General features: G+C 43.1%; 3 protein-coding genes across 3 annotated transcripts; all 3 read right to left on the minus strand.

The window, feature by feature from the left end:
* Positions 1 to 5,304: 5,304 nt before the first annotated feature.
* On the minus strand, positions 5,305 to 7,868 carry LOC147977395 (uncharacterized). Its single transcript, XM_087519318.1, has one exon. The coding sequence runs from the start codon at positions 7,833 to 7,835 to the stop codon at positions 5,460 to 5,462; it is 2,376 nt and encodes a 791-aa protein (XP_087375444.1). The 5' UTR covers positions 7,836 to 7,868; the 3' UTR covers positions 5,305 to 5,459.
* Positions 7,869 to 30,952: 23,084 nt separating this feature from the next.
* On the minus strand, positions 30,953 to 31,733 carry LOC147977396 (uncharacterized). The gene has a single exon (XM_087519976.1). The coding sequence runs from the start codon at positions 31,686 to 31,688 to the stop codon at positions 31,128 to 31,130; it is 561 nt and encodes a 186-aa protein (XP_087376102.1). The 5' UTR covers positions 31,689 to 31,733; the 3' UTR covers positions 30,953 to 31,127.
* A 22,000-nt stretch (positions 31,734 to 53,733) lies between these two features.
* On the minus strand, positions 53,734 to 55,168 carry LOC125554452 (uncharacterized). The gene is made up of 2 exons (XM_048718008.2): positions 54,972 to 55,168; positions 53,734 to 54,470 (listed from the first exon to the last, which is right to left on the minus strand). Exon 2 carries the CDS (start codon positions 54,375 to 54,377, stop codon positions 53,937 to 53,939), a length of 441 nt encoding a protein of 146 aa, XP_048573965.2. The 5' UTR covers positions 54,378 to 54,470; positions 54,972 to 55,168; the 3' UTR covers positions 53,734 to 53,936.
* Positions 55,169 to 63,752: the final 8,584 nt, after the last annotated feature.

Genomic DNA, 63,752 nt, shown 5'->3' on the forward strand with positions numbered 1-63,752 from the left:
TTCATTGAATCCTTGGAGCAGCTTTCAAACGACGTATAAGCTACATGATAAGCTTAGAGAAATGTTCATTTGCTGAGATACTGGATGCTTACCGAAAGAGAGGAATTTCATGTAAGAGAAGGGAGAATCTTCATGGACTGGCTTCCACCAATCGGAGTTACGCGCATTTCAGATGGTGGTAAAGTGATACTGCATAAGGAGCTCTTCCTCATTCAGACATACTCAACAAAAGTAAGAAATGTTTGACCCTGATCCTTTGACGCGGGCGGTGATACGTATCGCGTGTAGTGAGCGGTACGACCGCATCGTTCACACTTCCTCCTGTAGCCTGTATCCGGTTTTTCTTCTTCCTTTTTTGCAACTCTGTTTTTTTGCGAGAAAACTACTAATCTATTTATTTTAATCATGACAGTACAATGAACATCTGAGATAATAAAAATTACATCCAGATTCATAGACCACCTAGCAATGACTATAAACACTGAAGCGAGCCGAAGTCGCGTTGGCGTCATCGCCCCTTCCTCACCGGAGCCGCGCAAAACTTGTTGTAATATATAACCGGGAATTCGCCGTGCTCAGGCCCCATAGGACCAACGCACGAGAACAGCAACCGCCATTGAAGAGTAGCATAGATCAGAATGATCCAACCTGAAGACACACAAACGTAGACGCACCACCAATGACAAATCCACTGGAGAGAAACCTCCACACGCCCACCGATGATACTAGATGCACCACTGGGACATGGCTAAATGGGGAGAACATTATTCCATCTTTACCGAGCCGCCACCGTCTCGTCTTTCTGAGCAAGACACAAGCTCTAAAAGAACTCGAATGAGTATCTAAAAATGTAGCTCCCCCGTCAGCAAGGGCCGGGATCCACCGCACCGCCACGGCCCTAATTCCACCGAAGACAAGGTGGACGTGCAGCCTTTGCAACTCTATTTTTGTAAAACTCCCAATATATTAATTAATTTAAAATATTCATACAGCCGTTCATCACAGCATACGTCACGCACGGTGGAACACTATTGAAAAGGACACCGCCAGACCTATTTTCAAAACGAAACTTTGCAATCTCATGAGCCACCAGCCCGGCGATTGATTTTTTAGATCTTAATATTTTTAATAAGCTTAATGATGCTAAGACCTTGTACAATGCAAGGCATTTAAGAAAGGTGCTTAGAGAAATAAACCAACATTTTTTAGGCACCCATGTTTGTTTGTAGAGGGTAGATGTTTAATTTGACTACTCTCCTATAGAATTAGGCATTGGTGTGTTAAAAACCTCGGTTTATTTTTCTAAGCACGGCCATAAGTACTAACCATTATACAAGGCCTAAGCGCTCCATTCTCAATAAAAGGGACCCGTCAAAAGTTTTATTTGCAAGATAGTAAACCACAAAAGAGCAATCAGATTCTAAAGTAATCAGTTTGCTGAGGCTGATACCAATATAAGGACCCGCGAGATACGCATGAAATTCTGCTTCATCAACACCAAAGCACGACCGGATATAATTCCAAGAGGAGATGATGACTTGGCCGGTATGATTTCTAGCAATAACCTCCACACTACCATTATTAATACTCTCCACAAAACTGATGTCAACAATATCTTAATGAATTCAGAGGTAAGAGCCTGCCAAACCCCTTCATTCCTCGCAGAAATATCAGTTTCCTTCAAGACATCGACCACCCCCTTACCACTCTCTGAAAGATTTCCCAATTGCTTTCCACAAAGATTGCCCATCTGCTGCAATTTTTATGGGAAGCAATTGGGCATGTTATTCATTTTTTTATTGGCTCTCTCTTAAACTACGTAGTTTTTTGGTCGAAGTCGTTCCTAGGAATAGCAATTTTGTTTTTTTATATTACCTCCATCTCAAAAAGTTTGTCTTTTTGTGTCTGGATACATCCGTGTCTAGATAAATCTAACATATAGTTTTTGAGACGGAGAGGGTAGTAAAGAGCTAGCCGCCGGACGGAGAGGGTAGTAAAGAGCTAGCCGTCAGGTCTGTCAATAACACATTAATTAAGCGGACTGATCAAATACGAGACGTCCGTTCAAGAAAAGTCGAACAACGCTTGGTAGCAATCAGGGCTTGAATGACAATTTATCTAAACAAATGTTCTTCCATTTGAAAAAATGTTTGAGAATTCAAAACACTTCACGAATTAAGAAAATGTTCATTAACTCAAAAAATGTACGTGAATTCTTAAAAAAATAATGAATTCAAAAGGTGTTGGCAAATAGAGAATGAAAAAATGTTCATGCAAATTCAACAAATGTTCGTTAATATAAAAAATGTTACTTAATTAGTATATTTTGCAAATTTAGAATATTCTAAAACTTCTAAAAATTGTGAAATTAAAAAATGTTCATGAATGTGATAAAACAATAGTGAATTAAAAATTGGTCCATGAAGAAAACAAGAAAAGGATAAAAATGAAGCATTAAAAGAAAAGAGAAAAAACAATAAAACTGATAAACCGAGAAAAACTAGTGGACATCTGGCTTGTTTTGTCACAAGTAGGTCATGCCCTAGTACTATGTCAAGAACTCGATGCTAGCTCGTCGGCTAGCACCGCAACCAATTATCGAGGACAATAGGGACCGAATCCCTTGCGATCTCCCTTTTTATTCGCTTATTACCATTTTAGTGTTTGCAAGTGGGCCGACCTAGTTGCCTGCGCGAGTCACTATTTCCTTCAGCAAGAGCAAATTCCATCTCGCTTAAGGCCATATATATCTCCCGAGGAGGTGCGTGACCCCAAATTACTATTATGCGCCTTTAGTGCTGGTTATAGGCTATTGTGCAAACCGGCACACAAGCCCCCTCCGCCTTTGCTCGGCCCATTTTATTTTATCTTTTTCAGCAACATTCAAAAAATCGACGTATGTGAGACTCGAACTAGTTGCCTGCGCGAGTCGCTATTTTTCAAAGATCTCCCTTTTTATTCGCTTATTACCATTTTAGTGTTCGCAAGTGGGCCGACCTAGTTGCCTGCGCGAGTCGCTATTTCCTTCAGCAAGAGCAAATTCCATCTCGCTTAAGGCCATATATAGCTCCCGAGGAGGTGCGTGACCCCAAATTCCAATTATGCACCTTTAGTGCTGGTTATAGGCTATTGTGCAAACCGGCACACAACCCCCCTCCGCCTTTGCTCGGCCCATTTTATTTTATCTTTTTCAGCAACATTCAAAAAATCGACGTATGTGAGACTCGAACTAGTTGCCTGCGCGAGTCGCTATTTTTCAAAGATCTCCCTTTTTATTCGCTTATTACCATTTTAGTGTTCGCAAGTGGCGAACCTAGTTGCCTGCGCGAGTCGCTATTTCCTTCAGCAAGAGCAAATCCCATCTCGCTTAAGGCCATATATAGCTCCCGAGGAGGTGCGTGACCCCAAATTCCTATTATGCGCCTTTAGTGCTGGTTATAGGCTATTGTGCAAACCGGCACACAACCCCCCTCCGCCTTTGCTCGGCCCATTTTTTTTAACTTTTTCAGCAACCTTCAAAAAATTGACGTATGTGAGACTCAAACTGTGAGGTTCAAAACCCAACATGATAACCACGTGGGAGACCTCACCTGCTATGTCAAATTCCTTCTTTTTTTTCCCTCTTGTTTTCCTTCTCTTTTGATTTTTTGGGCCATTTTTTCCTTTGTTTTCCTTGGGTTCTTTATGTTAATTTATTTTTCCTGTTTCTTTTACCCTTTTTTATTTTGCAAGTGCATGGAATTTTTAATAATCTGGTTCTCTTTCAAATTCGTGAATCTTTTTTAACTCGACGAACATTTTTTCAAATTTCACGAACTATGTTTTTAGTTTGTTGCTAACTCTAGTATACTTTTTAAAAATTTCATGAACCTTTTCAAATTCATGAAATTTTCAGTATGTTTGCAAAATAATACTTTAGTGATCTAAATGATCTTATATTTCTTTACGGGAGGGCTAACAATTAAAAATCTGTGAACTTTCTTTCATAACCGATATACCTTTTCCGAATCCATGAGCTTTTTATTTCAAAATCTATGAAGTTTTTCAAGTCCGTGAACATTTTTCAAATTTGTGAATTTTTTTCCAAATCGATGAACGTTTCGCAATCTTTTTTCAAAGTTGATGAAATTTTTACAAATGCATGTTTTTTCAAATTTAGAACTTTTTTGAAAAGGATGAACTTTTTTTGAAATCGATTAACTTTTGACAATTTGAGAACTTGTTTCCAAAAAAATATGAACTTTTTAAAATTCCTAAACATTTTCTCAAATTCTTGAAGAAAAATGATGATTTTTTTCTTAAATTCATTATTTTTTAAATTCATGATCTTTTTGCAAATTTATGTTTTTTCTATTAAACCTGCGTTTTTCATGAATTTTTAAAATTATTTATTTTCCCTTAAAAACATGTATGTGTTTTTTCGAGAACCAGCAGATATTGGTTTTTTCCTAGATAGTGAGGAGGGACCGTGGGGTTTTTTGTGGGGGAAATCAGCGAATGAGGTGGCTCGCGAGCGGGCGATCGCAGCCAAGCGATTATCCTAGTGGGCCCTTATAGGTGTGGCTCACATGAGCGCCAGTTTCCAAAACCAGCGCTGAAGGCGCTAATTTTGAGCAGTCTGCATGACCTAAGGTGATCAATTTTGATCAAAGCCTGACACCTTTGCTGCCGCAGCTGCTGGTCGCTCGCCAGGATGCCATCCACGAGTCTTCATACGACTAGACCCCGGGACACATCATATAGCCAGACCTAGTAGGAGACTAAGATGCAACCAAGTACCGTTAGTAGTTACTAGCGCATATAGAAAGTACTATTCACGCTATATTGTCGTCATAGATTTGTTTTTTTTCAAAAATGCTAGACATACAAAGATTTACAAGTTTTTACAAGCTCTTTCCATCTAACAACCAATCACAAACCTCTCTCCCCCCCCTCCCCCCCTCCCCCCTGATTTTCAGGGGGTGGGCCGTCCCGCTCACTTGTTGACCAATAAAAACTAACCCACCTGTAAAAGCCTGTAAACTGTTTGTACGTGTAGCATTGCCGGTTTTTTTGTGTGCCCTGAAGTCTATGGCAATAATTTTTTGGCCAAACTTTTTACCAGAGTACAATGGTTGATCATATCTGATTACAACTAAGATTCGATTCTTTTTGACCTTTTCTCTATATCTAAATTATTTGGCGCATATAGGAGCACCAAATTCGCGTCCCTTGTGCGTGTTGCTTCATTATTGTGTTTTCTTCTTGGTCTCTGCCCCTGGCCATGTCAACGACAGTACAAGCATCACCGCCGACTCAGGAAAATGAAACCCCAAACCGTTTGTGATGCTCTCACACATAAAACTCAAAAAAGACAAAAGAACATCACACACACATGGCAAGCGGCACAGCACACTTCATGCACACGTACGTACCACCACACTAAAATAGACACAGACCGATCTAGAGCTCCTGGTAATCTATACAATAACATCAGTTACACGTTCGATTGCGACGTCCGCCCGTGGTATATCGGCTGGACGGCTTATGCCAGCGTGCGAGGCGAGCGCCCAGATCATGGTGATGAACTCGCCACCCTTGACTAGTAGTTTCTCGTGCCCCATTATACAACCATCGTCGCTGGATGGCGCGACGTAGACGACGAGCTCCATCCAAAGATTTGCCAGCAGCTTCCACACCGCTTCGTCAGAATCCTGGGCATTCTGGGCTTTATTCACCAACTTGTGCGCTAACTCCGCGCCTCTTTTCACCACATTTCTTGGGGTACTGCTCGGCTTCTTTGCGGCACCCATGATCTTGTTGTACCGGGTGTTGACACACGTCGAGAAGTAGCAGCGCCAGAACCCGAGAACGCGACTCAGCTCGAGCATCATGTCCTTGAACACGAGCTCCGTGCTCTCCTGGTATTCGGGGAGCAGCTCCGGGTGGATGGCCACCAGGTAAGCGCAGTACTTGGACAGGCTCTGAGCCTGAGCATGATCATCAGAAGATGTAGAATGCTCCACCTCGAAGAGGCTGGTGGCGATGTGCCAAGTAAGGATAACCTCGGCGACGCTGTCACTGTCGCAGAAAGGCAAGAGATCCGTGTGGTCTGCAAGCGCGAACCCGCCTCTGCTCAGTGTAAGTGAGGTGGGGTTGCCATGAAGGTCGTGCAACTTGTTGGCGAGATACTCCATGATGGAAAGCTTCACCTGGTCCGGCACAGGCATGGCTGGTAATGGTATGATGGGCAACGTCACAGGGAGCGAGAACGAAAACGGCATTGCTAGCCAGCAAAACCTCACGACACATAGCTGGTTGAAGCTAATGTGTGGGCGATGCATTGCGCTTCGCATCCCCGTGATGCCGTGGATGGCCCAACGGAAGACGTGGCCAAGGCGCCCGTCGGGTTTCACAGCGTACTTGCAGAGCAGTGACACCATGAACCAGTCGGAGAGCACAAGGACGAGGAACTCCCACACTTCCTCGTAGACAACCATGAGGAATAGGAGCGAGGTGATGGAGAAGTCCAAGAAGGAGAAGAAAACTAAGCGGGAAGTAAAGATTTTAGGCAGGCACCCGGTCATCATAGTGGTTACGCTGAAGAAAGTAAAGTAGTTGTCGTCCTTGATGCTGTCCCGGGCGTAGCCGACGTCGCCGTTGGTGCAGAGGACGATGAGTACGAGGCAGAGGACCAAGACGAGCAGCGGGAGCAGCAAGTAGTTGGCGAGCAGGAAGAAGGGACTTGCCAGGACGACGGGGACAACCGGGTGGTAATACTCGCATAGGAAGCTGAGCTCGTCGTTGGTCAGCCGGAACAGGGCCTCCGCCATGCCCGTGTTTGCCTCTGCTGTCTCTTTCTCTATGTTGCTGCGCATACCTTTGAAGATGAGTTCCCGGTAGCTGCGGGTCTCCGCCGCGGTCATTGCCGGCAGGCGCTCGAACCTCCGGCGCAGCAGCTTGAAGAGTGCAAAGGAGAGGCAGAGCTGCCTCAGACGTTTATCTCCGTCCAGGGAAGAGATATCGGCAAGCCCCCAGATCTTGCCCACGGTGACGGCGGCGGCGTCGCTGGTTAGGCGGTAGCCATCCGGGCTGGCCTGAACCACCAGATTCTCTTCTTCCATCACCGCGTACTTGCACCCCCTGAGTAGCTCGTCTCCATCCAGGCAATGGTGACGGTGCTCCATTTGATCTTCTTCGAGCACTTGAGCCATGTAGGAGGTGATGAGCCGAGCATTCTTGCCTACACCGTAGGCAAGGGAGCGTTTCCCGACCTCGGTGAAGACGATCCTCTGTACAAGCCTTGTGGCACAGAGAAGCCAGAGGATGCCCAGCATGGACCGCTTGCCAGCATCATGCAAGTGGAAGAAGACAAAGCTCCCCAGCAAGAGGACACGCCCCACACGGTCCATGGTGCCGGAGTAACCCTGCATGTGGATCTCCTCGGCCTTCTTGCGGAGGAGCTCCACAAGGAGCATCCAGATGAGGATGAGCCGGGCTCGCAGGGGCAACTCGTCGGTGAACTTGGAGCGGGCACCGCCGGTGGCGTTCCTGGCCTCGGAGAAGAGGTAGGACATGACGGGGAGGAAGAGGGAGAGCGCGGAGGTGATGAAGAGGCGGACGCTGGGGTCGAGGATGGCGCTGACGTCGGAGAGCCTACTGAAGAGGTTGAGGTTGAAGAAGAGCGCTGCGAGGACGAACATGATGATGGAGGTGAGCAAGGTGGTGGTGTGGTTGAACTGGGCGACGTAGGAGTCGGTGAGGTTGTAGAAAATGGTGTTTTTAAAATCTGTGAGGTCGTGTGCCGCGCAACTGTGCAAAATGTCATTACTGGTATTCAAGTGCAAGAAGCCCATCTTGATATCGACTTGCGCTCTTGCTAACTAGCTCAGCTTAGCTGCTTCCTGGGGGCGCGCGTACATATATATGTAAGCACCACACAGTGAGTACGGTGCATGCGAAGGTTCTCTTGAGTGCTTGGCATGATAACCTCACATGCATGCATACATATGTAGTTCTTTACCACTTTGTTCCTTCACCGGAAAAAGGACTTTAACTCAAGGGAGCAGTACATAAAATTAAAAAGACACAGTCTCTGTACAGCCTTCAAAACAATATATATAGTTTTATATCCGGAAAAAATAAAAATAATATATAGTTCTAGATAGAAAAAAAGTTCCTCATATTTTTTCGGCAACAACCTTCTGTTTTTCATCCAACTAAAAAAGTGGCCCGCGCAAATGCACGGGCAACATCTATAGTTGAATTTATTATTGTGGACATAATAAAAGTGAAATCTAAAATAGTTGGATGTTGTGCTAAAAAAGTTCGCAACAAACTACTCTCTCCGTTCCATAATATAATATCGTTTCTGAAGCCAGAGGGAGTAGATGGAATTTGATTGTTAGCGCCATCACTCACAGTATTAGAAACTCTACTCTAGCACAATATGGTGCTAGTAAACCAAAATTATATAATGGGAATACATAATAAAAGCTAAAACACACTAAATACGGAATCATTGTGGTGTTCTAGAAATGTATATACAGGAAAAATAATTTTGGAATGCATTGCGTAGAATCACTCTCTACCATATATTTTGGTCCAAAAACATCGAGGCAATATCCATAACAATAGCATGACATAAGCAGGATCCTCTCTAGTTTATTTCTCTGGAACATTCATTGCTTAAATATAAACTTGTGAGGTACATTGAGTTTTCAAGAATGACTCCATGTAAATAAGTAACACACCCTATATTTTATATTATTGGAATATTATACCAAAGTGCTTGTATTTTACACACATGTGAACTTCTAAAGTGGGAGAAAACAAGACATTATAAATCAAGCTATTTGGTATAAAAAAAGAAAAAACACCGAAACTCATAAAGTAGCACAATCATTCAAAGTAGATATAAAAGGTTGTTAGTCCTAGACTCCTTGTGTAAATAAAAAATCTATGATTAAAATCATATAAGTATTTTTTGCTTTGTCATCCACGACAAAAGGTATCTCTAATTTAGATAACCACCATCATGTTCATGATTCAAAATAAGCTAACTCAGACAGATACGCATCCATGTGACTCTAGCATATGACTATGTTTATTTATGAAGAATCTCCTGCTTTCATATGACTTATAATAACAAAGAGAAATCCTTTATTGTACGGATAGAAGGACAACGTAAGAAAAATCCTACATGTGGGACAAGATTATTTTAACAACTCATTATGGTAAATCTGTTAAGGTCATAAAACTCTTGTTTCTTGCTATTTTTAGCTCTATAAAATGCATTTATCTTAAATCTATCCACAAGGCTGGTAGGAAAATTACAAATAAGTTATCAGTTTTGCTAAAGCACATCTAGATATGCTCTAAGTATAGCACATCTAAGTCCTATGTCATTAAATTTATGTTAAGATTCGTGCAAGCATTTTCTTTTGTCTTTTTTATTTTACATTCGAGTTTGATTGAGTCACTCAGATGTGCAATAACTAGGGCACATCTAGATGTGCCCTAGACAGACGCCACTTTAAACCATACAAGTTAAGATTGGGAAAGATACCTCTTTGACGATAATGTTTAACTTTGAGCATAAGTCGGTGGAAGAAGTCACCCGTAGTTGTACATTTTGCGATTAGAAAAGATATGAGAGGACTATGATTGAAGGAAACATTTTCCTCTTTAGTAACCTACTAGAAAACATGTAAAGAAGACAACCTCCCGAAGTATGCATTGGTACCATTAACTTTGAATGGTGGTTGTGGTTAGAAGTAGCTTTTATGACAACAGTAAGAATATAGTTCTTTAGCAAGATAATATACATGTTTAGGACAACAGTAAGAGTATTTATTTTTTTACAAAGAAGCTCTTTTTATTTATGTCAGCATCAATTATACAATTTTGTTCCAAAAGTCCTTTTAGTTATGTGAGCACCAAGATATTCTGCCTCTTTCATATTATAAGCCCAATTGATTTTGTCCTAGGTCAAACCTTTTAATGTTTGACTAAATTATAGACAAGATAACATAATCGTGATACCAACTAAATATATTATGGATTTTTTTTCATGATGGATGTATTTATATTAATTTGGTATTGTAGAATTCCATATTTTCTTCTATAAACTTGGTCAAACTCTCAAAAGTATGGCTGAAATCAAAATATATAGACCACATATTACGGAACAGAGGGAGTAGGTGTCTAAGGTGGAGATGTTATGTTGTCCTTGCTCAGTCTAAGCAATGATATAATGGGCACGCCAATAGTTGTACATATGATGTAATTACATTGTACCGATGAGTTGCCCTAGCACAAATTTTACATATGTGATTTTATTGCATGCATCAGGGAAATAGTTGTACAGTTGATATAAATAAAAGGAAAATCCATGCCTCCCTCAGATCGTATCTGACTTTGGGGGAACAGTTTTCTGGTTCGCTGGATCTGTGCCCTGACCACCACAATGGACCACGGGAGTTCCTTAAGGGATATCATCATGAAATTTGAAAAGTGGTTCAGAAATTTCCACACCAAGTTACCTTCTGAAGCAAGCCTCAATCGGAATTGTACAAGTGTTTCTTTAATATTTTGTTTCAACCCAAAAAATTGTCTCTGCATCACTAAAAGAATAATTGGCCTTGGCACTAGATTAGTATGTTAGTACAAAAAAATTAATATAAAATTGTGCCAAAATCCTATGTAAATGATGCCAATATAGCATGAATACTTCAAAAAAATATACATACATTTGAGACGTATCAAAGCCCTTGACAAGTATCTTGAAGATGCCATTAATCAAGGCAACGGGCATATGTTTCCTAATAGACTCCACCTCTGGGAACATGGCCAACAACATCAACACCTCCATAGTTTAGACACTTGATATTAATGAGACCCTTGTTGAACGCATCGTCCAGATGGAAACCTACTCTTAGCATAGGCTAGAAGCTCTTGTATAATTTGACAGAAATGTGATTTTGTAATGCGACCGAGTTAGCAATAGTGTCATCCCCATTGCAAAGGAAAATGGATGGAGGATCTCCACTGGCGACCATTAGCAATCGCATCAAAGTAAGCAGTATTTGAGTTGACATTGGCTAGCCATTGTTGTCTCCATGTTTTCGCCAATAAATCTCCTCGAAACAAAGCACGAAGACCATCTCCTCTCCTAAGGCATACCGCCTTCCCACATAGCCTAAGCCTAACCTACTCCCTCCATTTACTTATGTTGGAAATATGCCCTAGAGGCAATAATAAATTGGTTATTATTATATTTCCTTGTTCATGATAATCGTTTATTATCCATGCTAGAATTGTATGTTGGGTTTCGTAGTAATTTCAAAAAATTTCCTACGCACACGCAAGATCATGTGATGCATCGCAACGAGAGGGGACAGTGTTGTCTACGTACCCACGCAGACCGACTGCGGAAGCAATGACACAACGTAGAGGAAGTAGTCGTACGTCTTCACGATCCAACCGATCAAGCATCGAAACTACGGCACCTCCGAGTTCGAGCACACGTTCAGCTCGATGACGATCCCCGGACTCCGATCCAGCAAAGCGTTGGGGAAGAGTTCCGTCAGCACGACGGCGTGGTGACGATCTTGATGCACTACAGCAGCAGGGCTTCGCCTAAACTCCGCTACAGTATTATCGAGGACTATGGTGGCAGGGGGCACCGCACACGGCTAAGGAATAGATCACGTGGATCAACTTGTGTGTTCTAGGGTGCCTCTGCCTCAGTATATAAAGGACTAGAGGGGGGAGGCTGGCCGGCCATAGGAGGCGCGCCAGGAGAGTCCTACTCCCTCTGGGAGTAGGATTCCCCCCCAATCCTAGTTGGAATAGGATTCGCGGAGGGGGAAAAGAGAGAGAGGGGGCCGGCCACCTCTCCTAGTCCTAATAGGACTAGGGGAAGGGGGAGGCGCACAGCCCATGTAGGGCTGCCTCTTCTCTTTTCCACTAAGGCCCATCATGGCCCATTTAGCTCCTGGGGGGTTCCGGTAACCTTCCCGGTACTCCGGTAAAATCCCGATTTCACCCGGAACACTTCCGATATCCAAACATAGGCTTCCAATATATCAATCTTTATGTCTCGACCATTTCGAGACTCCTCGTCATGTCCGTGATCATATCCGGGACTCCGAACAACCTTCGGTACATCAAAATGTATAAACTCATAATGTAACTATCATCGTAACCTTAAGCGTACGGACCCTACGGGTTCGAGAACAACGTAGACATGACCGAGACACGTCTCCGGTCAATAACCAATAGCGGGACCTGGATGCCCATATTGGCTCCTACATATTCTACGAAGATCTTTATCGGTCAGACCGCATAACAACATACGTTGTTCCCTTTGTCATCGGTATGTTACTTGCCCGAGATTCGATCGTCGGTATACCAATACCTAGTTCAATCTCGTTACCGGCAAGTCTCTTTACTCGTTCTGTAATACATCATCCCGCAACTAACTCATTTAGTTACAATGCTTGCAAGGCTTTAATTGATGTGCATTACCGAGAGGGCCCAGAGATACCTCTCCAACAATCGGAGTGACAAATCCTAATCTCGAAATACGCCAACCCAACATCTACCTTTGGAGACACCTGTAATGCTCCTTTATAATCACCCAGTTACGTTGTGACGTTTGGTAGCACCCAAAGTGTTCCTCCGGCAAACGGGAGTTGCATAATCTCATAGTCATAGGAACATGTATAAGTCATGAAGAAAGCAATAGCAACATACTAAACGATCGGGTGCTAAGCTAATGGAATGGGTCATGTCAATCAGATCATTCTCTTAATGATGTGATCCCGTTAATCAAATAACAACTCATTGTTCATGGTTAGGAAACATAACCATCTTTGATTAACGAGCTAGTCAAGTAGAGGCATACTAGTGACACTTTGTTTGTCTATGTATTCACACATGTATTATGTTTCCGGTTAATACAATTCTAGCATGAATAATAAACATTTATCATGATTATAAGGAAATAAATAATAACTTTATTATTGCCTCTAGGGCATATTTCCTTTAGTCTCCCACTTGCACTAGAGTCAATAATCTAGATTACACTGTAATGATTCTAACACCCATGGAGCCTTGGTGCTGATCATGTTTTGCTCGTGGAAGAGGCTTAGTCAATGGGTCTGTAACATTCAGATCCGTATGTATCTTGCAAATCTCTATGTCTCCCACCTGGACTAGATCCCGGATGGAATTGAAGCGTCTCTTGATGTGCTTGGTTCTCTTGTGAAATTTGGATTCCTTTGCCAAGGCAATTGCACCAGTATTGTCACAAAAGATTTTCATTGGACCCGATGCACTAGGTATGACACCTAGATCGGATATGAACCCCTTCATCCAGACTCCTTCCTTTGCTGCTTCCGAAGCAGCTATGTACTCCGCTTCACATGTAGATCCCGCTACGACGCTTTGTTTAGAACTGCACCAACTGACAGCTCCACCGTTTAATGTAAACACGTATCCGGTTTGCGATTTAGAATCGTCCGGATCAGTGTCAAAGCTTGCATCAACGTAACCTTTTACGATGAGCTCTTTGTCACCTCCATATACGAGAAGCATATCCTTAGTCCTTTTCAGGTATTTCAGGATGTTCTTGACCGCTGTCCAGTGATCCACTCCTGGATTACTTTGGTACCTCCCTGCTAGACTTATAGCAAGGCACACATCAGGTCTGGTACACAGCATTGCATACATGATAGATCCTATCGGTGATGCATAGGGAACATCTTTCATATTCTCTCTATCTTCTGCAGTGGTCGGGCATTGAGTCTTACTCAATTTCACACCTTGTAACACAGGCAAGAATCCTTTCTTTGCTTGATCCATTTTGAACTTCTTCAAAATTTTGTCAAGGTATGTTGTTTGTGAAAGTCCAATTAAGCGTCTTGATCTATCTCTATAGATCTTAATGCCTAATATGTAAGCAGCTTCACCGATGTCTTTCATTAAAAAACTCTTATTCAAGTATCCTTTTATGCTATCCAGAAATTCTATATCATTTCCAATCAACAATATGTCATCCACATATAATATCAGAAATGCTATAGAGCTCCCACTCACTTTCTTGTAAATACAGGCTTCTCCAAAAGTCTGTATAAAACCAAATGCTCTGATCACACTATCAAAACGTTTATTCCAACTCTGAGAGGCTTGCACCAGTCCATAAATGGATCGCTGGAGCTTGCACACTTTGTTAGCTCCCTTTGGATCGACAAAACCTTCTAGTTGCATCATATACAACTCTTCTTCCAGAAATCCATTCAGGAATGCAGTTTTGACATCCATCTGCCAAATTTCATAATCATAAAATGCGGCAATTGCTAACATGATTCGGACAGACTTAAGCATCGCTACGGGTGAGAAGGTCTCATCGTAGTCAATCCCTTGAACTTGCCGAAAACCTTTAGCGACAAGTCGAGCTTTGTAGACAGTAATGTTACCGTCAGCGTCAGTCTTCTTCTTGAAGATCCATTTATTCTCAATTGCTTGCCGATCATCGGGCAAGTCAACCAAAGTCCACACTTTGTTCTCATACATGGATCCCATCGCAGATTTCATGGCTTCAAGCCACTTTGCGGAATCTGGGCTCACCATCGCTTCTTCATAGTTCGCAGGTTCATCATGATCTAATAACATGACTTCCAGAACAGGATTACCGTACCACTCTGGTGCGGATCTTACTCTGGTTGATCTACGAGGTTCAGCAGTATCTTGTTCTGAAGTTTCATGATCATCATCATTAGCTTCCTCACTAACTGGTGTAGGTGTCATAGAAACAGTTTTCTGTGATGTACTACTTTCCAATAAGGGAGTAGGTACAGTTACCTCGTCAAGTTCTACTTTCCTCCCACTCACTTCTTTCAAGAGAAACTCCTTCTCCAGAAAGTTTCCGAATTTAGCAACAAAAGTCTTGCCTTCGGATCTGTGATAGAAGGTGTATCCAATAGTTTCCTTTGGATATCCTATGAAGACACATTTCTCCGATTTGGGTTCGAGCTTATCAGGTTGAAGCTTTTTCACATAAGCATCGCAGCCCCAAACTTTCAGAAACGACAACTTTGGTTTCTTGCCAAACCACAGTTCATAAGGCGTCGTCTCAACGGATTTTGATGGTGCCCTATTTAACGTGAATGCGGCCGTCTCTAGAGCGTATCCCCAAAACGATAGCGGTAAATCAGTAAGAGACATCATAGATCGCACCATATCTAGTAAAGTACGATTACGACGTTCGGACACACCATTACGCTGAGGTGTTCCGGGTGGCGTGAGTTGCGAAACTATTCCGCAATTTTTCAAATGTACACCAAACTCGTAACTCAAATATTCTCCTCCACGATCAGATCGTAGAAACTTTATTTTCTTGTTACGATGATTTTCAACTTCACTCTGAAATTCTTTGAACTTTTCAAATGTTTCAGACTTATGTTTCATTAAGTAGATATACCCATATCTGCTTAAATCATCTGTGAAGGTGAGAAAATAACGATATCCGCCACGAGCCTCAATATTCATCGGACCACATACATCTGTATGTATGATTTCCAACAAATCTGTTGCTTTCTCCATAGTACCGGAGAACGGCGTTTTGGTCATCTTGCCTATGAGGCACGGTTCGCAAGTACCAAGTGATTCATAATCAAGTGGTTCCAAAAGTCCATCAGAATGGAGTTTCTTCATGCGCTTTACACCGATATGACCTAAATGGTAGTGCCACAAATAAGTCGCACTATCATTATCAACTCTGCATCTTTTGGCTTCAACATTATGAATATGTGTGTTACTACTATCGAGATCCAACAAGAATAGACCACTCTTCAAGGGTGCATGACCATAAAAGATATTACTCATATAAATAGAACAACCATTATTCTCTAATTTAAATGAATAACCGTCTCGCACCAAACAAGATCCAGATATAATGTTCATGCTTAACGCTGGCATCAAATAACAATTATTTAGGTCTAATACTAATCCCGAAGGTAGATGTAGAGGTAGCGTGCCGACTGCGATCACATCGACTTTGGAACCGTTTCCCACGTGCATCGTCACCTCGTCCTTAACCAATCTTCGCTTGATCCGTAGTCCCTGTTTCGAGTTGCAAATATTAGCAACAGAACCAGTATCAAATACCTAGGTGCTACTGCGAGCTCTAGTAAGGTACACATCAATAACATGTATATCACATATACCTTTGTTCACCTTGCCATCCTTCTTATCCGCCAAATACTTGCGCAGTTCCGCTTTGAGTGACCAGTCTGCTTGCAGTAGAAGCACTCAGTTTCAGGCTTAGGTCCAGACTTGGGTTTCTTCTCTTGAGCAGCAACTTGCTTGCCGTTCTTTTTGAAGTTCCCCTTCTTCTTCCCTTTGCCCTTTTTCTTGAAACTAGTGGTCTTGTTGACCATCAACACTTGATGCTACTTCTTGATTTCTACCTCCGCAGCTTTCAGCATCGCGAAGAGCTCGGAAATAGTCTTGTTCATCCCTTGCATATTATAGTTCATCACGAAGCTCTTGTAGCTAGGTGGCAGTGATTGAAGAATTCTGTCAATGACGCTATCATCTGGAAGATTAACTCCCAATTGAATCAAGTGATTATTATACCCAGACATTTTGAGTATGTGCTCACTGACAGAACTGTTCTCCTCCATCTTGCAGCTATAGAACTTATTGGAGACTTCATATCTCTCAATCCGGGCATTTGCTTGAAATATTAACTTCAACTCCTGAAACATCTCATATGCTCCATGACGTTCAAAACGTCGTTGAAGTCCTGATTCTAAGCCGTAAAGCATGGCACACTAAACTATCGAGTAGTCATCAGCTTTGCTCTGCCAGACGTTCATAACATCCGGCGTTGCTCCTGCAGCAGGCCTGGCACCCAGCGGTGCTTCCAGGACGTAATTCTTCTGTGCAGCAATGAGGATAATCCTCAAGTTACGGACCCAGTCCGTGTAATTTCTACCATCATCTTTCAATTTTGCTTTCTCAAGGAACGCATTAAAATTCAACGGAACAACAGCACGAGCCATCTATCTACAATCAAACATAAACAAGCAAGATACTAATCAGGTACTAAGTTTCATGATAAATTTAAGTTCAGTTAATCAAGTTAATTAAGGAACTCCCACTTAGATAGACATCCCTCTAATCCTCCAAGTGATTACGTGATCCAAATCAACTAAACCATAACCGATCATCACGTGAGATGGAGTAGTTTTCAATGGTGAACATCGTTATGTTGATCATATCTACCATATGATTCACGCTCGACCTTTCGGTCTCCGTGTTCCGAGGCCATATCTGTATATGCTTGGCTCATCAAGTATAACCTGAGTATTCCGCGTGTGCAACTGTTTTGCACCCGTTGTATTTGAACGTAGAACCTATCACACCCGATCATCACGTGGTGTCTCAGCACGAAGAACTTTCGCAACGGTGCATACTCAGGGAGAACACTTCTTGATAATTTAGTGAGAGATCATCTTATAATGCTACCGTCAATCAAAGCAAGATAAGATGCATAAAAAGGATAAACATCACATGCAATCAATATAAGTGATATGATATGGCCATCATCATCTTGTGCTTGTGATCTCCATCTCCGAAGCACCGTCGTGATCACCATCGTCACCGGCGTGACACCTTGATCTCCATCGTAGCATCGTTGTCGTCTCGCCAAGCTTATGCTTCCACGACTATCACTACCGCTTAGTAATAAAGTAAAGCATTACATCGCGATTTCATTGCATACAATAAAGCGACAACCATATGGCTCCTGCCAGTTGCCGATAACTCGGTTACAAAACATGATCATCTCATACAATAAAATTCAGCATCATGTCTTGACCATATCACATCACAACATGCCCTGCAAAAACAAGTTAGACGTCCTCTACTTTGTTGTTGCAAGTTTTACGTGGCTGCTACGGGCTTAAGCAAGAACCAATCTCACCTACGCATCAAAACCACAACGATAGTTTGTAAAATAGACTCCATTTTAACCTTCGCAAGGACCGGGCGTAGCCATACTTGGTTCAACTAAAGTTGGAGAGACAGTCGCCCGCAAGCCACCTATGTGCAAAGCACGTCGGGGGAACCGGTCTCGCGTAAGCGTACGCGTAAGGTTGGTCCGGGTCGTCTCGTCCAACAATGCCGCCGAACCAAAGTATGACATGCTGGTAGGCAGTATGACTTATATCGCCCACAACTCACTTGTGTTCTACTCGTGCATATAACATCAACATAAATAACCTGGCTCGGATGCCACTGTAGGGTTTCGTAGTAATTTCAAAAAATTTCCTACGCACACGCAAGATCATGTGATGCATCGCAACGAAAGGGGAGAGTGTTGTCTACGTACCCACGCAGACCGACTGCGGAAGCGATGACACAACGTAGAGGAAGTAGTCGTACGTCTTCACGATCCAACCGATCAAGCACCGAAACTACGACACCTCTGAGTTCGAGCACACGTTCAGCTCGATGACGATCCCCGGACTCCGATCCAGCAAAGCGTCGGGGAAGAGTTCCGTTAGCACGACGGCGTGGTGACGATCTTGATGCACTACAGCAGCAGGGCTTCGCCTAAACTCCGCTACAGTATTATCGAGGACTATGGTGGCAGGGGGCACCGCACACGGCTAAGGAATAGATCACGTGGATCAACTTGTGTGTTCTAGGGTGCCTCTGCCTCAGTATATAAAGGACTAGAGGGGGGAGGCTGGCCGGCCATAGGAGGCGCGCCAGGAGAGTCCTACTCCCTCTGGGAGTAGGATCCCCCCCCCACACAATCCTAGTTGGAATAGGATTCACGGAGGGGGAAAAGAGAGAGAGGGGGCCGGCCACCTCTCCTAGTCCTAATAGGACTAGGGGAAGGGGGAGGCGCACAGCCCATGTAGGGCTGCCTCTTCTCTTTTCCACTAAGGCCCATCATGGCCCATTTAGCTCCCGGGGGGTTCCGGTAACCTTCCCAGTACTCCGGTAAAATCCCGATTTCACCCGGAACACTTCCGATATCCAAACATAGGCTTCCAATATATCAATCTTTATGTCTCGACCATTTCGAGACTCCTCGTCATGTCCGTGATCATATCCGGGACTCCGAACAACCTTCGGTACATCAAAATGTATAAACTCATAATATAACTATCATCGTAACCTTAAGCGTGCGGACCCTACGGGTTCGAGAACAATGTAGACATGACCGAGACACGTCTCCGGTCAATAACCAATAGCGGTACCTGGATGCCCATATTGGCTCCTACATATTCTACGAAGATCTTTATCGGTCAGACCGCATAACAACATACGTTGTTCCCTTTGTCATCGGTATGTTACTTGCCCAAGATTCGATCGTCGGTATACCAATGCCTAGTTCACTCTCGTTACTGGCAAGTCTCTTTACTCGTTCTGTAATACATCATCCCGCAACTAACTCATTTAGTTGCAATGCTTGCAAGGCTTTAATTGATGTGCATTACCGAGAGGGCCCAGAGATACCTCTCCGACAATCGGAGTGACAAATCCTAATCTCGAAATACGCCAACCCAACATCTACCTTTGGAGACACCTGTAATGCTCCTTTATAATCACCCAGTTACATTGTGATGTTTGGTAGCACCCAAAGTGTTCCTCCGGCAAACGGGAGTTGCATAATCTCATAGTCCTAGGAACATGTATAAGTCATGAAGAAAGCAATAGCAACATACTAAATGATCGGGTGCTAAGCTAATGGAATGGGTCATGTCAATCAGATCATTCTCTTAATGATGTGATCCCGTTAATCAAATAACAACTCATTGTTCATGGCTAGGAAACATAACCATCTTTGATTAACGAGCTAGTCAAGTAGAGGCATACTAGTGACACTTTGTTTGTCTATGTATTCACACATGTATTATGTTTCCGGTTAATACAATTCTAGCATGAATAATAAACATTTATCATGATTATAAGGAAATAAATAATAACTTTATTATTGCCTCTAGGGCATATTTCCTTCATTGTATTGATAGGAAACTCAGATACATGTGTGGATACATAGACAACACCATGTCCCTAGTAAGCCTCTAGTTGACTAGCTTGTTGATCAATAGATGGTTACGGTTTCCTGACCATGGACATTGGATGTCGTTGATAACGGGATCACATCATTAGGAGAATGATGTGATGGACAAGACCCAATCCTAAGCCTAGCACAAAGATCGTGTAGTTCGTATGCTAAAGCTTTTCTAATGTCAAGTATCATTTCCTTAGACCATGAGATTGTGCAACTCCCGGATACAGTAGGAATACTTTGGGTGTGCCAAACGTTACAACGTAACTGGGTGGCTATAAAGGTACACTACAGGTATCTCCGAAAGTATCTGTTGGGTTGGCACGAATCAAGACTGGGATTTGTCACTCCGTGTAAACGGAGAGGTGTCTCTGGGCCCACTCGGTAGGACATCATCATAATGTGCACAATGTGATCAAGGAGTTGATCACGAGATGATGTGTTACGGAACGAGTAAAGAGACTTGCCGGTAACGAGATTGAACAAGGTATCGGGATACCGACGATCGAATCTCGGGCAAGTATCGTATCGATAGACAAAGGGAATTGTATACGGGATTGATTAAGTCCTTGACATCGTGGTTCATCCGATGAGATCATCGTGGAGCATGTGGGAGCCAGCATGGGTATCCAGATCCCGCTATTGGTTATTCACCGGAGAGTTGTCTCGGCCATGTCTGCATGACTCCCGAACCCGTAGGGTGTACACACTTAAGGTTCGATGACGCTAGGGTTATAGGGAATAGATATACGTGGTTACCGAATGTTGTTCGGAGTCCGGATGAGATCCAGATGTCACGAGGAGTTCCGGAATGGTCCGGAGGTAAAGATTTATATATGAGAAGTCCTGTTTTGGTCGCCGGAAAAGTTTCGGGTTTTATCGGTAACATACCAGGACCACCGGGAGGGTCCTGGGGGTCCACCAAGTGGGGCCACAAGCCCCGGAGGGCTGCATGGGCCAAGTGTGGGAGGGGACCAGCCCCAGGTGGGCTGGTGCGCCCCCCCCCCACAAGGGCCCAAGGCGCCTAAAGGGGAGGAGGGGGACAAACCCTAAGGGCAGATGGGCCTTAGGGCCCATGCCTGGTGCGCCTCCCTCTCCCCCTCCCCTTGGCCGCCCCCTAGATGGGATCTAGGGGCTGCCGCCACCCCTAGGGAGGGAACCTTAGGTGGGGGCGCAGCCCCTCCCCTCCCCCTATATATACTTGAGGTTTGGGGCTGCCCAGCACATGTGAATTCTTCCTTCTTGGCGCAGCCCTACCCCTCTCCCTCCTCGTCTCTTGCGGTGCTTGGCGAAGCCCTGCTGGAGTACCACGCTCCTCCACCACCACCACGCCATCGTGTTGCTGCTGGATGGAGTCTTCCCCAACCTCTCCTTCTCTCCTTGCTGGATCAAGGCATGGGAGACCTCATCGGGCTGTACGTGTGTTGAACGCGGAGGTGCCGTCCGTTCGGCACTAGGATCTCTGGTGATTTGGATCACGACGAGTACGACTCCTTCAACCCCGTTCTCTTGAACGCTTCCGCTTAGCGATCTACAAGGGTATGTAGATGCACTCTCCTTCCCTTCGTTGCTGGTCTCTCCATAGATAGATCTTGGTGACACGTAGGAAATTTTTTGAATTTCTGCTACGTTCCCCAACAGTGGCATCATGAGCTAGGTCTATGTGTAGTTTCTATGCACGAGTAGAACACAAAGTAGTTGTGGGCGTTGATTTTGTTCAATATGCTTACCGTTACTAGTCCAATCTTGATTCGGCGGCATTGTGGGATGAAGCGGCCCGGACCGATCTTACACGTACTCTTACGTGAGACTGGTTCCACCGACTGACATGCACTAGTTGCATAAGATGGCTAGCGGGTGTCTGTCTCTCCCACTTTAGTCGGATCGGATTCGATGAAAAGGGTCCTTATGAAGGGTACGCTATGTGATGTGATATGGCCAAGAAGAATGTGATGAATGATATGTGATGTATGAGATTGATCATGTTCTTGTAATAGGAATCACGACTTGCATGTCGATGAGTATGACAACCGGCAGGAGCCATAGGAGTTGTCTTTATTTATTGTATGACCTGCGTGTCTTTGAACAACGCCATGTAATTACTTTACTTTATTGCTAACCGGTAGCCATAGTAGTAGAAGTAAAAGTTGGCGAGACAACTTCATGGAGACACAATGATGGAGATCATGGTGTCATGCCGGTGACGATGATGATCATGGAGCCCCGAAGATGGAGATCAAAAGGAGCAATATGATATTGGCCATATCATGTCACTATTTGATTGCATGTGATGTTTATCATGTTTATACATCTTATTTGCTTAGAACGACGGTAGCTTAAATAAGATGATCCCTCACTAAAATTTCAAGAGAAGTGTTCTCCCTAACTGTGCACCGTTGCGAAAGTTCGTCGTTTCGAAGCACCACATGATGATCGGGTGTGATAGATTCTTACGTTCGAATACAACGGGTGTTGACGAGCCTAGCATGTACAGACATGGCCTCGGAACACATGCGAAACACTTAGGTTAACTTGACGAGCCTAGCATGTACAGACATGGCCTCGGAACACGGAGGACCGAAAGGTCGAACATGAGTCGTATAGAAGATGCGATCAACATGAGATGTTCACCGATGATGACTAGTCCTTCTCACGTGATGATCGGACACGGCCTAGTTGATTCGGATCATGTATCACTTAGATGACTAGAGGGATGTCTATCTGAGTGGGAGTTCATAAGATGAACTTAATTATCCTAAACATAGTCAAAAGGTCTTCGCAAATTATGCCGTAGCTCACGCTTCAGTTCTACTGTTTAGATATGTTCCTAGAGAAAAATTAGTTGAAAGTTGATAGTAGCATTTATGCAGACAGTAGAAGGCTTATGTCCTTAAAGCACCGCTCAGTGTGCTGAACCTCGAACGTCGTCTGTGGATGTTGCGAACATCTGACATACACGTTTTGATGACTACATGATAGTTCAGTGCGTAATGCTAAATGGTTTAGAATTGAGGCACCAAAGACGTTTTTGAAACATCGCAGAACATATGAGATGTTCCAAGGACTGAAATTGGGATTTCAGGCTCATGCCCACGTCAAGAGGTATAATACCTCCGACGATTTTCTTAGCCTGCATAATAAGGGAGAAAAGCTCAATCTTGAGCTTGTGCTCAGATTGTCTGAGTACAACAATCGCTTGAATCGAGTGGGAGTTGATCTTCCAGATGAAATAGTGATGGTTCTCCAAAGTCACTGCCACCAAGCTACTAGAGCTTCGTGATGAACTATAACATATCAGGGATAGATATGATCCTTGAGCTATTCGCGACACCGCGAAAAGTAGAAATCAAAAGGGAGCATCAACCGTTGATGGTTAGTAAAACCACTAGTTTCAAGAACGGCAAGGGCAAGAAAGGGATACTTCATGGAACAACAAATCAGTTGTTGTTCTAGTGAAGAAACCCAAAGTTGAACCCAAGCCCGAGACTAAGTGCTTCTGTAATAAGGGGAATAGTCACTGAAGCAGAACCACCCTAAATACTTGGTAGATGAGAAGGCTGGCAAGGTCGACAGAAGTATATTGGATATGCATTATAATGTGTACTTTACTAGTACTCCTAGTAGCACCAGGGTATTAGATACAGGTTCGGTTGCTAAGTGTTAGTAACTCGAAACAAAAGGCTACGGAATAAACGGAGACTAGCTAAAAGGTGAGATGACGATATGTGTTGGAAGTATTTCCAAGGTTGATCAAATATCGTACGCTCCCTCTACCATCGAGATTGGTATTAAAACCTAAATAATTGTTATTTGGTGTTTGCATTGAGCATAGACATGATTGGATTATGTCTATCGCGATACGGTTATTCATTTAAGGAGAATAATGGTTACTCTGTTTATTTGAATAATACCATCCCGATCGTAGTAATACACATTTTCATGCCAAAGGTATAAGATAGTAATGATAGTACCACACAAATGTGGCATTGCAATTTGAGTCATATTGGTATAAAACGCATGAAGAAGCTCCATGTTGATGGATCTTTGGACTCACTCATTTTTGAAAGGATTGAGACATGCGAACCATGTTTGTTGGTAGATATGCATGAAGAAACTCTATACAGATGGATCGTTTGGACTCACTTGATTTTGAATCACTTGAGACATGCAAATCATACCACATGGGCAAGATGACTGAAAAGCCTCGTTTTCAGTAAGATGGAACTAGAAAGCAACTCGTTGGAAGTAATACATTTTGATGTGTGCAGTCCATTGAGTGCTGAGGCATGTAGTGGATATCGTTATGTTTTTACTTCACTGATGATTTGAGTAGATGCTAAAGTATATTTACTTGATGGATCATGAGTCTGAAATTATTGAAAGGTTCAAGTAATTTCAGAGTGAAGTTGAAGATCGTCGTGACAAGAGGATAAAATGTCTATGATATGATCATAGAGATTCATATCTGAATTACGAGTTTGGCACAGAATTAAGACATTGTGGAAATTGTTTCACAACTAATACCGCCTGGAACACCACAGTGTGATGATGTGTCCGAACATCATAGTTGCAGCCTATTGGATATGGTGCGTACCATGATGTCTCTTATGAATTACCACTATTGTTCATGGGTTAGGCATTAGAGACAACCGCACTCACTTTAATAAGGCAGCACATAATTTTGATGAGATGACACCGTATGAACTATGGTTTAGAGAAACCTAAGCTGTTATTTCTTAAAAGTTTGGGGCTGCAACGCTTATGTGAAAAAGTTTCAGGCTGATAAGCTAGAACCCAAAGCGGATAAATGCATCTTCATAGGACACCCAAAACAGTTGGGTATACCTCCTGTCTCAGATCCGAAAGCAATAAGGGATTGTTTCTAGAATCGGGTCCTTTCTCGAGGAAAAGTTTCTCTTGAAGGAATTGAGTGGGAGGATGGTGGAGACTTGATGAGGTTATTAAACCGTACCTTCAACTAGTGTGTGGCAGGGCACAGGGAGTTGTTCCTGTGGCACCTACACCAATTGAAGTGGAAGCTTATGATAGTGATCATGAAACTTCAGATCAAGTCACTACCAAACCTCGTGGGATGACAAGGATGCGTACTACTTCAGAGTGGTACGTAATCCTGTCTTGGAAGTCATGTTGCTAGACAACAATGAACCTACGAGCTATGGAGAAGCGATGGTGGGCCTGGATTCCAAAATGGCTTGAGGCCATATAATCCGAGAGAGGATCCATATATGAAAACAAAGTGTAGACTTTGGAAGAACTACTTGATGGTCATAAGGCTGTTATGTACATATGGATCTTTAAAAGGAAGACGTATAATGATGGTATGTATCACCATTAAGAAAGCTCGACTTGTCGTTAAGATGTTTTCCGACAAGTTCAAGGAGTTGACTACGGTGAGACTTTCTCACTCGTAGCGATGCTAAGAGTCTGTTGGAATTATATTAGCGATTACTGCATTATTTATGAAATCTTGCAGACAGGATGCCAAAACATTGTTTCCTCGACGATTTTCTTGAGGAAAGGTTGTATGTGATACAACCGGAAGGTTTTGTCAATCCTGAAAGATGCTAACAAGTATGCAAAGCTCCAGCAATCCTTCTAAGGACTGGAGTAAGCATCTCGGAGTTGGAATGTATGCTTTGATGAGATGATCAAAGTTTTTTGGGTGTATACAAAGTTTATGAGAAACTTGTATTTCCAAATAAGTGAGTGGGAGCACTATAGAATTTCTGATGAGTATATGTTGTTGACATATTGTTGATCAGAAATGATGTAGAATTTCTAGAAAGCATATAGGGTTATTTGGAAAGTGTTTTTCAATGGAAAGCCTGGATTAAGCTACTTGAACATTGAGCATCAAGATCTATATGGATAGATCAAAACGCTTAATGGTACTTTCAAATGAGCACATACCTTGACATGATCTTGAAGGTGTTCAAAATGGATCAGTCAAAGAAGGAGTTCTTGCCTGAGTTGTAAGGTATGAAGTTAAGACTTAAAGCTCGGCCACGGCAGAAGAAAGAGGAAGGATGAAGGTTGTCCCCTATGTTTTTTCATAGGCTCCATACGGTATGCCATGCTGAGTACCACACCTGATGTGTGCCTTGCCACATATCTGGCAAGAGGGTACAAAGGTAATCTAGGAGTAGATCACCAGATAGCGGTCTAAATTATCCTTAGAGGAATAAGGATATGTTTCTCGGTTATGGAGGTGATAAAGAGTTCGACGTAAAGAGTTACGTCGATGCAAGCTTAACACCTATCCGGATAGCTCTGAGTAGAGATACCGGACATGTATAATGGAGCAACAATTTAGAATAGCTCCAAGTAGAACAGTTATTTGAAATGGCTCCAAATGTAGCGTAGTAGTTGCATCTACAAGATGACATAGAAATTTGCGAAGTACATACGGATCTGAATGTTGCAGACCCGTTGACTGAAACCTCTCTCACAAGCATAACATGATCAAACCTAGAACTCTTTGGGTGTTAGTCACATGGGGATGTGACCTTGAGTGTTAATCACATATCGATGTGAACTGGATTATTGACTCTAGTGCAAGTGGGAGACTGTTGGAAATATGCCCTAGAGGCAATAATAAATTGGTTATTATTATATTTCCTTGTTCATGATAATCGTTTATTATCCATGCTAGAATTGTATTGATAGGAAACTCAGATACATGTGTGGATACATAGACAACACCATGTCCCTAGTAAGCCTCTAGTTGACTAGCTCGTTGATCAATAGATGGTTACGGTTTCCTGACCATGGACATTGGATGTCGTTGATAACGGGATCACATCATTAGGAGAATGATGTGATGGACAAGACCCAATCCTAAGCCTAGCACAAAGATCGTGTAGTTCGTATGCTAAAGCTTTTCTAATGTCAATTATCATTTCCTTAGACCATGAGATTGTGCAACTCCCGGATACCGTAGGAATACTTTGGGTGTGCCAAACGTCACAACGTAACTGGGTGGCTATAAAGGTACACTACAGGTATCTCCAAAAGTGTCTGTTGGGTTGGCACGAATCGAGACTGGGATTTGTCACTCCGTGTAAACGGAGAGGTGTCTCTAGGCCCACTCGGTAGGACATCATCATAATGTGCACAATGTGATCAAGGAGTTGATCACGGGATGATGTGTTACGGAACGAGTAAAGAGACTTGCCGGTAACGAGATTGAACAAGGTATCGGGATACCGACGATCGAATCTCGGGCAAGTATCGTACCGATAGACAAAGGGAATTGTATACGGGATTGATTAAGTCCTTGACATCGTGGTTCATCCGATGAGATCATCGTGGAGCATGTGGGAGCCAGCATGGGTATCCAGATCCCGCTGTTGGTTATTGACCGGAGAGTTGTCTCGGCCATGTCTGCATGACTCCCGAACCCGTAGGGTCTACACACTTAAGGTTCGATGACGCTAGGGTTATAGGAAATAGATATACGTGGTTACCGAATGTTTTTCGGAGTCCCGGATGAGATCCCGGACGTCACGAGGAGTTCCGGAATGGTCCGGAGGTAAAGATTTATATATGGGAAGTCCTGTTTTGGTCGCCGGAAAAGTTTCGGGTTTTATCGGTAACGTACCGGGACCACCGGGAGGGTCCCGGGGGTCCACCAAGTGGGGCCACAAGCCCCGGAGGGCTGCATGGGCCAAGTGTGGGAGGGGACCAGCCCCAGGTGGGCTGGTGCGCCCCCCCCCCCACAAGGGCCCAAGGCGCCTAAAGGGGAGGAGGGGGACAAACCCTAAGGGCAGATGGGCCTTAGGGCCCATGCCTGGTGCGCCTCCCTCTCCCCCTCCCCTTGGCCGCCCCCTAGATGGGATCTAGGGGCTGCCGCCACCCCTAGGGAGGGAACCCTAGGTGGGGGCGCAGCCCCTCCCCTCCCCCTATATATACTTGAGGTTTGGGGCTGCCCAACACATGTGAATTCTTCCTTCTTGGCGCAGCCCTGCCCCTCTCCCTCCTCGTCTCTTGCGGTGCTTGGCGAAGCCCTGCTGGAGTACCACGCTCCTCCACCACCACGCCGTCGTGCTGCTGCTGGATGGAGTCTTCCCCAACCTCTCCTTCTCTCCTTGCTGGATCAAGGCATGGGAGACGTCATCGGGCTGTACGTGTGTTGAACGCGGAGGTGCCGTCCGTTCGGCACTAGGATCTCCGGTGATTTGGATCACGACGAGTACGACTCCTTCAACCCCGTTCTCTTGAACGCTTCCGCTTAGCGATCTACAAGGGTATGTAGATGCACTCTCCTTCCCTTCGTTGCTGGTCTCTCCATAGATAGATCTTGGTGACATGTAGGAAATTTTTTGAATTTCTGCTACGTTCCCCAACAACTTATACAAGACCACTATGAAAAATACATTTTGCATCTGTACAAGGCCACCAACGGTAATTGAGACAAAAGTTAGTGATATTTTCTCATGCTAGCAACTTGTTTAATATTTGCGTGCATGCAGTCATAATGACACTCCACTCATCTTTCTATCCCTTCCTTGCATGCATGCGGTGTATTAATGATCTCGGTAAAGAAAAGGGTTTACAAAGCAAGACATTAAATTTTACTTTGGTACTTGTAATATGAGTTTGTGACCTTGTATATAAAAATGGAGGGAGTACTAAATTAGCCTTATCATGTAGTGCTACCAACTTAGCGCCTAGGGCATCTTTTTTGGCTTTGAAGGTAGAACAGAAGTTCGCTTCCCGGTGCCAAAGGTGCTGGTGGAGGATTCTACTACAATGCTACCAAAGATCCACCAGGTCGCAAAGAGGATCATATCTCTGAGGTGGATAGCCTAATGCCTTGTTTCACTTAGCCCAAACCATTACATGGAAATCAGGTTACCCCAACCATTAGTTCTCGAAGTAGAACCATTTGGAGTTCCCTCATCTGAGTCTAAAATGAGTGAACAATGGTCGAACCCGGGATGCTGATGGTGTCGCAGGGAGTAGAGTAGTCACCAAGTAATTTGAATTCAGACAATTGACACCGCCTATCCAACTGTCTGAGCCGTCTAATGTTCCAAACGAGTAAATTCATTACACCTGAGGGGATCGATACCCCACCCATTTGGATGATTGTCATGAGGTATGGCGTGTGCCCTTCCCGCCTTTGGGTTTGTACCTGACGACTCCGTGTTTGTTCCCCCTAGCGTTGTCCTAGATCCAGATAAAGGCTCATGAGTCTCAATTATAATACTTTAGTTTAGCCTCCCAAGCTTTTGGTTTAGTGGCTCTAGTGTGTAGCAACGCATCCTTTTGATGTGAACATGTTGGAGAAATCACTCCCTGAGGCTGCTTAAGCCTCCAATCTCAATTTTCTTCAAACAGGTTCAGTTCCCTCTCAATGTGCCATGCTGAAGCATTGGATGAAATAACTACAAGGGACACCTGAGTTGGTAGCCCACACTGGCTCCTCCTATAGTCATTCCCTTCAAAGTAGCAGAATACTAGCTCCTGGATGCTGAATCCCAACATCATCAGCTCCAACGACATCCTCACGCCTGGACAATGCAATGTGTTGCGGCCTAGTTGTTTGCATGTGAAGCACATTTTTTTTGGAGCATTTGTCTGGTAATGGCCTGAAAGCCGTAGCTAAAGCAAGTGACCTCCCCTGCCAGCACATTGAGCCCCTAATCCGTGCATCCTACTGCTTGCCCCTAAGGCTCCATGTTGGATCATGCTTGGTGCTTGTTCTTGTTGTTCTTTACATGGAGCTTGCAGTTGACTAGACCGGACCTAGTTTGGTCCTCCCATACTGGGATTCCTTGTTGGCCCCTCCACCGAAGCACCGCCATTGAAGCCCCCACAACCCTCGGTTTTTGCTTCCCAGGAGGAACCCGAGGCCGGTGGAGGAAGGGTATATTTAACTCTTAGAGATCACTAACGTTGCCCTACTGGCATCCTCAAAAAGAAATACAAGAGCGAGCGACTCGAACCCGAGACTGGCTGCAGCAGAGAGCATGTCCTTGCCACTACGCCATGACTAGTAGTGTTGTTATAGTAGAGATGCCATATATTTAACTAGAAGGTTAGCGTTTGAGTTCAATATTTTTTTAAAAATATTTGAATTTGTTTCCTCGGTATGAGTATATTTCGCGGGGGGGGGGGGGGGGGGGGGGACGAGGTAACCGCTCGAGATCTTGAAATTTCGAGCGAAAACAAAACGCAGGAACTAACAGTTGTTCTGCCTTTTCATTTACAGTGAGAAAGAGAAGAACGTTAATAGGGAGCGAGTGTTCCCTAGCTAGTGAGCCCCGCTCAACGTCTTACATGCAGCATGGAATGCGTGGGAGGATAAAAAGGCAATGACAACGGCATCATAAATGCTCTTCAACATTTTCAAATGTTTTAACTCTGAAACAGGTATCCGATTAACGATCCATCTTCACCGTCAGGTTGTGCCTCGGTGAGAGATTTGATACTAGATCATGTCTGTGTAGATTTCGACAGAGAAGAATCATCTTAAACGTTTCCACCTAGTAATTAATAAAATTGTCTTGGTATTTGTATTTAATTTGCCACCTGGCAACTATGATACAAACATGGTGACAACTTTTTTTTGACAGAAACAAACACGGTGACAACTTTGAGAGAGACACAATGGCAACTTTCTTTATTGTGGGGCAGAGCAAATTCATCTTGAAAAGTTACCATCTAGGTAGGTAATGAAGTTGTGTGTTGATATCAAAGTTGCCACATGGTAAGTTCAATTCTATAGTCAAAACAAAAATGAATTTCGACCCGCATAAGAAACCAAAAACAGATCCCGACTCTTGAGACTAATCAGACCGTGATACACTTTTATTACTAAAATCAGAAAAGATTGAAGGAAGGGGTCGATGAATTGAGAAATGAGACACTTACGACAGTGAATCTTTTTTTTACTAGAACAGCACACTACATTTAGCACAGATCGAAGCTCAAGCGAACACATAGATCATACCAACTGCTAATTGTACACTTGCATTGCACAACAAATCTGCAGATGTAACCCTGAAATTGATCCTGATGCATGTCAGGCAGAGCAATTGACGTTGCCCTTCGGGAAAATGTTTTTGACGTCGGAGAAGTCGATGGGCGGGCAGGAGATTGTAATGTCGTAGAGCCTGGTGTAGGCCACCCCAACCTTGAAATGGACCAGTGCTGTGACAATGATTGTCAACGTAGGATGGTCTCTGTAGTGCAGCTTCTTCAAGTAGAGATCTAATAAGTCCTGCTCCACGAACGCTGCGACGGCCATGGATATGGGGCTGTTGGGCTGCTGGTTCAGCGGCATGGACTCATTCACCGTCGCCGGCACCGATTTCCTCTTCACGCGCTTACGGGCAAGCTGCAGGTTCACGATGACGTCCTTATACTCCACCCCTGCGCGATGGCTGGGGTTGCCGACGGTGAGGTTGAAGTTGAAGGACACCCCGGCCATTCCGTCCACGGTGCTGTTTGCACCGTTGGCGTCGGTGATGGAGAAGTGGATGTGCGCGGGGCTGAGGCTGACGGAGGTGACTATGATGACAGTGCTGGCGGCGAGGATTGTGGCCATGCCTGTAAGGATGAGCATGTTCGCCATGGAAAGCATGCTGCCGAGCGCGGTGCAGTTGGCACTATAGCTAACAGCTGGGGAAGCTGCTTCTTTACGCCGGATGCAGATCGAGTTATATAATAATATTGCTCGCGCAGGCTAGCTATTTCTCACTCGATTTTAATTTTCATTTTGTTAAGTCCATTTTCTTTGCATTGATCTGGCCCAGCCACGAATCCATGATGAGCCAGGCCCCTGCCCTTCATCATTACTTCAATATGAAGAAGACGCTTTCCCTTTGCTGCAGATTCCTAAGACTACAGTTTCACAAAAACTTGCAAAAAAGCAGATTACATCAAAGCCTTCATGTTCCACTACAGGGACCATCCATCATGGCACGCAGGCCAGAGATCATCAGATATGTAAGTGTGTGCTCCTTCTTCCATGTATCACCCCACCTTTCAAAAAAAAAGTATCACCCCACGAAAGAGAACCAGACCAGCTCTTACACGCTTTCCCTTTAACACCTCTTTAATCACATAGCCTAAACAAAAGCTCTTTAATCACTGGGAGACCTACTCTTCTTTTTTAGCGCGATTAATCGTTAGTATGTCTATTAGCATTGGCATACAGTGGAGATAACATTTTTCTTTCTTTGCTCAATGAAGACCCGATCATCAATTCTTTACCATGTGTTAAAAAACAAGTATATCTTTACCACGTGTTGGAAAAAGAAACAAATATGTGGAAATCAGGAGTGGATCGGGGAAAAGAATTGTGTTGTTAGTGGGACGACGCAGGTGCTGATGTGGGAGACCTGGTGTAGCACCCTAGACCAAAATTTATAAATTTGAAAAAAAAAACCCGGCTTGAACAAAATCCATTAGTTTTCTCTAAGCTATATATAATTTCATCAAATCTTTATGAACTGTAAGAAGTTTAAAGTGTCCATCGACTTCAATGCACTATAGAAAATTCAATAAGTTTTCATGAAATAAAGGAGAATTCGGATACTCTTTAAGTTTTTATGAACTTTGAAATATGACAAAAAGAAGTTCTATAAAGTTAGAAAAATCTGAAATTTTCATCATCTTTATATAAACTATGAAAGATTTCAGAAAGCTATGGAAACTTAGTGAGATTAGCCATGTGTGTCCGCTCCAAAATATATGTGAATATCAGCAAATACATGCAATATACTCTCTAAATACAACTACCAGTGCGGATCTCAAAGTCATTGTGCTCTCCTCGATCGGAACAGAGATGCCTGGTCCAAGGAATCCCAATACGCCTGGAAGAGAGCCGGTTGTAAAATTGTAGGGTTTATTTCATCCGGTCATTGCGTGTATCGACCTGCATGCATCAATACGTCATGAGTAGTCCATCGTCATGTCCACGACCATGAAGTTAAACTATAGAATTATGTCATCCAGTCCTTTTCTTTAGAAAAAGAAGGTCCTTCTCTTTAGAAAAAGAAAAGGTAATCATGCGTTCCATGGGTATATCTTTGAAGTTGGTCAAAATATATGTAGTGCCTTTTTCTTTTCCTTTGGGGCAAAAATCATAGATGCTTGTGAGTTTGCTACTCACTTTTTCTTTTGAAACAAACAATTGCTCAAAGTATTGAATCGGACTGTTATGTAGCAGATAAAGCGGTGGTACATGCAGTAGAAACAATAAAGAATCAATAAAGAAAAATAATATTGTTCTTTTAAGAAAAAATAATATCAGTAAAGGAAAGGACAAGGACTGTCAAAAGTTGCACGCGAGGGGTTAGTGAAATTTGTGCTACAAGTAATACCAACCACACTATGAGTTGTTTTCAATTCACAAAGAAGATGCGCCAAAACCTGACTTCGATCATGTCGAAATTATGGTGGGGGTAGCTAATGGTGAAATGAAGATACACTGGATAGCATGGATAAAATGTGTACAACTAAGTAAGATGGGGCCCTCGGATTCAGAGATTATGTAGCCTTTAACCAAGCTCTGTTGGCTAAATAGACGTGGACGATTTTACAGGTACCCTCATCGTTATGCACAAGGGTGCTCAAGGCAAGATATTTCATAGACGAAAGCATCATGACCGCTACATGTCCGGCGGGAGCATCATATACTTTCAGGAGCATATTGTATGGGCGTGACCTGCTGCGAGAGGGCACAATATGGTGCATATGTGATGCCAGAAGGTCCACATCCATCATGCTAAATGGATACCCAAGCAGGGGAGTATGAGGCTCAGGGCCGGCCCTGGGGGTATGGCCAGAGGGCAGAGGGGTGACGGCCCAGGGCCCAGGCCAGAGGGGGGCCCATAATGTAGTACACACATATAGTATAGCCCAGCAAAAAATATAGACAAAAGAAAAATTATGAGAGGAAGAAAACAAGATGAGCTCGGCCCATCGGATCGCCTGGTAATGCGTAGCGAAGCGTCGTGCACGCAAGTCACGGCCGCACAACGCGTACATGTGAAACAAATCAATCTGAATATCTGGATTTTCCTATTCGTCGCTCGTCAGTTCGTCTTCGTCATCTCATCCGCCCGTCGCTCCGTCGTTCCTCGCTCGGTGCCTCAGCCGCTCGTTGCCGCCGCGGCACGCAGCAGTCCCGCAACTCGGCCTTCCAGCAATACGGCAATACGTATGTATGCGAACACAGGTACATACCCAATATCCATGTTCGGATGTTCTTGATCCATTCATCCATACCCCAATTTCAGTAGTTTCTTTAGTACGTATATTAAACTATTCATCCATGATTCATCCCATGAAGTATCAAATTTTTTATGTATAGTTTTCTAATTCAATCTTTCATAGTATGTATTCAACCATCCTAATTTTTTGTCATTCTGTGTACATGTCTAGGGTTCCGATCATCCGATCTAGAAATTTCTAATTCGTTGTCTACTCTTTGCTTCGTAATATTAGGACATTTAGCATGCCATGTTGCCTAAAAAGCATTTGTTGGGTGCTGGAAAAAGGAAAAGAAAGAATGAAATAGATCTGAAAATTCAACCACGGAGGGTTCTTTGACAAAGTATTTTACATCTTCAAGTATTGTTGATGTTAGTGAAGAACGTAGGCAAGGAACTAATCCCGAGCATGAAAATTCAGATGTTAAGGTCAGTGGAGATGGTGCAAGTACAGAGGAACAAATAAATTTGTTTCCTATTTGAGGTAATCATGTCATGTCAGTTCTATTTTGCATTGTCCAACAATTATTGTAGTCAAATTTTCAACTAAAGATGTATGGTTGAAATTTACTTTTAATATTATGCAAATGAAGTTATATATATTGTCTATGTATCACGCGCGCGCGCGCACACACACACACAGAGAGAGAGGACGTAGGGTCCCATGTCGTCGAGTTCGCCTAGGGCCTCCCGAAACACAGGGCCGGCCCTGATGAGGCCGTTGGGACAGGAGTGTGTGCATGGAATAACGCATGTGTGTGACCTGCTAACGCCATGTGGTAGGGAGTGGGACAGTGGGAAGCTAGAGAGCATATTTACCCAAAGTGATGTAGACAACATCAAGCAGATAAAGATCGGCGGACCTGGAATGGTTGATTACCTTGCTTGGAACCACACAAAAACATGACAATTTTCTCTAAGGTCAACTTATCACTTGAGGATGGTGATGAACAAGACCGGAAGGTGATAACCCACAAGTATAGGGGATCGTTTGTAGCCGTTTTCGATAAGTAAGAGTGTTGAACCCAATGAGGAGCCAGAGGTATAATTTATATTCTCTTCAAGTTATGTCGACCAATGATACAACTTTACGCAGACATAATGTTTACTTTACCTAGAACAAGAATAGAACTACTTTGTAGGTGTAATAGGACAAGTTCGCAAGAATAAAACTTGAAGTACTTAGCTAGATAATAAAAGTTACTTTGTTTTAGTAGAGAGCTTTTTGCATCACAAAGAGAAAGATTGTTCATAGGCAATTGAATATGACATGTGTGATACTTATTATATGCAATGAGGGGAGGCATAGCTAACATATTTTCCGTACTTGAATCACATGTGTTTATGATTGAAACTCTAACAAGCATCCGCAACTACCAAAAATCATTAAAGTAAAACTCAACCATAGCATTAAGTAACAAGTCATCTTTATTCCCATACGCAACAACTCCCTTACGCGGGTATAAACTTCTGTCATTCTCGTCACCCACTATAAGAAAATTATGAACGTATGGCAAACCCTATAACGGTAATCCCACAAGTTTGCGCTACACAGAGGGCACCATAGAAAAGCACCATATGAACATACAACTCAGATCAATCACACCAATACCACAATTGACCCGTAAGACAAAAAGAATCTACTCAAACATCATAGGATGACCACACATCATTGGGTAGTAATATACAACTTTAACCATGTTTAAGTAGATATTATAGTGGGAATACAGAGATTACACCGCTGCATAGAGGGGGGAAAGTTGATGATGACGGCGGCGAAGTTGTTGGTGTAGAACAGAGAGCCGGTGGTAAAATTCTTGGGTTTATTTCATCGTGTCATTGCGTGTATCGACCTGCATGCATCATTACGTCATGAGTAGTCCATCATCATGTCCACGACCATGATGTTAAACTATAGAATTATGTCATCCGGCTCTTTTCTTTAGAAAAAGAAAAGGTAATCATGCGTTCCATGGGTATATCTTTTAGGTTGGTCAAAATATATGTAGTGCTTTTTTCTTTTCCTTTGGGACAGAAATCATAGATGCTTGTGAGTTTGGTACTCACCTTTTCTGTTGAAACACACAATTGCCCAACGTATTGAATCAGACTGGTATATGTAGCAAATAAAGCGGCGGTACATGCACTAGAAACAATAAAGAATCAATAAACAAAAATAATATTGTTCTTTTAAGAAAAGATTATCATGCTGCATGTGTATGTATCAATAAAGGAAAATAACAGCCGGTCCTTTTGCTCACCAACCCGTGGTCGGATGGTCCAGAGGACATTGTTATCCACGTCCCACCAAGGTTCAATTCCTAGACATGAAATTGGCGCTCGCATTTTTCAGAATTTATTCTAGGCCTTTCGACGATGTGCGTTTAGTGGGAGGAGATGTCTGTGGCGACTTCGTCGATCTGAAGATGATGTGTCGGCTTGGTCTCTCAAAAGTGCTCATAGGATAGGGTGTGTGTATTCATAAGGGTGAGTGTATGTTTGTATGTATTAGTGTTTGCGTTTGTATTGTATTAAAACAAAGTCGATCCTTTTTCTTTTGAAAAGAAAAGATGATCATGCGCTCCATGGGTACGTAAATCACTGAAATTAGCCAAAATCTACGCATGAACTCTTTCTTTGCCTTTGCGATAGTTAGTTTTTTTTTCTTTCGCTCACTGAAACACACGTGTACATATTTTTATTACATTACAAATGTAATTGCGTCAAGGATAGAAGAGGCCAGGCAGTTTCTGATGTTTTGCCATAGCCGACATATTTGACACGACAAGACTGCTAAAATAAACTAAGGAAATTGAACGATTACACTATTGCCCCCGCGCAATTGTGTATAAAAGGAGTATTTTATTTGTCTAGACATGTTAGAAGCATGTGTTCAACCTGTTTTCTCCACCAGTTTCTATTTTCCGACATACCCCTTTGATGGCAAAGTTGTCTGGGCTGAGGCTTGTAAAGCAAGTTTGAGGCGAAGAAGGATCACAAATTTGTTTGGACTGAGGCTTGTGATTCTAGTTTCATGGTGCTGGAGACAATATTGACTACAAGCCTCGTCTTGACTCTACCGGATATTCACATAAGTTTCCACATATATTGTGATGCTTCCAGATGTGGGATTGGTTGCGTGTTAATGCAAGAGGGAGAAGTTGTGACATATAAATGTAAATAGCTATGGCCACATGAACAAAACTACCGCACCCATGAATTGGAATTGGAAGCCGTGATTCTTGATTTGGAGATTTGGAGGCACTTCCTTATTGGCAAAGGTGTGAGATATATATGGACCACAAGAGTCTCAAATATATTTTCACCCAACCAGACCTCAATCTCAGGCAGAGAAGATGTCTATAGTTAATCAAGGATTATGACCTTGGGGTCATTTACCATCCAGGAAAATCCAACGTGGTCGCCAATGATCCTACTAGGAAGCCAGTAACAATGATTATGGCGATTATAATCACTAATCCCGCACATCAAGAAGATTTTACAAGTGAAGAACTCTTGAATAATACTTTTCCCTATAATGTTCCCACTTCCGTCACAAAAGCTTTAGTATTCTAATTTACGGGAGTTTTATTCTCATTAGTTTTGCTATCCTCACTTCCTCATTTAGTGGTAACAAATTCAGACATGGTAGCAACTTCAAGCGAGCAAACAAGCAAACTAGCAACGTAAAAAAATATGTTTTATATATTTTTTACGAGATTAGTAAAAGAAAATAAAGCAAATAAAAAGTAGAGTAAGTAGATGATAATTTGAGTGCAGGTACTTGTAGGTTTTTGATGATGTCTCTCTGGCAACGGCGCCGGAGATTCTTTCTGCTACTTATGAGCTGTGTTGGGATTTTCCCCGGTGAGGAAGGGTGAAGCAATATAGTAGTTGATAAGTATTTCCCTGAGTGAGAACCAAGGTTATCAAACCAATAAGAGAATCACAAAAAGCCTAGTGAACAACACCTGCACACACAAGAGCAAATGTTTGCATCCAACGCTGGCAAGAGGGTTGTCAATCTCCTTGAACTCGTTACTTGCCAGGATCAAATATGGTAGTGGTAGATAGATAAATTGTAAAATAAAATAAAGTAAATAATGTGTAGCAAGGTATTTTTGGTTTTTATAATATGAATAAAGTAGACCCACGGGTCATAGTTTTCACTATAGAGGCTTCTCTCTTGAGACATAGCATACGGCGGGTAAACAAATTACTGTTGGGCAATTGATAGAAGAACGCATAGTTATTATGTTATTCATGGCAATGATCATGTATATAAGCATTACGTCTGTGACAAGTAGACCGAAACGATTATGCATCTACTACTATTACTCCACCAATCGACTGATATCCAACATGCATCTATGGTATTAAGTTCATAACAAACAAAGTAATGCATGAAGCAAGAAGACAAATTTAAACAGAATAAACTCAATCAAACCCCATCATTTTACCCTTAATGACAACACAATACAAATACGTACCTCGCTACACCTTTGTCACGAGTTGAGTACACCGCAAGATTGAACCCGTCACAAAGCACCTCTCTCACTGAAGATAAATCAATCTAGTTAGCCAAACCAAATGGATAAATCGAAGAGAAATCCAAATCTATAACAATCATGCATAATAAAATACAGCAAAGACTCAATTACTTTTAATGAATAGTCGGATCATAAACCCAAAATTTATCGGGTCCAAACAAACACACCGCAAAAGAAAATTACATTTTATATAACTCCATGAGGATCATGGAGAACTTTGTATTGAAGATCAAAGTGAGAGAAGAAGTCATCTAGCTACTAGCTATGGACCCGTAGGTCTATGGTAAACTACTCACACATCATTAGAGGGCGGTAAGGTTGATGTAGAAGCCCTCTGTCATAGATTCTCCCTCTGACAGAGGATCAGAGAATGACTCCAGATGGAATTGCAAAAAAGAACAGAAGTTTGCGCCGGCGAAAAAAGTGTTTAGGGTGGCTGCCTGTAAGTTTCAGGATTTATGGAATTTATGGAGTTGTAATTAGGTCAAACAGAGTTGTGAAGGTCCCACAAGCTTAGGGGGCGCGCCGTGTGAGCTTGTGGCACTCTCGTACCTCTCTCGGTCTCATCCCGAGGTTCCTAGGGTCCCTTCTGGTCCATAAAAAAATCATTGTAAAGTTTTATCGTATTTGGACTTTGTTTGATATTGATTTTCTGAAAAACAAAAAACATGTAGAAAACAACAACCGACACTGGGCACTGAGTTAATAGGTTAGTTCTCAAAAATGATATAAAATTACATATATAGGTTAGTTCTCAACAACCGGCACTGGGCACTGAGCATTTTTCTTTCCACGCTTGAATTGGGGTTTGTTGCACCTTGGACTCTATTCTTATCATGCTCGTTTCAATAAATGATGCAACTATTGACGCACATGTGATGCAGAAAATTAAGAGGGCACGCGATCTTCTTGGACTCTTCAACACTACGAGGCAACATGTTCCCCGCGGGAAAAACTCGGTATAGGTATTACTCAGATGTCGCGTCCAGGCTTGCGCCCGTGCTTTTGTATTTTGTTTTGTTGCCTAGAAGTTTGAGCCTGACATCCTGGTGGGTGTGTTCGGATTGTAGCCTCATACAGTAGAGTTGTCAAGTCTACTTCCAGTTGCATCAATTTGTGCTAGCCTCTCTAAAAACAACTCTTCCATTACTCATCCTTTTCAGTTTTAAAATTAGGGTCCTCCAACATTGTAGCCAATGACCACTCCTGCGTCAGAGACTTTTCTTCATGTCAGTCCTAATTTTCTTCATATTTGGGCACCTCCTTGTCGTTACCTTCTTCTCGCTCTTCATCAACATGGTTTCCCGCTCCTTTATCTGTCGTCCCTTCATCGACGTCGGAAACAATGTCCTCCTCATCTTCCTCGTGCCTTGTCCAGACCTAGCAGGAAACCATATTTGAGCAAGTGCATCTTCACAGCGCCAGTAAAAAGGGTTCGATCAAAACTCTGTTTTCGCACTTCTTACAAAGACATAATATCTCTGTGTTACCCTTTCGAATGATACCTTCCTCTGCCACCTTGAAGAACCAATTTATAGTTTGTCCAGAGAATCGTTCGATCGAACAAACGCCCTACAAGGTATAAGAAAAAGAATTATAACAAACGACGTTATAGAAAATTTCGGCATAACCTTTGGGCCAAATGGGACATATATTGAAGCAAACAAAAAAAAACGGCCTTGACCCCTCAGACTAATCGGACGTGATACAGTTTTATTAATACTAGAATCGAAGAAGATTGAAGAAGGGAATCGATGAATTTAGAAATGAGACCCGTACCGCAGTGAAAAAATTACTAGAACAGCACACTACATTTAGGGCAGATCGAAGCTCAAGCGAGCACATACATCATACCAACTGTTAATTGTAAACTTGCATTTGCACAACAAATCTGCAGACCCAATCATGAAATATATAGGCTGATGCATGTCAGGCAGAGCAATTGGCGTTGCCCTTCGCAAAATGATAACTGAAGTTGCCGTCCTGGAAGACGTCGAAGAAGACGAAAGGCGGGCAGTAGACCGTAATGTCATAGAGCCTGGAGTAGGCCACCCCAACCTTGAAACGGACCAGTGCTGTGACCATGATTGTCAACGTCGGATGGCCTCTGTAGAACTTCTTCAGGTAAAGGTCCAACAAGTCCTTCTCCACGAACGCTGCCACGGCCATGGATATGTGGCTGTGGCGCGGCTGGTACAGCGGCATGGATCCATTCACCGTCGCCGGCACCGAGTTGTTCTTCAAACGCTTACTGGGGAGCTGCAGGCTCACGATGACTTCCCTATAGTCCACCCCTGCGCGGCGGCTGGGGTTGTCGACGGCGAGGGTGAAGTTGAAGGACAGCCCGTTCTCGCCGTCCATGGTGCTGTTTGTACTGTTGGCCGCGGTGATGGAGAAGTGGATGTGCGCGGGGCTGAGGATGATGCAGGTGACTATGATAACAGTGCTGGCGGCGAGGATTAGGGCCATGCCTGTCAGGATGAGGATCTTGTGTTTCAGCCACCATGGTGCTCTAGCTGGTTCGCCATGGAAAGCATGCATCTGCGCGCGGAGCAGTTGGCACTATAGCTAACCAATGCTGAAGCTGCTTCTCTTGGCCGGATGCAGATCGACTTTTAATAGTGCCACATTTCTACCTGTGACCGTATGTAATGACAAGGAATCCACAACTCAAGTGCTTCAAGATTCGTGTAATAGGGGTCCCATGATGCCAGTACTATTTTACTGTATTGTGCAAACACTCCTTCATATATCTCTTTACCTAAGTCACGTGGTTCACCACTTTCTGTAAGGCAGTGCAACAGAGTTGCATGTTCTCTCTCCCAAACAAATCTGCTATTTTATTTCACCTTTCCTAAGTTAAATTGTTTATATCTACAGAATCAGTATTTCAATTTTAACAATTTTTTATATATATTTGGACTCCTGGCAATATAAGCAAACGAAACTATTCAAAAAAGAAAAACAAGACCAATAGTGTTTGATATATTTTAACTAGTTTGTTTTTTTGTTTCAGTCTGTTTTCTAAATTGAGTGTAATCTATTTTTTTAAACAAGTGAAATCCGTTTTTGAGAGTGAAATAAAATAAAATAGAGTGAAATCAGTTTTTTTAAATAATTTGAAATCTTTTTTTTCTGAAATGAGTGGAATCAGTTTTGAAAATGAGTGAACGTAGTTTCCTGATATGATATAAATCAGTTTTATTGGCGTGAGTGAAATATGTTTTTTTGGAATGTCTGAAATCTATTTTCTAAATCGAGTGAAATCAGTTTTCGAAATTAGTGAAATTACTTGAGTTTAATGAAATCAGTGTTTTCTGAAATGAATGAATCGGCGTTTGAAACAAATGAAATACTTTCCAAACTGGGAGTTTTTTTAATTGAGTGAAATCAGTGTTGTCAAATGAGTTAAATTTGTCTCGGTATGTGAAACAAATTTTTTCTGAAATATATATCTCACTCAATCCAACAATGAAATTTTAACGAGTTAAAACTATATCCATTATTTTAAAGGTTTTATCATCAGGATTTCAAATATATAAAAAGTTTCAACTTGAACGTATATTTATAAGATATCAATCAATAAAATAAGGCAAAAGTTAGCACGAATCACGAACACAAAGTTGAGTGGCGTACCTTCTGTCATTACATACCGGTAAATGCTAGATTTACCACTTTAAATAGTGCTCACGTAGCTATTTGTCAGATGCCTTAAAGATGACATTTTTGTCCATTTTGTTCAGTCCGTTCCGGCCCAGCCAAACTGATAAGCGAGGGATTTATATTTTTACCGGCTAGGCCCAGCCGCTCATCATTGCGCTTCATTGTAAAGGACACGCTTTTCCTTTAACAGCTCATTAATCACTGCATGACATTTTTTTTAGAAAAGGAGGATGACCCCCGGCCTCTGCATCTGGGCGATGCATACGACCACTTTATTAATTATTATCATAAAACCTTACAAAGCCATATAACAGCAAGACTAAAGCCACCGTCTAAACAACAACTGTCGCTACACCTATCCAATTGATGAAGAGGCGCAGATAGTCTGGGCCTAATACCAAACAGACATCGCAGCCAAACCTAAACATCTAAGACCTGAGGTCCCAACCAGGACGCCTGCCGGATATGGGGCACCTACCAGTCCGGCGCACTCCTCAACCAGGACGCCTGCCGGGTATGAGGCCGCCGCAGCCACCTGCCACAAATCCATCTTCAGAGCTGTATTGTTGCATGTACCGTGCCAGGTCTCTCTGTCATCGACGCCACCACGACGCCCGATAGCGCCGTCCTCCTGCGCGAGTCCATCCTCCCACAGCGAACTCCGAATCTGCACTGCGCCACGCCGTCAAGATCCGTCGCCATCAGTGTGTAGGATGAAGCACCGCTCCACCAAAGAATCCGTCTTCTGGTCCCTCGATCACGTGTGTACCTCCAAAAATGACGCCTCCAAGGGAGGAACGACACCAGAGCGCCGCCGTCATCCGATCATCCGATCTAGGGTTTCCCCCGGAGGTAGCAGAGAGTGACCTTGAACTTCTCCACGGCGATGCCTTCAAGAAGGGAACGACGCAGATAGCGCCGCCACCGCCGGCCTTAGCAGAAGCCGAAGGCAAGTTTTCACCCAGATCAGTTCGAGGGAATCCAACTCTCGTGCACGGGCCGCCGTCACCACCAGCACCACCAGGCAGACCCTGGAGTACCGGCAGATCAGCGAGCCACCGGCACCACCGCATCCAGATCGCCGGCCACGCTGGGCCGCCGCCATCCCCCGCGCCGTCCGGGTCAGAGACGAAGCTGCCGACCACGCACAGGGACCGCCGCCGCCTGCACACGCCGGAGCGCCGCCGAGATCCCAGCGCCCGCCACCGCTTGTCGACGCCAACCGCCGCCCGAGCACTAGCGCCACCGTGGAGCCATCAGATCGGCGAGGGAGAAGGAAGGCGAAGGAAGGGAGCGGCGGCGGTGATCTAGGGTTCCGCCCGGGCCGCTCGCGGGAGCGGCACGGGGGACGGGGGGAGTTGTCAATCACTGCACGACATACTCATCGTTATTTAGATCGAGGGATGGGGGAGGCAGCGCCACCGACATGAGATGCAATTCACCATGGACATGTCAATGGTTGACAAATCTTCAATGTTGTTGTTCTGTTGTTTGAACACCGAGTATAACGTGAAGGTGTACATGCAAGATATATGCAATCTCTGTTCAAAATAATACCATTATCTGCAAATTTACACTACTGTAAATGCTCGTTCTAGCATATTGTGGAACAACGCAAATTGTAGCAAGTTTTGTCATCATTTGTTTAGAATACATTTTTGTTTTGGTCTATAGATATCTTTGTTTACTGATAAGAAAATAAGTAAGACATAAAAAGGACATTTACTTTCACTTGTGCTAATGTTTCTGGCTCCTATTTTGTTGTTGTTGTTTAGTTGATTTTATGTCGATTGGCTTTTCTCCTATATGTGGGCCTGCGGCAGAGATTTGATGGTGCAATCATGTGACACTATTTTAAAAAAAAATAGGACTATAGATTGGAATTCATTTCTGTAATTGAGCTACTTAAATCATAATTATTATTGAAGTTGCACTACTTTACACTTGTTATTGCATAGCACAGAAGAGTGCAAGTTTTGTGTAATTTATTTGCAAGTTTTCAAATCATTCTGATTTTTGCATATAAGAAAAGAGGTTGATAATAAGTCATTATGATTTGTTACTTGTATACCATTAATTTCATTTTTAGGGTTAATCCACTCACATAATCCATTCTTCCTTATAAAGAAATTTCTTTTTTTTCTTAGTACATTACTTCTGTCAGCTTACAATTTTTTTCTTAACTAGAAAGAAACTTGCTATTCTCTCCTTCTATTTAAGTTCATTTCTTCTTTGAGGTAATACCACTTCTAGAATTCTTTCTTTCTTAGATTGAATTTTAGTACTCTTAATTTCTGTTTTTAGCACTTCTTCTAAGGAAAAACCAAGTCCATTTTTAACCATGTGTTAGAAAAAAACAAATTTGTGCAAACCGGGACTGGATCGGGAAAGTAATTAGGCTATTAGTGGGAGGTGCTGATGTGGGACACCTGGTGTTACGTACACCCTAGACCAAGTTTATAAGTAAGCAAAAAACCTATGAGAAATTTGGACAAAATCCATTCGTTTTGTGTAAGCAATGAATAATTTCATCAAAGCTTTATGAACTGAAAGATTTTTTGAATTTTCGTTAAGTTTTGCGCACTACTAAAAATTCACCAAGTTTTCATGAAATAAAGGAGAATTCAGTTACTCATTAAGTTTTTATGAAGTTTGAAAAAGTCTAAAATTTTAATTAATTTTTTGTAAACGATGAAAGATTTCGGAAAGCTATGGCAAGTTTACTGAGATTTGTCATATGCGTACTCTCCAAAATATATGTCCATATCAGCAAGTGTGTGCAATATACTCTAGTAAATAAAACTAATAGTGTGGATCTCAAAGTCATTGCACAGTCCACTAAACAGGTATGCCCAAGGAGTCCCGGTGGACCGGAAGAGAGCGAGTGGTAAACTTGTAGGGTTTATTTCATCCGCACATTGTCTGTATCCACGTGCATGTATCATTACGTCATGTGTGTATCCATGATGTTAAATGAAAGGAAAAATAACAGCCGGTCTTTTTCTTTAGAAAAAGAAAAGGTAATCATGCGTTCGGGTACATCTTTGAAGTTGGCCAAAATATACGTAGGGCCTTTTTCTTTCCCTTTGGGATAGAAATCGTAGATGCGTGTGAGTCTGCTACACACTTTTTTCTTTTGAAACACACAATCCCTTAAACTATTGAAACAGACAGGTATGTATTTGATTGTATACTCAAACTACATCCACCATTGGATGTGTTTGATGCGATGTATTCTTGCTGGACACCTTGTCAGATAGTCAACAAGTTTTTATGAACATTGGAAAACTACAGATATATTATAAAAGTTCACCAAAAGTACAAAGCATCTCAAACATAATAAAATTACATCGAGATTTTCGAGAGCACCGAACGATCACTACTGCTGCCAGAACGAGCCACCGACGCGCCATTGTTGCCGCTCCCCTACTGGAGCTGGCTTGACCTTGTCAATGACAGTCAGGAAGTCTTCGTGCATGTGCCTCTAAGGACGGAGCCTCAGTTGTTGCCTTTGAACTCTTGCCTAGATCTGAAGCACCTGACATCAAATCTTGCCACATGACGAGAAACTCTAAGCTCACCGCCCCAAGAAGACAGCGGGAATGTACGTCGGAGCTCTGTCGACGACGTACAGACAGACAAACTCAAGGAGGATTGGAGCCCAGAAAACAAATTCGAAGAAGAAGCGCCGCTATCCACCCGATCGCTGTGCCTGTGAGGACTTAAAAAGCCTAAGCTAAACTGCTAACTGGATCGAAGGCATCGGGATTCCCCTTCCAATCGATGGCCGCTGAAGCAGCAGGCAGAAGGGAGGTGAATCCACGGGTTTGTCGGTGAAGACTGGAGGGGAGAGTTTACCCTAGCCACCTAGCTACAGAAAGGTTTTATTACGTCTGAAACTACTTAAAATTTTGATCAAGGTTTTGTAAACTAAAAAATATTTTCAGAAAGCTATGAAAAAATTAGTGATATCTAACATGTGTTTCGGCTAGGATCCTTTGTATTTCAAAATGGAATGAGCACTAGTGCCGATCTCAAAGTCATTGTGCGGCCGTGACAACAGGGATGCCTACTCCCAAGAGTACCAATAGGCGAGGTCAAAATTGAAGAGTTTACTTCATCTGATCATTGTGTGTATCGACTATGCATGAATCGTGCATAGTCCATGAAGATAAAGCGGTGTGGAGCGTGCACTTGAAACAAATGCATTAAGGAAAATAATATAATTACTTTGGAAAATAAATGTTTGCGTGCATGGATACGTAAGTAGCAACAAAGGAAAATAACAGCCGGTCCTTTTTCTTTTTGAAAAGAAAAAGATAATCATGCGCTGCATGGGTATACAACACTGAAATTAGCCGAAATCTGCGTATGGGCCTCTCTCTTTGCTTTTGGGAAACACACAGCCTTTTCTTTTCTTTTCTTTTTGAAAAGAAAAGATAATCATGTGCTGCATGGGTACCTACCTCATTGAAATCAGTCAAAATCTACGTAGGGCCCTTTCTTTGCCTTTGGGGTAGTTGATTTTTTTTCTTTTCTCTGAGACACACAGCCGGTCCTTTTTTTTTCTTTTTGAAAAGAACTATGCGCTGCATAGATACGTACCTCATCGGTTCAGAATTTTGAAACACACCAGCTATCAGCGTCATTTTCATATATGGCAGCCGGCGCCGGCGTCTTCTGCAAGGCCTCAAGGTTCCGTTGGCTATGCTTGGTGCGCAGCGTGGTCGCCACGGCGGTCGCCGTGTTCGCCGGCGTCCTCGTTGTCTGGGCGGTGTTCCTGCTGTTCAATCCCCTCAAGCTCCAACTCCGGATCCCTAGCAGCTCCGTGGCGGTAAGAAGAGTCTCCGAATCCGGTGACCTGTACCGTTTCACCTTCTTTCTCCAGGCTACCAACCTCAGAAATCGCACCTCCATCTACTACCACAACGTCACCATCCGGCTCGCCGACAGCCAGGAGTACCTATCCTTGCCACCGGAGAACCGGACCTTCATCGCTACGTTCAACCTGAAGGCTAAGATATTCTTGTCTCAAGGGAAGGAGGCCGACTACATCTTGACGGAGCGCGTAGGCATGAAGTTGAACCTGTCGTACCTCCGGAAGCTCTTGCCCAACCAAACAGGCCACAACAGCATCGACGTGGCCATGGAGGTGGATGGCTTCATCACCGACTACGGCCCGGGTGTGGCCCACCGCGCCACCTACATCTGCATCCCGCTCAAACTCATGGGCAACTCCCCGCTGTCGTCGCTGTCCGACGAGAGCAACGCCTATTGCGCGCCTACTTACTAATGTTTTATGATGGATGGATGTACTCGACCCGATTGCTTGTTGTACTTAAGTGAGGTACTACAGTTTCTTCTTTACTAGCTATTTGCCCATGCATTGAAATGGGGGTATAAATATTCTAGTGTTCAGCATAAATCATGTCCAATGTATACCTTACATTCGTGTACTCTAGATTTTGATAAAATTTAATTTAGTTTGAGTACGGGTAGAGGAAGACAAGTATAGTCTTCATTTAGTTGAGATTTTGGCAAGATTTGATTTGATTTGGATATGGATAGGAAAGAGTAAGATTTTTTTTATTGAGCTGAGATTTTGGTAAGAATTCATTTTATTTTCTTCGATTGAGTTGAGACATGACTTGGTTTTAGAAAGTATCGATTTTGTTTTGATTACTTCAAGTTACTCTATTTACATTGGTTTTATTATGCGACATCTGTTGAAATTACCAAAAAGAAAAGTGGAGGAAAAGGCACGGGGAGGAAAAACCGGGGGAGAAGGTGGAGGCGATGCTACCAGCTCCCTTTAATGGTACAGATCCTCGGTGCAGCCTAAATTCTTAACTATTACTCCTTCCATTCACAAATATAAGATGTTTCCGATATTTGGATATCAACTATGTATGCGTTAAAGTTAGTGGACAATTACATTAAAACGTGTCTATATGCATTCATTTAGGAAAAAGTTAAACATCTTATATTTACTAGTAGAGTGCCCGTGCGTTGTCATGGGCGACAAACATATAAGTTTTTATATATAAGTTGCATCCCGATTTTAATAAATTTAAGCTCACTTATAAATCACTTGTTGATGATTATTCTAGAGGATTTACAATTTAAGGTATGTGATATTGTTCACTATAAAAATATGTTACATTTCTCTAGGAGCAAATAGTTGATTTCATTTATATAAAAGAACAACCGATTTTTGTAATAAAAAAATAGGTCACCCCTCTCACTTCCTCGCTGTATGGACACAAGCCCTTACTCACATCTCACTCAACCCACACAAGTCGACACCGCCATGTCTCCTCGCCACAGTTTCGCCACCACCATATCTCCTCGCCACGATGTCGCGGTTGCCATATCTCTCCTCGTCGTGGCTTGGATCTTCTGCCACCCCTCCATGCTCACCGTCGCCTCCCATCCCCTCCACCGCGATGTCACCCGTCCTCTCCACTCCCCGCCATGGTTTACAGTTTCGGCCGGATCCGTCGTCAGCCGGGAGGTGCAGAAGGGTCGCCCCGCCGCTTATCGCTAGCTCCCCTTGCGGCTCCAAGTCCTGCTCATGCTGCCCGCGCTCCAGTCCCCTGAGCGCCCTGGTGTCGCACTCTCCTAGAACCTGTACGATGCCCACCAACCCTGAGCGCTGCAACTGTGTCGTGGTGGACATCTGCGGCTCCGACCACGACAGACCCATCATTGATATCACGTCCACGAGGTGACGGGCTCCGAGGAGGAAGAGGAGGACATAGGAGACGGCGGCAAATTGAGTCCCATGAGCCGGTACATTGTCACATGTCCTACTCTACCACGCCAGTGACCGCACCAACACCTTGAGGGGCGCAGCCATCCACAAGTCATGGACAGGGCGAAGCTGGACGAGCTCGACCCAACTTTAGTTTTATGTTGCATGTAATGATATTTATTTGATGCTTTGAAAATGGTATTTGTGGTTGTGGAATCAATTCTTTGTGTGTTGTACACTTGTACTGTCACTATCCGTGGAGGCGCCCGAACGCGTCTATAGGCGTTTGGCGGCTGGATTTTGGTGTATGTGGTTGTAGATGATCTAAATACATAGTCGTCAGATGGGGCCACACAACAAGTACGATAAGTAGATCGCAAATTCTTATTTATTTGTATAAACCAGTATGCACACATAGTAAGCCGGGTCGAAACCAGTACACCTACAGCACGGAATTGACGCCATCGGCAACATTGGCGCCGACAAGGCCACCAGCCAGCTTGAAGGCCAAGCACAGACAGTCGGCGGCGCTCTGCATCCCCTGGATCCGATGGCAGCACCGGTTCTTCTCGGACAGGCTTGTCCTGCCCGATTGAAGGTTAAGACACACTCCAAGCGCAGCTGCGTCATTCAACATGCACTTGCCACCTCCAGCGGATGATGCCGGTGCCATTGCCGGTGAAGGCGGCATGCTCTGGCCACGCACCTGGACAGAAGCCAGGGCCAGGAGGATCGCGGCTAGGAGGAGGATGCGAGAGGGCGCCATGGCTTTGGTGTTGGTGGTGGTTATAACTGGCTATTGTTGCTGATGTTTAGTTGCTGCGGCTGTGCAAACAAGAAGGTCGACGTTGGTGCCTATGCCGACTCGGAGGCATCAATTTATAGGATGTATCCAAAGTTGTTTTGCCGAGGTGATTACTGCACTCGTGCGTACATATTATGACTTATTTTGGTGAGACGACTAGTACAAGAAGGCCATTGCTTGCGCCAATACGGAAGTATATTCAGACAGCTCATAGAACGTGGGCTCCATCTAATATCTCTCTTCTTCTAGATAAAGGTTTCAATTAGTACAACGGTACAAGCAAGAAATAATACTTTGGTACCCAAGGTACGTTGCAAGTATAAGTGTAGAATTTCTACATTCTCACCGATTTTCTCCAATAGAGCACATGGTATACTCATGTATCCCTTTTGCTTTTGCAAGAAACCAATTTGGAACGCTACACTAGTGGAAAAATCTTGCTTCCTGAATGCACTTGCCCTTTGTCGTGGTCCCTTTCATGGTCTCTCGGCACACCAGCCTTTACCAAGAACCACACTCGACAATATTGCATATTCGGTAGACAGTTCAGTTCGTTGAGAACACTTAGTTCGGTGAAACGAAAACACTCGGTTCGCTGAGATGGACAAAATATTTATTTCTAGATAGTGCGAGAAGCATGAAAAATAGAAGGAAATACCTAGGAAGGTCAAAGCGGTGCGATCGGACCTTGGTGGCATATAGAAAAAAAAACCAATGTAACCATTCACAACCAAGGAAAGGATTACTCCATTATTATGTGATCTTAGCCTTGCCCGTAAGACCGTAGTTGATGGTGGCATGAGAATGGTGTTCTTTAAACCCACACCATCTTTGAAACCAGGCGAACCAAGGCCAAAGAATGAGGGCGAGAATGCTCATATGAAGAAAGGCGTGAAGTTTGGGTGTTGTGAGGAGTTCCAATTCCGGCTAAGTGACTAAGCCATTGGGAACCATAGGCCAAATGTTGTTTGGCATAACAACCAAAAGGTGTGTTATACCGTGAAATATAACAAAGAAGGTTGCCCATGGAAGGTTCGTGGAAGAAGAATTCATGAAACCGGGTACCGAAAGGCATTGAAGGAGAGAATCGAGAAGACTCGAAGACATGGGAGGTAAAGATTTTGCTTGGGCGTTTCTTATTCTTGTGAGATCCGGATGGCTCACACGCCGGTGACCCACAAGCATTAATGCACCACAGGAAAAGCATTCCTTGTGAGCTTTAAAAGAAACAGCTGGGGCCCACCACGTAGCCCATAGCCTCGATCAACCAGGAGACGTCCCTCCCCGAATAAGTAAATTTACCAGTACCTACCGTTAGGAATTTATCGTCAACACTTGCTTTGAGATTGATGTGGCTGAAGACCCCACCATGCTATTATTTCTCTCTTTTAGCAATACAAATGTTGTACAAACAGATATACCACGGCTGCATGCACTGGATGGGGTCCACAACAGCACTTTCTGTCAGGTGTCGTGGTGAGAGAAAACAGATACACCATGGCTGTATGCACACACTAAAATACATGCACTTTGTTTTCCATGTGACATTTTTAAAAGGTTGATAACTTTTGAACTAAATATTCAGTTTTGAAACTTCTTATATTTTTGAATTCACGGTGGCAAGACCTTTAAAATAAGACCAATCTTGGATACAGTTTGGCTAGTTTGAGTTTAACCATTTCACTCATTTCAGGAAACACATTTCAGTCAGTTTCACATTTCACTAGTTTCAGAAAACCTTTCAGTCAATTTCACATTTCACTAGATTCAGAAAACACATTACACTCATTTACAATCGATAGATTACATTCATTTTAGAAAACACATTAAATTCATTTGCAAAGATAGACTTAACTCATTTCAGAAAATTCATTACACTCATTTACAAAAGATAGATTTCACTCTTCTCAGGGAACACATTACACACTCACTGAAATGAAATACTATATTTCACTCGTTCCAAAAATTTGTTCACTCATTACAAAAGATACATTTCAAAACCTTTTCACTGCACGCTTGCTAAACTGATAATTCGCTCATATAAAAATGATTTCACTCATTTCAATAAACCATATTTCACCCATTTCTTATGAAATAGGTTTGTTTACCATATTTCTTATGAAAAAGGTTTGTTCGAGATATTTCTTTTGAACTAGGTTTCTTTTGAATATTTGTTTAAGCGTCATCGCAATCATATTCCCTCAAAAAACATATAATTTTTCAGTTTCAATAAACTTATTTCCCTCGAAAACATATTCCACTCATTCCAGAAAAACACATTACACTCAATTGAAATACTATATTCTACTCGTTTCAAAAAAAGCTTTTTCACTCATTACAAAAGATATATTTGAAAACTAATTTCACTACGTCCTTGCGAAACTGATATTTCAGTTATATAAAAATTAATTTCAATCACTTCAATGAACATATTTCACTCATTTCTGGAATACTATATTTCACTCGTTTCAAATATATTTCACTCAAAAACTCTATTGAAATACTATATTTCAAACATTACAAAACTAATTTCTTTCAAAGTTTTCACTCATTACGGAAGATATATTTACTCATTTCAAAAACACTATTGAAATACTATATTTCACTTGTTTCAAAAAATTGATTTTCACAATCGCTTCAAATTGACGTAACTGATTTGACTCATTTGAAACTTTTCGCTCATTCAAAAACAATCTGCTCTTCTGAAAAAGTAATTTTACTAAAATAAACATTCACTCCTCAAAAAATAACTTTAGCTCATTTCAAAATTATAATTTCACTAAAATCAAAAAGTGATTTACAACAATGAATTAATAGATTTAGCGAAATAAGTGAATTGAAACATTGAAATTCAAACATGTTTGAAATATATAAAAGAATGATCTTATTGTAAAGGTCTTGACCCCCAGAAATTCAAATTGTGTAAAAGTAAATGCCTTGCCCCTACCCGTGCGCCCTTTGCAAACCCTAGCCGTGCCACTCATCTCTCTTTTAGCCCTCGTCTCTTTGGGTTCAATCTGGATGGCACGCGATTGAGTGAGGAGATGAGGGATGCATCTGTCTCGACAAGCAGTCGGCCGAACATCGGGTACGTTGGTGGAGTTTTTTTTTTGGTTGGGGGGGGGGGGGGGGGGGGGGTTATTAGCATTCAACTGGTGAAAAACGCAAGCTAAGGAGCCCCGTGACATCCTTGGATATCAGGTTGTGCTCCACAATCACGTCCATAAGAAATATGAGTTGAAAAATTAGACACATCCATGCTAACAATCAACTTTGGACCTGAAATAACATGTGCGGAATTAGCTGCTTCAGTAATAGTATATTATTGTAGATAGTTTTGCTTCAGAATTCAAAACTAGGCTCTCCACAATTATGGCACATAGAGTCTGATACCTGGAGCTCGAAGCACTGGACGGTTAACATTCAAGCTAGCTAGCCATACTAATAGTATATATATGTTTGCATCAAGTGCTCCTATATATGAATGTTCAGCTCACACAATGCTTGGTTAAAGAATATATACATGACCAGTTGGTGGAGAATCATGCTTGGTTAAAGAACCAACTCTCCTATAAATCCAGCTCGATGGAGAATCCATACACATTTAACATTTAACTAGGGTTTGGTGCATTCGCAGATAACCAAAACAAGTCATGGTTTCATGGATATAACAACTTAGTACCACCATGTCACACAAGACAATACCGGTCACAAAAGATAGCTACCAAATTAGATAACACTAGACAAGATCACCATCTCGTCTTTGGTTGTCCGTCGTAACGCAATGCAAGATAATGTTATCGCCTCTCCTACTCGTCCTTGATGGATCTTTGGTTGGTTCTCAGTCGATCGGGCAGGACGCCGTCGTTGCCTCGGCCGCATGCTTTTCCTTTTCCTCGACTTCTTGTTTCAGCGCCTCCAAGCCGAAGTAGAGCGAGATAAACCCGGCGAGCTCTGCCACATTGTGAAACCTTCTGTTGAAGCGCCGGATGCGCCACCTCCAGTCCCACGGCCTCGGCGTGACCCTCATGGAGAGGTGCTGGAGCATGCGCGTGTTGCGCCAGCTGCTCGTGCAGAAGTCCCGCTCCGCCTCGCACAGCACATCGTACAGCTCGTCCGTCTTCTGCTGGACCTTGCGCAGCACCTCCTCGTGACGAGCTTGCTCCGAGGCCAAGCTTTCGCCGTGCGTGAGCCGCCTTGGCGCCGCCGCTGCCGGTGAGGTGGCCGTTGGCCGGAGCAGGGAGCCGCCGAGCCTCCTCATTGCGTGTCGAACCGCGGCCATCGATGATGGATCGTTGCTGGCCTGGGCTTCTTGGTCGCTGGGTTAGGGTGTGATTGTCCGTGCTGCAGCTGCAAGGGCTCCGGCTGGCTGTAGCTGGAAATTACACATTTATATATAAAGAGATCACTATGAGTATGAGCAGCGTCACTAGTGGCAGATGAAAATAGCATTAGCAGTTGATGCCTTTTCGCAAACGAGCAGTCACATTTGCACTTTTCTAAAAGCAGAATACACACACTAGTGGTAGATGAAAATAGCATTAGCAGTTCATGTCTTTACCCAATCGAGCAGTCAAATTTGCACATTTATATAAGCAGAATAGATACACACTAGCAGTTGGCTGGCTAGTACCAAATCAAACAGTCAAATTTTCAGTTTATATAAACACTAAACAGAGCATGCACTAGTACGAAATGCGAGCAGTTTATTAGCCATTTATATAAATAAATACCCATAGCATGCACTAGTAGCTCGCGCACAAGACGGATCACACACACACGGCCATGACGCGCAGGCACAGCACACACATGGAGACGAGACAGTGCATAGGGAGGGAGAGAGGCGCATCAAGGAGGGGAGGGGAGGGGAGGGTACCTTGGCGTCGAGGCGTCGGATGGATGCGGCCTGGTGACGGGGAGAGGGCGGTGGCGAGTGGAGGCGGCTCCGGGAACGGGATAGTCGCGGCGTCTTCTCCGATTCGCCGGCCGGCGATGGCCGGTGGCGGCGGGGAAGTGAAGGAGGAACCCTAGCGGTAGCGGGTGGGTGGGGAATGTTTTTCGTCTGGGATGGGACTATTTTGTAGAGAAAGAAGAAGCTGGATGGCTGCTCGGCCCCGAAAGCAATGCAGCCCAACCCAGCCTAGCACAGCCCATAAAATACTACCCGTCGGAGTGGTTGGTAGCCGTCGGGTCGCTCACCAACACAGTATAATTAAGCCGACCCAACAAATACGCTCGGTAGCAATAGGCGAGATAAAAAAACATACTAGCACCTCATTTTTTGTGCGAATAAAACACTTCTTTTACTTCAAACAGGTTCATTGCACAACAGGTCAATCTCATCACGGGGCGCATCTTAACCACACAACAGTTTTAGGAGAACAAGTGTGTGACTTGCTTTATTAAGCTCACGCTTAATAGTAGCACAATAAAATTAGTCTCAAAACAATGTTCATAAATTTTAAATAAATACTTATGAATTCAAAACATTAATGAATTAAAAAATGCTCACAAACATGAAAAATGTTTCCAATTTTTTAAAAGACTTTGAATTCAAAAGTGTTAGCAAATATAAAGAAATTAGCGAATTACAAAATGTTCATACAAATACAAGGCATGTCCATGAATATGAAAAAAATGAAAACTAATAAAATGGTTGCAAATTTTTAAAATCTTCATGAACTCGAGAAATGTTCACGGGTTTAAAAATGTTATTGTACTCAAAAAAGTGTTAACGAATATGATGAGATATTAGAGAATTAAAAAATATCACGAATTACATAAAAAATTCATGAACTTTACAAAATGTTTGTGAATTTACAAAAAATTGTGAATGTGAAAAAAAAATTTAGAGAAATTAAAACTTGTTCGTGAATATGAAAAAATACTATGGCATTAAAAAATATTAATTTGGAAAAGCTTCGTGAATTTTTTAAAAAGTTCAGTAATTCAAAAAATGTTCATAATTTCTGAAATGTTCGCCAGTTTGATTTTTCTCGCACATTGACGCAATATTAATGAGTTTGACACAAAATCTGCAAACTAGAAATATATTTGCAAATTAGATTCCAAACTAAAAAAAATCATGAACTTGAAAATGATCACGAATTTTTAAAAAATGTTCACAAACTTGGAAGATGTTCATGAATTTGAAAGAATGTTCATGAGTTTGAATAATGGTCCTAAATTGTACTCCCTCCATCCTAAAATAAGTATCTCAACCTTAATACAACTTTATACTAAAGTTAGTACAAAGTTAAGACACTTATTTTGGGACGGAGGGAGTAGAAAATAATGGTCGAAAGCATCTGTTCAATCAGAGCTCCCTCATCGAGCGAGCACTCAACAATTTTCAATGAGATAAATATATGAAAGAAAAAAAATGAATCCCGATATTTTTCATTGAGATAAATATTCTTTTTTATTCCCACCGAAGGAGAAGCGTATTGGCTGGGTGATGTTAAATACTTGCTCTGGTTTCATAAATGAATATCTCTAATTGTGCACCAAGTAATAATATTGCAACTGGAATTGTTCTATTGGAGCATCTTAGAAATGTAATTCCTATTTTTTGGCTATCATGGAATACTACTAGTCTAGTACAGCTGAAAGTCGTAGTATATTTAGGTGAGTGACTTAGTTATAGCTCTAGTACGTAATTCAACGCCCTTAAGGAAAGTGTAGAAACTTATTGATCAACTACTTTCATAGCAGAGCACGCCAAGGAAAAGGAGATTGTTTTCCTTTCCTATCCCTTGGCAGATAGGACAAACTCTCCCCTCCAGACTTCGTTGGCAAGCCCGTGGATTTGTCTCCTTTCTGCCTGCCACTCTGACGGCCGGTGGCTGTGAGGGGAATCTAGGTAGCTCCGCTCTTGTTAGTAGTTTAAGTTAGGGTTTTTAGTCTTGCCCTTTCAGTGCTCGGGCGCATGGCGACACTTCTTCTTTGAGTTTGTCTTCCATGCTCCAATCCTCCTCGAGTACGTCTTCTTCGATGTAGTCGATGGAGCTCCAGCGTAGATTCCTGTCGTCTTGTTATGGCAGTGAGGATAGGGTTTCTCAGCATGTGGCAAGATTTAGTGTCAGGTGCTTCTGATCTATTAAAGGATTAAACGGCGATGACTGCGGCCCCAAGGTGCCAGTCGCTGGGGGAACTTTCATGAGACTTGTTGGCTATCCTTGACAAGGTCAAGCCGACTCTGATATAGGAGTGACAACAACAACACGTCGGTTGATACGTCTCCAACGTATCTACTTTTCCAAACACTTTTGTCTTTGTTTTGGACTCTAACTTGCATGATTTGAATAGAACTAACCCGGACTGACGTTGTTTTCAGCAGAATTACCATGGTGTTATTTTTGTGTAGAAATAAAATTTCTCGGAATGACCTGAAAATCCACGGAGACACGTTTTGGAATAAAAGAAAAATATCGGCGAAAGAATCAGCATCAGGGGGCCCACACCCTGTCCACGAGGGTGCAGGGCGCGCCCCCTGCCTCATGGGGCCCCTGGGACTCCACCGACCTCAACCCCAACTCCATATATTCACGTTCGGGGAGAAAAAAATTAGAGAAAAGGATTCATCGCATTTTACGATACGGAGCCACCGCCAAGCCCTAATCTCTCTCGGGAGGGCTGATCTGGAATCCGTTCGGGGCTCCGGAGAGGGGAATCCGTCGACGTCGTCATCATCAACCATCCTCCATCACCAATTTTATGATGCTCACCGCCGTGCATGAGTAATCTCATCGTAGGCTTACTGGATGGTGATGGGTTGGATGAGATTTATCATGTAATCAAGATAGTTTTGTTAGGGTTTGATCCCTAGTATCCATTATGTTCTGATATTGATGTTGCTATGACTTTGTTATGCTTAATGCTTGTCACTAGGGCCCGAGTGCCATGAATTCAGATCTGAACCTATTATGTTTTCATGAATATATGTGAGTTCTTAATCCTATCTTGCAAGTCAATAGTCACCTACTATGTGTTATGATCCGGCAACCCCGAAGTGACAATAATCGGGACCACTCCCGGTGATGACCGTAGTTTGAGGAGTTCATGTATTCACTAAGTGTTAATGCTTTGGTCCGATACTCTATTAAAAGGAGACCTTAATATCCCTTAGTTTTCGATAGGACCCCGCTGCCATGGGAGGGTAGGACAAAAGATGTCATGCAAGTTCTTTTCCATAAGCACTTATGTCTATATTCGGAATACATGCCTACATTACATTTATGAACTGGAGCTAGTTCTGTGTCACCCTATGTTATAACTATTGCATGAGGAATCGCATCCAACATAATTATCCATCATTGATCCATTGCCTACGAGCTTTTCACATATTGATCTTTGCTTAGTCACTTTTCCGTTGCCACTGTTACGATTACTACAAAAACTGATATTGTTACTTTTGCCACCGTTACTGTTACTTCCATACTACTTTGCTACTAAATACTTTCCTGCAGATATTAAGTCTTTCAGGTGTGGTTGAATTGACAACTCAGCTGCTAATACTTGAGAATATTCTTTGGCTCCCCTTGTGTCAAATCAATAAATTTGGGTTGAATACTTTACCCTTGGAAACTGTTGCGATCCCCTATACTTGTGGGTTATCATCGGTGGCTCCTTCTTGCGGCAGTACTGGTCGTTTGGTGATGTTTACACTCGTTTTCTATAGTTCTCTCGCTGAAGAAGATATTCCGGATAGTATAAGGTCCTCAGAGGAATAAGCTTGGAAAAACCAGGATATGAAAAGTAGGCAGTAAAGAGCAGAAAGGCTACCATCAGTAGATTTGAACATGGTTTCAGATTTGGGGCAAAAAGATTTCAAAAATACACCGGCACAAAGGAAGGATGTTGCGATGAATGGGAAGACGGACACTAGGAGTCCGGTTCTAGTACGAAGTCGTAGTCTTGCCTAGTTTCAGCTAGATAGGGACTGTACTCGAATTCAAACATGTAAACCATGACTTGCACGGGAAGTCCAGCCGCCCTATCTAATGTTAGGGTGATGGTGAACTGCTAGCTTAAGCACACAAATCAATCAATTGCACTATTATCTCTACTTTGGTTTCCACTACTGATAACCCACAAGTATAGGGGATCAATTGTAGCCTCTTTTGATAAGTAAGAGTGTCGAACCCAACGAGGAGTTAAAGGTAGAACAAATATTGCCTCAAGTTCTATCGACCACTGATACAACTCTACGCACGCTTGACATTCGGTTTACCTAGAACAAGTATGAAACTAGAAGTACTTTGTAGGTGTGATAGGATAGGTTTGCAAGTAATAAAGAGCACGTAAATAAAATCTAGGGGCTGTTTAGATAAAGACACAACTAAGTTAGTTTTAGTAGATAGCTTTTGTCAACAAGAAAGTTATTTGTCCCTAGGCAATCGATAACAAGTACCGGTAATCATTCTTGTAATTTTATATGAGGGAGAGGCATGAGCTAACATACTTTCTCTACTTGGATCATATGCACTTATGATTGGACCCATAGCAAGCATCCGCAACTACTAAAGATCATTAAGGTCGTGAAACCCAACCATAGCATTAAGTATCAAGTCCTCTTTACTCCCATACGCCATAACCCACTTATCCGTGTTTGGGCTGTTGTCATCCCCCGCAACACTGACAATAAGTAAACCATGAACATATTGCAACACCCTACAGCGGGGGCCCTCACGTTTGCGCGAGACAGAGGGCACCGTAGGACAGCACCATAAATAAAATATACAATCATACCAACCAAGATCACGATTAACCCACGGGACAAAACGGATCTACTCAAACATCATAGGATAACCATAGATCATTGAGAAATAATATATGGAGTTGAGCACCATGTTTAAGTAGAGATTACAATGGGGAGAAGGGGTGTTGCACCACTGCATAGAGGAGGAGAAAGTTGGTGTTGACGGTAGCAAGATTGTTGATGTAGATCGTCGTCACGATCCTTGCCCCGGCGGCACACCGGCGCCACCAGGAGAGAGGGGGAGAGAGCCCCCCTCCTTCTTCTTCTTCCTTGGCCTCCCCCCATAGACGGGAGGAGAGTTCCCCCTCTGGTCCATGGCCTCCATGGCCGCGGAGGGATGGGAGCCCCTCCGATATTGGATCTCCCTCTCTATTCTCTTCTGTTTCGCGTTCTCCTGATCTGGCCGAAAATCGTTTCTTATATTTCGGGAGATCCATAACTCTGGTTGCGTTGAGATTTGAACACGATTTTTTTTTCTGGATATAAGCTTCCTTGCGCCCGAAGTAGTGTTGGGGAACGTAGCTTAAATTCAAAATTTTCCTACGTGTCACCAAGATCCATCTATGGAGTCATCTAGCAACGAGGGAGGAGTGGATCTACATACCCTTGTAGATCGCGCGCGGAAGCGTTCAAGAGAACGGGGTTGATGGAGTCGTACTCGTCGTGATCCAAATCACCGGAGATCCTAGTGCCGAACGAACGGCACCTCCGCGTTCAACACACGTACAGCCCGGTGACGTCTCCCATGCCTTGATCCAGCAAGGAGAGAGGGAGAGGTTGAGGAAGACTCCATCCAGCAGCAGCACAACGGCGTGGTGGTGATGGAGGAGCGTGGCAATCCTGCAGGGCTTCGCCAAGCACCACGGGAGAGGAGAAGTACTTGGGAGAGGGGAGAGGGCTGCACCAGAACATTGGTATGGCTGCCCTCCCACCCCCACATATATATAGGGGCAAGGGAGAGGGGGGGAGGCGCAGCCTTGGCCCTTCCTCCAAGGAAGGGTGCGGCTAGGAGGAGTCCCTCCTCCCCAAGGCACCTCGGAGGTGCCTTCCCCCTTTAGGACTCTTCCTTTCCTTATCCCTTGGCGCATGGGCCTCTTGGGGCTGGTGCCCTTGGCCCATATAGGCCAAGGCGCACCCCCTTACAGCCCATGTGGCCCCCCGGGGCAGGTGGCCCCACTCGGTGGACCCCCGGGACCCTTCCGGTGGTCCCGGTACAATACCGGTGACCCCGAAACTTGTCCGGTGACCAAAACAGGACTTCCCATATATAAATCTTTACCTCCGGACCATTCCGGAACTCCTCGTGACGTCCGGGATCTCATCCGGGACTCCGAACAACATTCGGTAACCACATACAAACTTCCTTTATAACCCTAGCGTCATCGAACCTTAAGTGTGTAGACCCTACGGGTTCGGGAGACATGCAGACATGACCGAGATGACTCTCCGGTCAATAACCAACAGCGGGATCTAGATACCCATGTTGGCTCCCACATGTTCCACGATGACCTCATCGGATGAACCACGATGTCAAGGACTTAATCAATCCCGTATACAATTCCCTTTGTCTAGCGGTACGATACTTGCCCGAGATTCGATCGTCGGTATCCCGATACCTTGTTCAATCTCGTTACCGGTAAGTCTCTTTTACTCGTTCCGTAACACATCATCCCGTGATCAACTCCTTGATCACATTGTGCACATTATGATGATGTCCTACCGAGTGGGCCCAGAGATACCTCTCCGATTACACGGAGTGGCAAATCCCAGTCTCGATTCGTGCCAACCCAACAGACACTTTCGGAGATACCCGTAGTGTACCTTTATAGCCACCCAGTTACGTTGTGACGTTTGGCACACCCAAAGTACTCCTACGGTATCCGGGAGTTGCACAGTCTCATGGTCTAAGGAAATGATACTTAACATTAGAAAAGCTTTAGCATACGAACTACATGATCTAGTGCTATGCTTAGGATTGGGTCTTGTCCATCACATCATTCTCCTAATGATGTGATCCCGTTATCAACGACATCCAATGTCCATGGTCAGGAAACCGTAACCATCTATTGATCAACGAGCTAGTCAACTAGAGGCTTTCTAGGGACATGGTGTTGTCTATGTATCCACACATGTATCTGAGTTTCCCATCAATACAATTCTAGCATGGATAATAATCGATTATCATGAACAAGGAAATATAATAATAACTAATTTATTATTGCCTCTAGGGCATATTTCCAACAGTCTCCCACTTGCACTAGAGTCAATAATCTAGTTCACATCGTCATGTGATTAACACTCAAGGTCACATCCCCATGTGACTAACACCCAAAGAGTTTACTAGAGTCAATAATCTAGTTCACATCACTATGTGATTAACACTCAATGAGTTCTGGGTTTGATCATGTTGCTTGTGAGAGAGGTTTTAGTCAACGGGTCTGAACCTTTCAGATCCGTGTGTGCTTTACAAATCTCTATGTCATCTCCTAGATGTAGCTACCACGTTCTATTTGGAGCTGTTCCAAATAACTGTTCTACTTGGAGCTATTCTAAATTGTTGCTCCATTATACGTATCCAGCATCTCTACTCAGAGCTATCCGGATAGGTGTTAAGCTTGCATCGACATAACTCTTTACGTCGAACTCTTTATCACCTCCATAATCGAGAAAATTCCTTAGTCCACTAGTTACTAAGGATAACTTTGACCGCTGTCCTGTGATCCATTCTTGGATCACTCTTGTACCCCTTGACTGACTCATGGAAAGGCACACTTCAGGTGCGGTACACAGCATAGCATACTGTAGAGCCTATGTCTTAAGCATAGGGGACGACCTTCGTCCTTTCTCTCTATTCTGCCGTGGTCGAGCTTTAAGTCTTAACTTCATACCTTACAACTCAGGCAAGAACTCCTTCTTTGACTGATTCATCTTGAACACCTTCAAGATCATGTCAAGGAATGTGCTCATTTGAAAGTACCATTAAGAATTTTGATCTATCCTTATAGATCTTGATGCTCAATGTTCAAGTAGCTTAATCCAGGCTTTCCATTGAAAAATACTTTCCAAATAACCCTATATGCTTTCCAGAAATTCTACGTCATTTCTGATCAACAATATGTCAACAACATATACTCATCAGAAATTCTATAGTGCTCCCACTCACTTCTTTGGAAATACAAGTTTCTCATAAACTTTGTATAAACCCAAAATCTTTGATCATCTCATCAAAGCCTACATTCCAACTCCGAGTTGCTTACTCCAGTCCTTAGAAGGATTGCTGGAGCTTCGCACACTTATTAGCATCTTTCAGGATTGACAAAACTTTCCGGTTGTATCACATACAACCTTTCCTCAAGAAAATCATCGAGGAAACAATGATTTTTGACATCCTATCTGCAAGATTTCATAAATAATGCAGTAATTGCTAATATAATTCCAACAGACTCTTAGCATCGCTACGAGTGAGAAAGTCTCATCATAGTCAACTCCTTGAACTTGTCGAAAAACATCTTAACGACAAGTCGAGCTTTCTTAATGGTGACATTTACCATCATTGTCCGTCTTCCTTTTAAAATCCATCTGCACTCAATAGCCTTACGACCATCGAGCTGTTCTGCCAAAGTCTACAGTTTGTTTCCATACATGGATCCTCTCTCGGATTTTATGGCCTTGAGCCATATATCGGAATCCGGGCCCACCATCGCTTCCCCATAGCTCGTAGGTTCATTGTTGTCTAGCAACATGACTTCCAAGACAGGATTACGCACCACTCTGAAGTAGTACACATCCTTGTCATCCCACGAGGTTTGTTAGTGACTTGATCTGAAGTTTCATGATCACTATCATAAGCTTCCACTTCAATTGATGTAGGTGCCACAGGAACAACTTCCTGTGCCC

The sequence above is a fragment of the Triticum urartu genome, chromosome 4A (assembly GCF_056163025.1).
Source record: "Triticum urartu cultivar PI428250 chromosome 4A, HENAU_Tu73, whole genome shotgun sequence".
Lineage (NCBI taxonomy): Eukaryota > Viridiplantae > Streptophyta > Magnoliopsida > Poales > Poaceae > Triticum > Triticum urartu.

Coding starts and splice junctions, on each gene's coding strand:
- LOC147977395 (XM_087519318.1), bottom strand. CDS start 7,835: ATGGGCTTCTTGCACTTGAATACCAGTAATGACATTTTGCACAGTTGC.
- LOC147977396 (XM_087519976.1), bottom strand. CDS start 31,688: ATGCTTTCCATGGCGAACATGCTCATCCTTACAGGCATGGCCACAATC.
- LOC125554452 (XM_048718008.2), bottom strand. CDS start 54,377: ATGGCCGCGGTTCGACACGCAATGAGGAGGCTCGGCGGCTCCCTGCTC.